Raw genomic sequence first — 60,864 nt, forward strand, 5'->3', positions numbered from 1 at the left:
ATGAATTTATATGATTATTACCTTTTTTTGGCATTTCAATTAACAATTTTGCACCAGTTTGAAACATATTAAACTAGAAACACTCACCCCTGAGCATATAGAAATAAAAAAGATATATATATCAATGTGAAATATACTCGTCTCTATAAATGTATGTGTATAACATATATTTAATTTCCATAATTGTAAATCAATTTTCATTTGTTTTGCAAAAACGAAAAAAACATTTTTCAATGCGAAATGCCTCCGCATTAAATATGCGAGGTGCAAAAGCCACACAGTAGCCAGTTAACATTAATTATAAATGAATGACAAAACAAACCAAAAACTAACTAACTAAACTAAACTAATTGTTAAGCCAAACTAAAACTAAGCTTAATTAGGAGTCACTATGCTTAGGACAAGGCTTGTGTATAGAAAAGAAAATCGATATTTAACATGTAAGTGTAGACAACAAAACAAAAAAAAAAAAGAAGGAAACTCCTGCAGAGAAGCCAAAAATATTTTATGTACAAAATGTTGAATAGATCCTAATAACTGAAATATGTATTTAAACCAATTAACCAACCAAAAAAAATAAGTTAAAACCAAGTGGAACTTATAACTGAATATACATACACACTTATACATACATATATGGGATAAACTTATATTATTATATTGATAAGTAGGCAATGCTTTGTTCCTATTCAGTTTACCTTATTTGTCCTTAAATGTTCAACTTCCACAGATTCAGATGCAAACATATAGATTTATTATATTATTTTAACCGCACTTTGGATATATCCTAGAATATATACATACATATATTATACCCACATATAAACATAAATATATTCCTATATATGGGTCTATGTAATCGAAATAAACGCAAGTCTATCTATATGATGTAGATCTTATAACTTAAGCAGTTCGCTATTTCCATAGCCATTCGATAATTGCAATTGAACATGTGGTCCATATAGACTGATAAAGGTAAGAACAAGATTTTCACTTTTTCGACCAAATTGATCTAAAACCTCTGCCGTTCGACATGGATGCAAGGCCATAAACGGACGAAACAAGACTGGATGCTCTTGTTGGGTTAACATCTGCAAGAGTTCCTCCCGACGGCCCTCAAACTCTAGCATTAAAAGGCTCCAAGTTGCCTCTAGATCCAGCAAACTGCCATCTAAAATGATTGAAAGCAATTAAACATATAAAATATTAGACAATAAAAAGTATATTTACCCGATCTGTGAGCCTGAAAGTAAAGCATAGGCACTTGATATGACACACTATATACTATATGATATTCCATATTTATCAAGTCTTCTTTACTACGTATTTTCTGACTAAACTTAAGAAAGATATTGGGTTCCTCTTGATTCTGTAAGGACATGTTAAAGTTATACATCTACAGAAAAATTTGCAAGTCTGCCGACCGGCATTACCTTTTCATAGAGCTCCCATTTATCGTTCAAGTGCTGGGACATCTGCAGAAATTGTCGAGACTGAGTGAGGAATTCCTGCCAACTTAAGGATGCCATCGCACTGAAAAAAAAGAAGCAGTTATTAACTCATTAAAATGAATTTAACTTATTTTCAGAACATAAAAACACATTGATAATTGCATTTTAGACAACAAGCCTCAAATATATACATATGTATATTTAATATCGCATATATAACCATCTCATTAACATTGAACAAATTAAGAGCTAAGAGCCCACAAATTTAAAGTCATCTTAAGTAGCGCCGTCCAAGCCTGAGACTTGGATATTCTCATTGCGTCGCACTTGGACCACAGTCACAGTGGAGGCCTTATCATCAAATTTGCATGTCACTGTGACCTCGCTTAGTTGAAACGTAAAGATTTGGGAGCCATATTTTGTGCGTAAATAAACGGAACGAGGATCTGCCTCTAGGATGTCCACAATGCATTGCTTCTCCACCTTCAAGTCATTTAGCTGGGCCTCGGCATGCTCATTGAAGCAGACAATGAGACGATGACTGGCCACCACCCAGTTGGGTACACGAACAGCGCTGGGCAGCGGCACTATGTTGGCAGCATCTGTATCTAGATTATTAACCGTATAGCCAGCAGCACCGTACAGCTCCAGGTCGGACTCTTCGCCATCGGGCTCTTGACGGGAATCATAGAAATCCACACTAGTTTCATGCGGGCCAGCAGAACTAGGACCTGACAAGAAACAGGTAATTAATGGTAATTTTGATTGCACATCGATCCAAAACCCACCCGAATCTTGGCTTAAGACCGGAGCATCATAATATGGAATGTAGGGCTTAATGTCCAAAACAGGGGTGCCATCGACCATATCAGTGCCGAAGAAACTTATGCTCGATCCTGTAATCTTCTCAATTTCGACCAAAGACAACCCAATGGGGCATGGACGATGCGGTGAGCGGGTGGAGAAAACACCGACTCGCTCACCACCCAATCGCGGCGGAGCTACCTTGGCCTTAGGATGTGCCTGATTGCGATGGAAATGATAGATGAGCCACAGATGGGAGAAATCCTCCAAGCCATCTAGTGAGTGCTCCGGATTGGTGAAAACGTCAGAATTAAGGTGTAAAACACTGCGTAGGCGATTGCCCACGCTAGATTGCCGTGGTACCGCCCGTTTTTCTGGAAAGTCTGTGCGTATGAGGCCAATTGGACGAAATTGGGTGGACTCGTCCCGACTGTTACTGCCAGTGCTTCCCGCCACTCCATTAATATTTGTATGCTGGAAAGATAAGTTTATTTTTAAGTAAATTCCCATTCTCTCTCAAACTCTCTCTCACCTGTCCTTCGGGCTGTTTGTCCTTGCCCTTGGCTGTACGGGTTTTGGAGGAGCAACCTTCACATCGAAAGTCCTGGAGTAATGTTCTTATGGTCTCAATGTCCTTGCGCTGCACATGCTGCAGATTGCGCACTTGCTGCCTGCATATATTGTGAACTTGAACTTTAAACAGAAACCGTAGACATAACAATGGATTCAAGGATAAAAACGCACCTCAAATTGTTTATTTCGTTCCGCGCAATCGTCAATTGATTTTTCAAATCATCCTCATGCATGTCCGCCATGCGGCAATGCAGCCAAATAACAAACTTAAAACAATCCCACTTAATTACATGTGCCTAATTAGATATTATTACCAAATTTATTACCTGGCAACTTACTTAATTCCTTGTTTAAAGTTTTTGTTAGCAACGCAGGACGCGTTCCTAGCAATCAAAATATTAGCGCTTAACCGGAAAGAACTCTATCAATCCCGTCAAATATTATTATCTTAGGTAAATACAAATTATTTATCCAGCAGGTGTATATCCAGCGCCAGCAATGCACGCACTTGCTGCTTCAATGATTTCAAAACAAAAACAAATCAAAAATCACAAAATTAAACAAACACAAATTCGCCACGATGTTTGCCCAGTTTGCCGCAATTGAATGCTAATCAACACTGGCAACTAATAGCCAAGGTGACCGTTTTGCGCATTTAACAGTGCTTGAAGAAAATTGTTAGCCAACACTGGCAATGACTGTAGGAAATTTGCTGGTCATATCACAAATTGTTTAAAGCGTACGCTATTCCGGAATATATAGTTAAAATTATAAATTTTTACTGTCGTAAAGGTAAAGCAAGTGGTTTTGGAAGTAATTGACGTTCTTACATCTTTGTCATTTTCTTACATCGACAGAAATCCTTGGAAATCAAGCAAGATGTCTCGTGGAAGTTCTGCCGGTTTCGATAGACACATTACCATATTCTCACCCGAGGGACGCCTCTATCAAGTTGGTAAGCAAATTAGTTCCTTCAAGTGTTTGCTGCTGCTAAACCCAATTTGCAATTTTAGAATATGCATTTAAAGCAATTGGACAGGAAAATATTACTACGGTGGCTATCAAGAGCGGTGACTGTGCCGTGGTGGCCAGCCAGAAGAAGGTTACCGAGAAAAATATTGTGCCCGAAACAGTGAGCCATTTGTTTCGCGTAACTAGGAATATAGGCTGCGCCATGACTGGACGCATTGGTAAGTCCAGAGATTAGAACACATTCGCTGTAGAGGATGACCTATTTGTGATATATCTTTCTAGCTGATTCTCGCTCTCAGGTGCAGAAGGCACGATATGAGGCTGCCAATTTCCAGTATAAATATGGCTATGAAATGCCAGTGGATGTACTTTGTCGTCGCATCGCAGACATCAATCAAGTCTACACGCAAAATGCTGAAATGCGTCCCCTCGGCTGCAGCATGGTATTGATTGCCTACGACGATGAACTAGGACCTAGTGTTTACAAAACCGATCCTGCTGGCTATTTCAGTGGCTATCGTGCCTGCTCTGTTGGCGCCAAAGTGATTGAGGCCAACAGTTATCTGGAAAAGAAATACAAGAATAATCTGTCCGAGGAAAAGACCATACAATTGGCCATTACTTGTCTGTCTCATGTGCTAGCCATTGATTTTAAGCCCAATGGCATTGAGATTGGTATTGTAAGCAAATCTCAGCCAGCATTCCGTATGCTTGACGAAAAGGAGATCGAGGACCACCTCACCAAAATAGCCGAAAAGGACTAAGTCGCTCGGTCTAAATGTATGTATATTTTGCATAATTTTTTGAATGAAAATAAAACACGGATGCTTAGGGATTTGATTTGCTTCATCTGCGTTTTATTTTTTGTCCTTTTTTGGATAAACTTTGCCTCCATAGCGCGCAACAAATGCGTTGACATCGAATTTCCTCTTGCAACCCTGATAGTTCATATAGCGAACTTTGCCAAATATGGGACGTTCTTTCCAAGCGGTATCATGGATGCCTCCGATTGACCACATGCAACCAACATAACCATTGGGGTCACGGCCATCTAAACTATATTTGTCGTTGAGCAAAATTGTCCACTCCAAGGCCTGTTCTGGTGACTCTGTCCACTCCAATATCTTCTTGCCCCAATACATTCGGAGAAATCCATGCATTTTACCCTCTCTGACCAATTGAAGTTGTGCGGAATTCCACAAATCATCGTAAGTTCGCGCTGTTTCCAAATCCTCAAGCTTATAACAAGGGTCTCGCAGATCTTTGCGGTGAGCCTCAAGGGATTGATAAGCCCAACTGGTCACTCCCTTTAAGCTGTCATAGTTCTCGTTGTAGTAGCAGAAATTATCCGCCAATTCACGGCGCACAATGGTCTCCTCGCAAAAGGCTTCGGTAGATGCCTTGTGTTGTTTAGCATAACGTTTTACCTCCAAGACGCAACGCTGGGCAGAGATTTGGCCAAAGTGCAGCCAAGGTGAAAGACCGGACAAGGCATCAGCAGTTGGATTGTTGCGCTGGTTATGGAATTTACCCAATCTACGGGTACAAAATTCATAAAGCTGACGACAGGCAGCATTATAACCAGGCTGAGCCCACTCTACTTCATCGACAGTTTTGTCACACTCGAGCATCTCATATGCAGATGTCCAATCAATCTTCGCACTGCCCTTGCCATGGGGATGTTTTGCTACTGCCGGAAACTCGCTAAGATATTCACCCAACTTTGAGTTGATCTTATTTCGTATCGTTCTAGCTGCATATTCCTGTTTATCTGACGCCACCCAAAGTGGAACAATATTGTGAGCATCAACTTGAGTAAAGGGAACATCTTTGGGCAATCCCTTGGTTACATCCTCTACCCACTGTCGTGGTAGTCGCAGTGGAGCAAAGTCACAAATCACCGCCCCAATGTCATTAGCACGCACAAATTTTGGTAACTCCTCCCGAGCTGGACCTAGTAGTAAATGAAAACCGATATTCAGATCTCGGCACTCCTTCTCCACTTCCTTGAGGCCACCCAACATGAATTTATAGTGTCTTAAGGTGGCATTTAGAAATTTTGGCACCAGGCAAAAGACCACAGCCAAAGGCATATCCAATTTTAAGGCCAGACGCTGGGCAAATAGCAATGCCCAATTGTCTTGTATACGACCATCTCTGGACATCCAATAGACAACTCCTCCCCGACATCCTTCCCTTACATCAATGGCTTTGGACAAGATGCGAACGCGTTTCTTCTTGAAAGGGAATTCTTGAATATTCGAGGCTGTAGCCAAACGTTGCTGCTGTAGGTGTGTGAGGAATTCCTGGAAGCTAGTATAGAACACGGCTTTTTTTGAACTAGTAGAAGAAACCGCATCCTCATTGTTACTACTGGCTTCGGATTCTGATTCGGTTTCCTTGTTCTTTTTAAGCTTCTTTTGCGCCTGGGGTTGAGTTTCCTTTGTCCTGGTGCGCTTCATACTTTGTGGTACCAGGAGCTAGAAGTATACTTGGTTTATAATGCGCAAAATTCATCAAAATCTCGCTTACTCTTGAAAACTTGGCGCGAATGACGAAATACATACATGTAAATAGTGCTAACAGAGCTCGTAAATGATGCTGTTAAATGCATTTACAGTTAACAGTGATAGGTGAACACATGCACAGTGGGTAAGAACTCTATTTAAATTCAAATTGTAATATTTTTTTTTGTGTTATAAATATAGCATAATATTTTATTCACTTGTTTAATACGTTAAGGGAATGGCTTGACCTAGGATAGGATAGAGAGATTACCATAATTTGTCGCTGAATACAATCTCCTTAAATATGCAATCCTGTTTGGCAATGCTAACCATAGACTTTTTGGACTTCATGGCGTCTTGTACCTTCTCTCGTACTTCTGCTGCCTTTACATCGTTTCGGATATAGAAAAGACGTACCAGATGATCCTCAGTCAGAGATGGATAGCTTCCCAAAAGTGTGTGCAGATCCAAGACCAACAATTCAATATCAGAGATAAGCAATGCAGACAGAGTAGCTATCAAATCTAACGGAGAGTCGGTTAGCGAAATCTTTGGCGCTATCTTTTCAAAGAAGAGTTTAAAACGTTTTGCCTCCTGATTAATCTTACGGGTAATGGCATCACACTCTACGCGGGGCTTGGACAGCCGCTTGGAGAGGAGAGCACGAATATAACGCTTGGCCAGCAATTTTTGTGCCTCATTGATTACCATCTCGAAATTTGTGGGTCTTAAATGATTATAGTCCTGGAAATAATCGTCCAAGGTCACACCAATAGTATCCACAGCAATGCTGCTGGCCAACCATTTGGCCGTAAAAAGATCATTAAAATGACACTCCATATCGAGAAAGGCTTCCTCTAGCAGATAATTGGCAGCATGAGCTCTAATCCTTTGAAAGGTTGCCAACAAACGCTCGAAGTCCTCATAATGTTCGGTGCGGGACTTTGGCCAGTAGAGCTGCTTCATCTGCTGGGCAAGCTCCACCATCTGTTGACTATTGTTCACAATGGTGATTATGTAGTGAGTAAAATATTTGATCTGATCTCGATTACGGAAATGATGCTCTTTCAGTTCAATGACATTCTTTAAATATGTCTGTCCAAATATCTCAACCTGTTGTATGGACATGACAAGAGCCTTGAATGTTAGCTCTTGATGAATGGTGTTGGTCACCTGCAAATGCTGATCAATCATCTGGAAGATTATCACCGGAGCCGACGTATGATAATAATGCTCATCCTGATCGGGCACCATTTCAGAGAACCATTCCTGCTTCTCTGTTTCAGCAGCTTTGGTCATCCATTCCTGGTAGTTGCGTTGCATATTTTGCAGATACTCATCCTCTAAGGATTTCAAATGCTCTGGATGCAGAAGAGTTCCTATTACCTTATGAACATCCACATTAAGATCGGGATGTGACATAAGCTCTACTCCGGGATAGGTGTGCGTGACCCAGGCCAACATTGAAACATATTCGTTGCCCTCCAGTCCAGATTTAACAATGTTGTCAAGCTAAGAAATGTAAAAGATAAGTCATAAATTGATGAACTCTTTAGAAGAAATGAAGAGTAACTTACATAGCTGGACAAACCCTCGTGGTAGAACCTAACGTACTCTTTGAATATATCATAGTGAGCGGGAAAACAGGGTACACACAATGACTTGACCACTCGCAGATCCTCTAAAATGATTTGTCGCAGAATCTCCAAATCCCGGACAAGCCACATTTTGTTATCAGCTCTCTCCTCCAACTTGGACCCCTCAATGCGAGTAATTACTGCCTCCTGCAAAACACCAAGGATCATTTTGCGCCATGCCTTGGGTCTGCCAGGTGGCAAGAATCCGGTGACCTTTTGCTGTTGCAGAGCAAACTGATCGTTTTTCTCCTCCCGCTCTATAATTCTTAAGGCCGTCACTATAACTGTGGGCTGCTTTCGCACAGTGTTTAACGTACGACTGAGTATAAGACGTATTTTCTTTTCAAGGGCCTGTGACACGGTATCCACCTTCTCAAAGTGCCGCTTTAGAGTTATCTTATCTGAAGCGTGTTGCTTCGGCTGCTTATGCAGTTCATAAAGCAAATCATCTCGTGAATTTTCCAAATCCGCCAGACATTGATGAGCATTCAGAAGTTTGTCCTCATCTATGAGAGCCATTGTCTTGGCCACACTGGCATCAACATTGAAGATGTGCTTGAGGTTTTCCATAGCCGTGGCGTATTGCGAATGTTTTGTATTCTCTTCCCGCACCACCTCCAACGCATCATAGATCTCGGGGACACCTTGTAGCAGTTTTTCCACTTCCTGCATGCGGTGTCTCACTTCGCGAACATCCTGCATACAAGTAACCAGTTGCTTGAGACCCACCCTAACTCCATCCAGCTGATTTTGCATTCCCGTCTTGAGTAACGCCTCCACAGATGCTTTTTTTCTGGCTACGCGATGACGATATTGTTCTACCTTCTCCAGTTGACCAGGACGCTGAAGCATATTCTGTATGTCCTTAAGCGCGGCTTGGCGAGCCTCCTCTTCTAACTGCTGCAAGTCCATGGCAAGGATCAACAAGAAATTCAAATTTAGCAAATTTTTGTCTTTTTATTTTGTTTTTGCTCAGGGATGGACTATTGCTAGAGACGAAACTATCGATAACCTCGTTAACCGAACATCGCAAAAGCTTTTCCTTGAAAAAAGATGGACACACTTTTCGTTTATTGTTTATTTGTGTTTTACACCCCCGCACGATTGGATATAAACAAAAAGAAAAGATGAGCGAAAATGTATTACAATTTGCTTCCTTTGAATCATTTGTGTCGCCCACATTCTGGCACAAGCTGTCCGAACTGAAATTGGACCATGATCGCCTTTCGGATACCAAACGCTCCATATCGGGCTACTACATAAATCGTAGAGCTGCTGGATGTTTACTTGAAGTGGATTACACTGCGTACAATAGGTAGACATATGGCTAAATAAGTTATTCTCAGCTTACAACCCGCATTTATTTCAGCACTTTACAATGCCCGAAATTCAGTTACCCAGCAGTGGGAACCATTTACAATAAAAATACCATCGAAGAGTTCAAGGAACTTGATAAACTGAAGCTTCTGGCCGACGAGGGCAAAGAACTCTTAAGTGATATAGCTAGCGACGCCATTGCCAAAAATCCTAGTCTCTTGGCTCGTTTCTTTATTCTTTCGTTTGCGGATCTAAAGAACCATAGCTATTACTATTGGTTTGCCTTTCCTTGTCCCTTAATGCCTACACTAAGACTACAAAATGAAGTCATCAAGCTAAAAGAATTGCCACAGATGACGAAATTCAAAGAAGCCCTACTGAGTTGGCCCTCAGAGGAGCAAAATTTCTTTCTTTTGTACACCAACAGAAACGATGAGGTGCAGGCACGCAGCTTGAGTTCGTTAAAGCTAGAGGATGTGGACCACTATTATTTCTGTTTTGCAGATCCCAGCGAATATGAGCATCCAGCCTGGGTGATGCGTAACTATGTGGCATATCTAATACATAAAAAGTGAGTGGTTCTTTTATATATCTATACCAACTAGTTAAAAGAATTGCTTCTTCTTTTACAGTCCTTTGTTTGTAGGCAAAACTCTAAAGTTTCTGGGCCTTCGGTTTAATCAGCAATTGGAAGTGGATAACAGTCTAATTTGGCATGTTCAACAAACAGAGCCCTGTGACTGGAGTGATATGAAGTTTGTGGGCTGGGAATTAAATCAGAAAAAAAAGATGGGTCCACGTATGGTCAATATGCGAGACAGCATGGATTCTGCAAAGTGGGTTTTAATTTCCTTTTTTATTTGGAGTCCTTACCGAAATTTTTTCTTGCAGGTTGGCTGAAAACTCTATGAATTTAAATTTAAAGCTAATGAAATGGCGTTTAGTGCCTGATTTGGACTTGGAGAAAATTGCTCAAACTAAATGTCTTCTTTTCGGAGCTGGAACCCTGGGCTGCGGTGTGGCCCGCAATTTACTGGTGAATACAGTGGCCTTGATTTAAAATCTTAGTTGAGTTTAAAGCCTTATTATTGTAATTTTATTTTAGTCCTGGGGCTTTAAAACCATCACGATAATGGACAGCGGCAAGGTGAGCTATTGCAATCCTGTGCGCCAGAGTCTTTATACCCATGCTGATGCTGCAGCTGGAAACCTAATGAAAGCGACAACTGCTGCGAAGCGTTTGAAAGAGATTAATCCCAATGCTGAGACCAAAGGATACGTCATACAAATACCCATGCCAGGACATACCATTGGAGAATCTCTAATAGAGCAAACCAAGCAGGACTTATCCTTAATAGAGGAACAAGTGCAGGCTCATGATGTCATCTTTTTGCTTACCGATTCACGAGAGAGTCGTTGGTTACCCACTCTTCTGGGAGCAGTACACCAGAAGGTAATTAGCCAATGTGGCTCTAATTTAGAACCTCCCAATTGATATTTTTTTTTGTTCTTAAAGATTGTCATTAATTCTGCACTTGGCTTTGATAGCTATATGGTGATGAGACATGGCAGCACTAGATATTCAATTCGTAATCACAAATTTGAGGATATCGAAGGATTAAAGTGCATAGTGGGAAATCAACTGGGCTGCTACTTCTGTAATGATGTCACGGCGCCGGGTAATGTAAGTTCAGACTTTATTTTAATAGTAAAAATCATAGGAAACAGTTGTATAAATTTTAAAAGTAGCTTTAGGCACATTCATAATCATGTCGCGAATACTTTTCAAAGGCCGTACATGAAGGATCGCCGGTTTGCAAATGATCTACGCCGGTTATCTGTGTGACTAGGCCATTAATGTTTGTTAGCTTAAAGCCCACCAGGTTCATCATGGCATTAGGTGTTCGCCAGGCAAAACTAAAGAAATTGTAACCATCTACAGCAGTAAGAACTTCACGTTCCGTAAATGCCAATGCCAATTTGAATTGTTGATTAAAAACAAATGGAAAGCCTCCATGTCGCTCTTCGTGACCAAATCTAAAAAGAGAGAAAAGCAACGTATTAATCTCGGAATTCATCATATTGATCTCTTTTATTTATGTACTTACTCAAAATTCTTGTTCATTGAGTTTCTCACCACGCATTTCTCATCGAAACGCACACTGAAATGCACTTCTTCTCGTTTCGTATCCGAGTCCATGAATTTAATTATGAATTGTCCCTTTTTATTTTCAAAGCAGCGAGCCGTAATGACAATGACATGTCCTGGACTAAACAATATAGGCTGATCATTACTAAAAGCCTTGAAATAATCCGAGGCATGTATGGCCGGCCACGGATTGGGGAATATTGTTCGATGATCGACTTGCTTTATAACTTGTATCTGATCCCTTATTTCGACAGCTCGTATGGCACTTAAGGGCAGGCGATAACGAAATGTACAGAACTCTCTACTATTAATGGAAATGTGAAATTTATCCTCACAAGCCAATATATAGACCATGAAGAACTCTCCACTGACTATGGGATTTGGCAAATTAATTGCTCCCATTGGCTCAGATTCCTCTTCGCCCCAAACGCCATGCATACGTGAATTTCTCACAATCAGATCATTGCGAAAATAGCAGGAGAAACGTAAACCAATATCTGCCTCGGGATCCACCGAAGATTTTGCCGTACAGAGATTTATATGAAATCTAAGCAGAAGAAGAAGTTTTACAAATTATTTCTTTATTCCACACAATTAGTCACATTCATTGATAAGGAAAGGGAAATTTTTTTCTACTTATAATTTTTGTCTATTAGTCATGTATTTGTATTCTTAACTCACCTTGAAGCTCCATCGATGGTCTTGGCCACAATTTCCAGCACATGGCCGAACTCCAAAGGATGTGAAAGATTTCCCGAGTACTCTGTTAACATTTTTGGATGATTTATTTTGATTTTTTTTTAAAGCAGTTTTAGTTTTCTATGTCCGCTCGTATCGAACTTGTCAGTTACACGCTAGTCGAGTCAATTTAACATTATCGCTAATGAAAACAAATATTTTGGGTTGATTTCTTGCACACCTAACTACTGGTGCACTGTGGAAAATGTCTGTTAATCTTTGGAAGCCACGATAAGCCTTTTTCAAGGTGGAGAAGTCAGCTCTGTAGCTTATAAGTAAAACCACATAAAAGCCTCTAATTTCCAAATAAACGAAAACTCTAAAGGATTAGGATCTAGGGAATAATAAAAACCATTTGCGACTAGCCTACCAAACACATCTTATTTTGCTCAGTGTATTTGTAACATTTATTTAGACTTTTATCTTATCAACAATTCCAGGTCTCTCTCCTTCTCTCTCTCTCTCTCTCTCTCTCTCTCTCTCTCTATGAGTTGGTTTCGGGGGACGAGAATTAGAACAAAACAGTTGCACCGTTACCTGCACTAACTCAGACTAATACTAGTACTTAACTTATTTTTAACATATTTTTATTTTTTAATTGTTTACTCAACATTCGCACACTTACCCAACGGAGGCGTCATTTTTGGCTTGCTAAACAGAACAACAAAACTTTCCGGCTCTGTTTTGTTGACATATTCAAGCCCTCTACTATAAAAAGCTTGAGCAAGCACAGCTTTAAGCTTTTGAGACCTAATCTCTTTTCCTCTCTTTCTGATTTCTCTTTATGATTGCAGTCTCTGAAAGATCGAACTCTGGACCAACAATGCACTGTGACACGGCCGGGTGTATCCAATATTGCAGCCAGTTATGCTGTTGAGCTACTGGTTAGCCTACTCCAGCATCCTCAGGGTGACTTGGCTGCTGCCTATTATGCCCAAAATCGACAGGAATCTGTTGGCAAGATTCCAGAGGGCATGTTGGGCATTGTCCCCCATTCCATAAGAGGTTTGCTCTGGAACTATGAGAACATATTGCCTGCCACACAAAAGTTTGCCCAATGCATTGCCTGTTCCGAGGTAGGATTAAGCATAGATGGTGTTTCTGATTCATCACTTACATATGTACATATTATTTCTCTATTGCAGCCAATACTTAGTGCCTTCAGAAAGGAACGTCATGCATTTCTTTTTAAAACCTTTGAAACAGCCAAATATCTCGAGGACTTGACTGGCATTTCGGAATTCAAAAGGCTTAACAGTGAAGTAAGTCATAAATAATTGCCAAATTTTCATTTATTGAATAAAATATAATTCACATTTCTACAGATAATAGACTTTGATGACGCCGAGTTTGAAATGTCGGATAGTGATGAATAGATTCAGTCCAAAAACTACTTTAATATATCCATATTTAACACCAAGAAACAAAGGAAACGTTCTTCTTGTATTTACATTTAGCATTTAAGCATAATCTGAATTAAATGAATTCTATGTAAACTTTTGTTTGTTTTCTTACAATTTGCATTTTTTATTTTTTGTGTTTTTCTTGTGATAAGTATATATGTATATGTACTAAGGTATAAATATTGTTAAAAAGACGTCGCAATTCCACTTAGGTGACAAATAAGCACGTCAATTGTGTTCTATGAAAGCGATAAGATCGCTTTGGTCTGAGATTAATACGCATATGATATGCTAATTATTTACATGATATTTTAAACCAAAAGTCCCACTAGAATAGTTCAAAGTTTAACAACCTCACAAAGAAAGATATACGCCAGAAAGTCAATGATTTATGCTAAGTAGAAGCCATCATTGGACTTTCAATCAGAGGCGCCGTTTCGAATACGTGAAGAGTGGGGACTCTTTGTCTTTTAAAAATAATTAGCCAAGTAGTCCGTCTGAAAAAAAATATAATGCAGTTGAAATATGCCAGTCTTAAAATGTTAAAGGAACATAATACATACATAGGTTACTAGCAAGTGAAAAGTAAAGACAAAACATGTAATACAATTGTTAAGACAATTCCTAAAACTTACATCAATGCGAAAACAACATGTTTATATGTATGTATGTACTTGGGCGGAAGTAAGAGAACAGGCGTCAGAATAGAAAACGTCATTTAGATCAGCCAATGAATCAAAAGTCATGTTATTGTAAAGATTTTGAATCTGAGGATGTTCTAAATAAAAAATAATGTGGAGATCCAAATGTGTGGTACCTGCATCTGCATTTGTATTTCCACCTGCAATCCCTCGATTCAATTCATTTTGAAGATAAAGAACAAGATCAAATACATAGAAACTAATCTACTGTTTCTTTTAAGAACTCACGAACGTTTTCTGAAAGGCAAACATCATTGACACATTTGTTGAATGGCCCAAAAAAACACACGAGGCTAAATGAATTTCGAAACCGAACATTTGACCCCTGCGGGCAAAACTCGAGTTAAAAACGCAAAAAAAAAAATTATTCAAGAAGACAGCAACAACAACAACAAAAAGGAATGTGACTCAAATTGGCTAACAAAAGGCTCAGGGCATTTCTTTACTCTCTCTGCAAATATTGAATAAAGATAACAGCAACAACAACAACAACAAAATGACATTCATAATTAATAGTTTTGAGCCCAAAAGAAATGCCTTTATGGCCAAGCAGGCAAGCAGCATAACTTTTTAGTGCCAACTGAATAAACAATAAACTGGCTCCGGCTCCGACTGCTGCTGCCAACTTTTCGCTCAAAATGGCATTTCGAGCGCAAATTGGTGTTTTGACGACCTGTTGCTGATGCTGCGGCCAATTCGGCAGCTGCTGCTGCGCAGCCGTCGATGTTGCCCGTTAAAATTGTCACTCAAATTGCGTTTTGAGCCAAAATGTAGCCGACATTTCCATAAATTGGTGACGACCTGTTGCTGATGGGCACACAAACCAAGTAAACGCGCATCCAAGAGGTAAAAATACAAAAACAATAAAGCAAACAAAATATCCGTTAACAGGATTTGAAATTTTTCAATTCAAATTGAAAGCAAAAAAGTATCCCAAACAAACAACAGTGTTGAAAAAGGATCAATAAAATGGTAAGTTCTCTTCTTTATCATATCTCAAATTCGTTCCGTGTTATCCTTAAACATTTTTCCAAGTTAGTTCAATAACATTAGGGCAATTAAGTTTATTAGTTTTTTTCTTGTTTTGAAAAACATTTCTGTTATTGACGTAAATGTTTTCACTGTGTTTACTTATGGCCTTAACCTGTTGCGAAAGTTGGCTATGCCAAGTTGGCGGATTTTGTAGTTGTCGTTTTTTTTTTTTTGTTTTTTGCTTTTGGCCATTGCAAAATACATATTTTCAAATACATAATTTTTTCATGATGTGGCACTTGCCGGATGCGGAGATGTGATGTCTAAGTATGAGTATAAAAAATTCAAGTTCAACTGAAGGCAGTTTTTCTTATGTAAAGACGTTTTCACTTTTATTTAGAGGCCAAACATACAGATGTTAAATGGAAATTACAATGAAGCTCAGTTTGTAACAATTTACATTTCGAATCTGTAAAAAAAAGAGGAGTTTGGTCAAGAAGAGGGAAAATTAGATTTCTAGGATTTTTATATCCACTAGATATTTATTCCATGTTCAGTAGATCCTTGGGAGCTAAAGCTGTCAATCTGTCCATAGATTTCATGAATAAATATAATCTATGGAAAATGATACATAAAAATTATCTATTGTGTATGCCTTGTCTCTGAAACCTAATCTGAAAGATAGAATCATAGTCGAAAATAAGACATGTATTTAGTTTCTATTTCAAAGAAGTCAATAGAATAGAGTCAATAAATTTTGTGAAAGTGAAAAGAATATTGCAAAAAATAATTTGAAAATTGTGCAAAGAAAAGTGAATCCTTTCTTAAACATTTGAGATAAATTTGCCTAAAACTATGCAATAGTTTTTCTTCTTCTAAAATTCATGCATACATACTTGGAAAAATGGTTTTTCCTTTAAAGATTCTTGGAAATACCAGCCTCTGGAAAGTAAATCACCTCACGCGAATTAAATTCTATGCATGAACGTTGATTTTTAATCAATTCAGCTGACCTCGTTAGCAGAGAAAGTTGATTAGGCTTACACTTTGGCGCTTATTGGCAGTTTGAAAAAAATTAACACAAAACAAAAGAAACACCCGTAGCTTGAATTTTTGTTTGTTCAAGGGGAAATTCCTTGCCACCTTTGCTTGCGTCAACGATTGGAATAATCTGCCAAAAAAAAAAAACATGAGCCTATCAGTTTTTCGAGCCTTACTTATATACAAACATGTATAATAAATTTTTTTCAATTTGTTTTTAATTCTTTTAAAATGAGCGATTAGAGCGACATTAACCTCTGGTCCATATTATTTGGCACATGCCCATACCAGATGTTGCATTACGCTCCTGGCAACATTAAAGATGTGTGTCTCTATATAGAAGCATGATTCTAACAACAATCTCTGCTCTTGATAAGGATGAGGCGATAATTGTTTTTGTTTTTCAATCTGTTCTTATGTATGTATGTATTTGGAATCTTATATACTCGGATCTTCATTTCCTTCGTGAATTGTCGGCGTCAGCAGCATTCAGTCAGTCGTTGGTCAGAGTCTGAGTTAAGAGCGTTAAAGCGGTTACAAGACATTTCAGTTTTATTTTAAAAGTATTCAAATCTCTAGATTATATATTACAGCAATAAAACGTAATTCATTAAAATCAATCAATCGGTAGTTTTCCATTAATCACATGCCATATACATATACATTTATGTTTTTAATCTACAGGTCAATCAAAGCAAATCTAAAATGGCTCTGTCCAAGATCGATACGGAAATCGAGCAAATCGATCAGGAGAAATATTTACGTCAAGCTACCAACTATTACCAGGCATTGGAGAAGCCATTGAAATATGGTCCAGTGGTAGAGACCTTACAGGATTTGATTTATGCCTTGCACAAGGAATTCGAATCGAATTACGTCAATATCGAAATGGTCAATCATTTGATGCTCTCTTATAAATCAAATCCCAAGGAGTGGAAGAAATATGCAAAATTCGATCGTTACAAGTACACAAGAAATTTGGTAGATGCGGGCAATGGCAAATTTAATCTCTTGATTCTTTGCTGGGGTGAAGGACATGGCTCAGCAGTTCATGATCATGCCGATTCGCATTGCTTTATGAAAATGCTCAAGGGGGATTTACGTGAAAGACGTTACGAGTACCCAAATCGTCCTAATAACAACAGTAACAACAATAAGCAGTCCAGCGAAAAGACACATAATGGACACATTGATGATAAGGAACTTGTTCAAATCGGGGAAACTCCAATTGCTGTCAACGATGTGGCCTATATCAATGGTAAGCATCTAAACGGATTACACATTTTCCCATTCAATGCAAACTAATTAATAATTTCTCTATAGATAATTTGGGTCTGCATCGTGTAGAGAATCCTAGTCATTCGGATACATCGGTCTCCTTACATCTATATTGCCCACCATTCGATACATGCTCGGTATTCCAGGATAATTGCAAAAAAACCACATCCACTGTCACTTTCTGGAGTAAATATGGTGTGCGAACAAAATTGGATGATCAATAGAGAGATTAGAGATATGTATATTGTTATATAATTTTAAGAGCATCACTTTTCCCATCCCCCCATGCATTCCCCTAATTTATGGTACAGTCTCAATCTAGAGCTTTAATTTTTAGCTATACCAAATAATACAATCTATAAGTCAAAAAATTAAGAAAAAAAACCTAAAAAGTATAAATTCCTTATCAAGCATTAATTTATTATTATGATTGACCCTTAACACTTTACGTCTCGTTGGTTGGTTGGTTGAGTTGGATTATCAGTAGTGGGCAACAGCTGAAGCTGAAGTCGTTCTCCTCCGTCAACTAGGCATCCATTTGTTGGCGTATATGAGCTCTCTTTGGCGGACCCTTGTCCAGAGTTTGTTTAATTGACTTGAGCAATCCGGGCAAAAGATTGATATGCTTATCCACACAATTGCCCGTACAATTCTCAAAGAGGTGCTGCTGTCTGTTCATATCACGCTCACTTGGACTATTGGGTAAACCCGCTCGTGCATCAGTATTGCAATCCTAAAATCGAAATAACCATAAAAATCGGAGTGCTTTGTGAATGATGACTACTTTCCCCTACCCGCACACAGCTTTGCAAACGACTTTGAAATTGACCCAACTCATGTTGTAGATAATCCTGGGCTTCCATCAGCGGTTGTGCGCATTTCTCAATACAATTTTGTACACTTTCCAAAGTTCCTCGCTCGTCATCACAACAACGTGCCGCACAGCGATGCATGGTGGACTACATGGAGACAGATTGGATTTATTGAAAACGAAACTGATTAACGTCAACTTACCTGCATTCGTTTCAAATGCGAGCGATACATATCCTCGATCATGTCGCTGATAGCTCCTTCTAAACGTTTCTTCTGCTGTTCCACCATTACGTCGGCATGGGTTATTTTGAATTTAGAAAAAAATATTCAGAAATATACAATTAATATTATTATGGGATTTTGTAGGATTGTTTATTTATTTTTTGTTTTTGTCATATTAAAAGATAACTAAGTTTCTTAAAAATAAAATTTTTTTTAAAAATATGGAAGTTGTCTCTTTTGAAACAATCATTTAAATAATCATAGCTCTTCAACTAAAATTTTATATAAATTCTGCAGATTTCCTTTTCAAACAAATTAAATTGAAAAATCTATCAAGAAATCAACCGTAGCTTAATATAAATAACTGTTGTCTACTTTTAGGCTGTCTATAAGAGTTGAATCCATGAATATTTAATTGCCCAAAATACAAAACACCAGAAAAAAATGAACACTTAATTTTGTGTTAAGAATATTAATCTTAAGAGGCATTAATTTCTGTGTATTAAAATATTGTTCTAATGAGATGATGTTATGTTTCTTCGTCAAAAAGTTGGGATCTTATTAACTTCCCTTACACATAATTCTTTTATAGCATTAAAGAAAAAAAAAACTCCATGAGTTAAGAATCTTCAAAATTTAACCATTAATCTCCCCCAAGAGAATATAAAAGCGGAAAACACATTGGTGAAGATTAACATTATAACTGTATGACATAAACAAACTAAATAATGATGAGTGAACACTTCATTGAAATCATTTATTAATTTTGTGGTATCCCGTCGGGTCCCTTGGATAAAACGGCTTTCATAGTTTTCATGAGAGTTGGTATCAGGCCTACATGCTTGTCCACACATTGAATGGCACAACGCTCGAATTGATCTGTATATTTGGCAATTTCATCTTCATTAGGATTCGGAGGTAGTTTGACTTTTACGTCATCATTGCATTGCTTTTTTGAGAAAGATACCAAAAAGAAGTTTGAGTTATTAAAAATTGATCAGAGAAATGTCTATTAGATTCTTACCATCACGCAACGTTGAAGGCGCCCTTGAAATTCTCCTAATTCATGTTGCACGTAGTTTTGAGCTTTGGTCATTGGGGCTGAGCAACGGTCCACACATCGCTGCACACTGTCTACACTGGAGGTTCCATCCTGACAACATTTGGCGGAACACAAGTGCATCTCTGCCTGCAAGGATATATAAAAAGTATCTATGTATAATTAAACCTGTAGCACACCCAATTTCAATTTGAATTATTTGCTCACCTGCATTTTTCGTAAATGTGTCTTGTCCATGTCGTCAATCATCTCCGTCACGGCGGACTCAATACGTTGACGCTGCTGTTGGATCATTTTAAAGTAAGTTATAAAAGTTAGACTAAGAAAACAATTGATTTCGTAATATAAAAAAGAAGTTTAGCCGGCAACAGCGTGTTTTGTAATTTTAGAGATGGCAAAAAACAAATGAAAAAGTTATCGAATCCCTGGAATGGCCGCATGACACTGCATTCCTTCAACGACGACTGTCAACTTTTTTTGAGTTTTTAAATTTTTAAGCTATTTACTAACTTTTTACGTTTTCTTATAACTGCCATTTAATATCACAACTCTATAAAGTTGTAAAACCGTATTCCGAGAACACAGAAGCACTGCGATATTTAAGACTTGATACATACATATGTAGCTTAAAAATTGAAAATAAAAATACAAAAAAATTAACTCAGTTTTAACAACATTACTAATTTTACGGACATTTAATTTTTGTACTCTGGTTTAGCAGTTAATTCTAATTGGTCTTTACATTGGGTTTACAAGCAATCATATAGACTGGGAAGAGGCCTTTAGGAAAGTTTTGTTGTCGTACTTTGCGCACTATACGAAAACCAGCCGTTTTGAGAAAACGCTCCATTTGATCCAGCGGACGTGTAACCGAAGAATCTTCATCATCCAAGATCACCTTGTTTGTGCTGCTGAAATTCTCTTTAAGGCAGAAATAGGCATCCGGTGCTAGGCTTAAACGCATACGCTGAAAAAATTCCACCAAATCCTGATCTGTTAAATGTCCTAGAACCCATTGACTCCATATAAGGTCATATTGTTTAGTGGGCCTGAACTCCTGTAATCCCACATTGTATATATCGCCAACGGCACTGACAGATCGCTCTTCTTGTTCACAGTATTCGCGTGCCTTTTCGGCAAATGCTGCATCTTGTTCCACCATATCTACACAGTTGAATCGGGGCATTAGAAGATTCCGTGATACCCGTCCAATGCCAGCTCCACAATCCAATGCCAATTTGCGACCTGGCACGCGTATTTCCCGTAGAAAGACATTAGAGCCTTGTATATCGACGGCACTGATGTAACCCAATCCTCCCAGCATGCCATTTACAGTGGCAGGCACCGTGGACCAATATTTTTGTGCCTTATTATAAAATTCTGGTGTGCGTGAAGGTGGTCCCACAGCGGATCCTCCTCTATCATCTTTTTTGTTTCTGTTTTTGTCGTTACCGATTCGCTAGATTTTGGAGTCTCCTGCTCCATGGATTTTTTCTCTGGTGAGATATTCACAATATCCAACTTGGTTATCAAATCCGTTTCCGTAGTCGAAGCCATTTTGTCTAAATATCTAGATTGTATGCCAAGGCATACTACTGATTCTCCAGTAATTATTTCATTTAATTCTAAATTTGTGGTCGTTTAACTTAGTGTGGTTATTGATAGAATTTAAAAGCTTCTTTGGACCATCTCTAGTGATGGGCGTTGTGTCACGGTGAATGGGGTAACAGTGACTGTGAGAAGAAAAGTCAATAAAAACGAAAAACAAAAAAAATACTTCATTATTTATTTTCAACCTGTCTTTGGCTTCTGCTGCTCCTTATTTAATTTTACTCGCTCGGTCCTTAAAATCAAATTCCTTATAATTTGACTTGTTTCCATATGTCTCATCTGCGAATGCGCCTTCTTTTATTTTGGCTTGAAATATTTTTTCCCAACACTGATTATTAAACAGTGCTCATCTCTTATACAAATAGATTTCATTGTTTTTGTGACGAATGTTTGGTTTTTGTTTTTATAATTTTCTTAAGAATTTTTCAAAATGACACTCGATTTAGATGCTTCTAAGAAGGATGATAAACTTTTACTTACTACAGTACAACAAGAGTACAAGATCCTGGCGGAATAGTAAGTGCATCACAAATTTGTGGAGAATTTTTTCACGAAATTTTGCGTTTTTTGCAGTAAAATGATTGAATCAGAAAAAATAGGAGGTGTCTATGTTATACCAAGCTATGCCAATTCTTTACGTGAGTAAATTAACAAAACTGTAAGCCACAGATGTTGCAATTATCATAATTTTTTCTAGAGTGGTTTGGAGTATTCTTTGGTCGTAAGGGTTTTTATTCTGAAGGTGTATTTCGATTCACTCTGCTCTTACCCGATCGCTTTCCTGATAATAAAACTCTTCCAGTAAGTACATCTATAAATCCATTTCTTTAACATTCTGATTGATTATTTCTATTTCCAGAGCATTATTTTTCAGCAGGACATTGTTCATCCACTGGTCTGCCCATATACACATAGCCTTGACATAAGCCATGCTTTTCCCGAATGGCGTTGTGGAGATGATCATCTATGGCAACTCTTGAAATACATGCAAGCTGTATTTTCCGATCCCCTGGAGAGCATTCGTCATGTGGAAATGGAAAAATTAAAAAACTCTGAGGCTGCCGAATTATTAATTAATAATCGCGAAGAGTTTGCCAATCGGATCCGTAATAATATTAGAGAAAGTCTCACTCATATTTATGATACTCCCATAACAGAGGACCCGCATTATATAACATTTGAAAAGTTTCAATCAGAGGTGCACGGACCAGTCTTGGAGGGTATTAAAGCGGGCCAAAGCAAGCACTTAGAGAGTCAATCACAACAGAGCAATAATGGTGGTAACGGAGGAGGAGGAGGAGGTGCGGCTACTGGCTTATCATGGGTCAAGGAAGGCGAATTCAAGCCACTTAGTGTTGAATAAAATTGTTACAAAATAAATTCGTATACATAGTTATAGTTATATTAAAATTTATTTTACAAATTCGCCCAGTTCTTCATTCATAGGATATCGTTTACTTTCCTCCACCCATTTGTTTTCGAGCTTTAATTTTTTGCCCTGCCAATGAAAATGTGTTGGGGATTCTTGATCTTTGGAGAATTCAAAATATTGACTTAGTTCTATGGCCAATTTTGAGCGTACAAGGCCAATGCCACCGACTTGTGGCCAAGCTGGATGATAAACTCGACCTGTCCTGGGATGCATATAAAGTTTTTCGGGTTGAAACTCAACAGTTAGAACCTGGCCACTGTGCGCGTAGCTAAGAACTTCTACCCCTTCGTCTACATTTTTAGCGAACTGCTCGGTAAAGACAATGGGCGTGTCATCACAACGAATAAAATTTCGCTCTCGTCCACACAGCGATATGTAGGGAAAGTCCTTTTGAAACCGTTGCGTCTGATTCATACGCAAGCGACTAAAAAAGAATTTGAGAAAATCCTTTTCCTTGAAACAACTAGTAAAATTCTTCATTTTGGCATCATCCAAAAAGAGCTAAAATCAGATAAATAAGGATCAGAGGATTATACAATTTCACATATTGCTTGTTCACCTTACCATTCCCTCATGATCAATATAATAAAAATATTCCCTTATTTTCGGTTCCGGCGATTGTCCTTGTACATATTGTATACGACGTGTGCTTACATTAATTTTAGTAAATTGCTTTAAATTTAATAAATTGAATCGTTTAATCAACATCTTAATATTGTGTACCAATGCGACTAAATCAGCTGTTAACATTGCATTCGATCAGCTGTGTTTTGTTTAACACTAGAACCAAAATTTATTCTATTTATTTTTATTTGCCCTTCTTTTTTTTGCCTGTACCGGCTGCCTTTTGTGTACGTCCCACTTGCATATCCTTGAGCTTGGCATCCAGACGTTTCTTGGCATTCTCCATTTCCTTTTCATGGCGCACAGTTTTCATTGGCTTGGGATGCAAAAAATTCTTCCGTTCATCTCGTTTCACCTCCTCGCCACAACCATGAACTTCAGGCAACCCGTGTTTAAAACAAAATCTTTTTTTGCAATGTTGACAGTCCTGGCCCATTAGGCTAGTCTTGGTCTTACAACGCGAATAATCACAGAGATTGTCAACCTCTTTAACGGCGGTAAGGACATCGTCCAATTTGAGATCTACCAATTCGCTGGGTATGCGCTCGAGAAGCTCTAATGTGTCGTTGGTTCCATAGTTCACACGCTTGCCCGGCTTGGCAGGTGGAAATAAAGGAGTATCGTCTGGCTTGGCTGAGGCGGCGGCAGATGTTGATGGTTTATTTGGATCATCTAAACAACGACAAATAATTCAATTTAATGGAACAATTGAACGAGTTGTTATTTCATACCTGACATTTTGAGGAAAATAAAAACATAAACAAACAAATAGTGTTAGAAAGTGTTTAAATAGGGGTTATTTGGAGAGAGCATTGTTGTGAAATGACAAGAGCCAACGTGCAATTTAAATTTGAATGCAAGGCCGTTAAAACTACAACAACCAAAATCTGTTTATTTTTTTAATTCAGCAACTAGATTAAATGAACACTTCAAATACTTCCAATACTATAATGCTTTTTATTGTCGTTGTAATTGAGTTCTACGCACAAATTAATGTGATTTATTACTAATATTTAAACAAGTTCTCCCGGCTATTTCGTATACATCTAGAAAACACAAACTACATATATAATTGTATACAATATATATATATGGTATATAAAAGCCGTATATAAATGTTTCTTTTGGTTGCTTCTTAACATTTGCAGTTTGATTTAAATGCTAATTGTGCTGACAATAAGTGGATCTGGCTACGAGTATGTATTTATTATTAATTGCAATCGTTGTTCTTACAATTTGTTTTCGCAATGGCATGAAGCAGCCGAACCGGAAGTGACAGCAGCATGAATAGCTTTGGCTACATAATCAATATTTCCCGTATTCAAACCACACATATTAATACGTCCGGTCTTGAGCAAATAAATGTGATATTTATCGATGAGAATGCGAACTTGTTGCTCATTTAGACCAGTATAGGAGAACATTCCGATTTGATTGACAATGTGATCCCAGGTGCCAGGAGTGCCCAATTCCACAAGTTTGCTGCGCAATGCTTGGCGCATCTCGCGAATTCGAGTGGACATCGACTGAATGCAACCCATCCACTCTTGCCGCAATTCGGGAGTGTTTAGCACCTTGGACACAATGCGTGCCCCATAAGCAGGAGGATTCGAATAAGATCCACGGATAATCAGAGTCAATTGGGAGTGAATTGCATCACGTGTGGCTCCATTCTTTTGCACGATCGTCAAATTACCAGCTCTCTCGCAATATAGACCGAAATTCTTAGCAAACGATTGACACACGAACAGCTCGAAGCCGCGATCCACAAAATAACGTACAGCCCAGGCATCACGGTCAGGATCACCGCTGGCGAAACCCTGATATGCTGAATCGAAGAGGGGGAACAGTTTTTTGCGTTCCATTAAATCGGCAATTTCCTTCCATTGTTCTTGGGTGGGATCACTTCCAGTTGGATTGTGGGCACAAGCATGCAAAATGATAACTGATCCGGGAACAGCCTGATCCAAATCAGCCAGCATCCCCTTCAAGTCCAATTGACGTTTGTTCTGGTCCCAATACCGATACGAATGCAATTTAGTGAAACCCGTATCCGCAAAGATCTTATGATGATTCTCCCACGTAGGATTGGAATAATAGACATCATTACGCTTCAATTGCTGATACAAAAACTCAGCGGCCACACGCAAGGCACCAGTTCCAGAGATAGTCTAAAAAAAGAAGCCAAAAATATATAAATATTAATGGTCCTTAAAACACTTAGCGGACTTATTTTTTCTATTTGGTTTGAATTCAAAAAATTTCTGATCTGTGAATAATGCCCTCAAAAACTCTATCGATTTCTACCGCTTTTTCCAATCTCACACTCACCTGGACACCAAAGGCACGTTTCTCCTTAAGAGCTATGGAATCGGCACCCAAAACCAATTGCGTTGCGGCACTTGTGAATGTATCCAGACCTAACATTAATTTTAAAAACCAATTGCAAATTAAAAATCCATGGCAAATGATTAAAGTAAGTTCCATTAGTTCGAAACTGAAACCTTTTCGTTTACTCACCAGTCACTGGCAAATACTCATGGTTAATTTTCTCATCGCTGGCAATGTTTTTTTCGGTATTCCTAACCACGGGCAGAACCCAGGGCTGGCCCTCATTTGTTCTATAGGCTGGAAAAAAAAAATAATCATAATTCAATTTCTAATCATTTCCATTGTTAAGCTTATCTTTAGAGATTTGGCGGAGTCTAATCAAAGGTTAATGTCATAATATTGAATAGCTGAATTTGGCCAATTACTAAATAATATTTTTATGATAAACTGAAAGGTGTTTTATAAGAAATTTATATGAGCCGAAAATTCCTAAGGCCTATTGTTTGTGGGTCTTTTGTTTTTGGACTTAACAAAAGCGGCAAAACTTGTGACACAGGTTCAGAGAAAGGGTCGTTGACATTGGAAAGTCATGAGAATAACAAGAATAAATTATTTGCTGATTCTGTTTTTTCAAATTCCTCTCTGGCTAAAAACAAACAAGCAATAATAATATATTTTTATGATTATGTAATCAAGGTGAAGGTGAAAGGCGATGTCCCATTCATAGACCCACAGCAATGGTCCAAGGGTGCCGATAATGAGAGAGAGATTATGAATTGTGGCGGACTGTTGAAAGAGCACCTGTTTAAAGGCCAATAGAACAAACACATACATATGTACATACATTGCACATATCTAGGGGCTTATCATTAGAACAATATACTATAATGTTATGGTAGAGATTCCAATCTGACGTCAATGGAATAAAGATGCAGGGTACAGAAAAACTTATCGGCGAACGCAAAATAAATGAAAAACTAAAAACCTAATATAATATTTAAATAAAATCGTTCAACTGTGCCACATGTATATAATATGTAAGTACTTATGTATGTGTATACATATGTATAGAGAAACTAGATATACAACTGACAATTTGTCTGCACTTAATTCAACGGAAGTGTGATAGTTTATCACAATCAATAATGTGTAGAATATAGTCCAGGAAAGCAACAAACAAAAATCAAAACAATTCGACTTCCAAACGACCTCCAGTTTCAACAGAGGGGGAGACCCCCCACTACTGTGGCAGGAGAAGAGAGCGGGCGGTTTTTTGCTAATTGATAGCCAACTAAACAACAACAAGCTTCAACACAAACACACACACGTACATGAATGCGAAACGACACCTACACTTGACAGGCCACAGACAAACTACATGTAATAACAATTTGCTATCCATGTCGCTTCTTTTCCTTTTTTTTTGATTTTGCTTACCACCCACTGATAAATTGACTTTGTTTGGATTTGAATCGTCCTTAAAGGCTTGGGTGAGGGCAAACACCTCAATTGCCGGCCCTTTTTTTACATCCGCGTATATGGACATGGTTGAAAGAAAACTAATTTAAAATAAATTTAAACTTTTATGCGATTCACTTGAAATTTGTTTGCACTGAAATTGTTTAAAACAAAAGAGTAGGGATGTTAGAAATATCGATATTCAAAACGATATGTAAAGCAATATTGTCGTTGATATCGATATCGTCACTTTCTTTGCAAAAAGTGTGAGTGTTGCAAAGCCCTTGAAAGTTTGGCGCCAACATAATCGATAAGCTATCCTAAGCCCAAAGTAACTGTATCGATAGCTGAAGTGGAAACTAGCGCCATCTGTTGTCGGTGGTTCGAATTAACCGGCTCAGTCTCCTTAAAAATAACAATTTTAATTGACAAACAAAATAAAGGTTTAATGCGATGTCCAGTCGCAAATCAAATGAATTGGAGGCCAACCCAGCTCCTGATCCTCAGGCGCCTATCACCCGAAAAGGTTTTCTCATGTCCCTAAATACGGGGCAACCTTTGGCCATTCCGGATTGCAATGTGGTACGCCTAAGCCAAGGCGATGGTTATCAAACGGTTTGCTTCATTCTCTTTCCATTTCAGTATGGAAGCTGTCGTCCTGTGTCTGAGTTCGAGAAACTAAACCGTGTGGGCGAAGGCAGCTACGGCATAGTTTGTGAGTAAACTTATTTTTCTTTTGGTGCCAGCTCTGAAATGCAATCCTTTCTTTTTTTTTTTTTTGCAGATCGAGCTCGCGATACACGCAACAATGAAATTGTAGCCTTGAAAAAGGTACGCATGGATCAGGAAAAGGATGGCCTTCCTGTGAGTGGTCTTCGAGAGATTATGATCCTTAAGCAATGCAGACATGAGAATATTGTTCAATTGCGCGAGGTGGTGGTGGGCAAGAGCCTTGATAGCATATTCCTAGTAATGGACTTCTGTGAACAGGATTTGGCATCTGTTTTGGACAATATGCCGCAGCCGTTTACAGAATCGGAGGTTAAGTGCATAACTCTACAAGTGCTGCGCGCCCTAAAATATATGCATGCTCGATATATAATCCACCGTGACCTAAAGGTATCCAATTTACTGATGACCGACAAGGGTTGCATCAAAGTGGGCAAGTGACATTTGTGGCAAATATCCATTACAGATAATTAATTTTCCTATCTTTCTCTAGCTGACTTTGGCCTGGCTCGTTTATATTGTAATCCTCCAAAGCCTATGACTCCGCAAATGGTTACCTTATGGTACAGAGCGCCGGAACTATTGCTGGGATCTCGTACCTATACGGCAGCTGTAGATATGTGGGCTTTCGGATGTATTCTTGGTGAGCTGTTGATCGGTAAACCCTTGTTGCCGGGAAACTCAGAGATTGCTCAACTAGACTTGATAATTGAATTGCTGGGAGCGCCCTCAAAATCCATTTGGCCAGGATTTACAGAACTGCCAGCTTTACAGAATTTTACTCTTAGCCAGCAGCCATATAATAATTTAAAGAGCAAATTCCAAGCCCTACGTCCAGCAGGTAGAGCTCTTTTGAATCTCCTCTTTATTTACAATCCCAGTACGAGGGCTACAGCCGTGGAATGCTTAAATAGCAAATACTTTGTAGAGCCACCGCAGGGTAAGAAATTCTGTTATTTATGATATTTAGACATTCCCATTTTTATTGACATTGATCCCGGTGATGCAGCCTGTGATCCGCGCATGATGCCCACATTTCCACAACATCGTAACTCGTTGACGACAAACGCACAAACGCAGCCGCCACCACCGGCGGAAATACCAATTTCGGATCTACTTAATGTGTTTATAAAAAGGCAACGCTTAGATTAAAACAATATAAACGTATTTATTATGCAATCTACAAGTAGGGCCGGTCCATGGGAGTCTTTTTGGCCTTCTTGTCGCGGGCTCTTGGGAACCAACGATGTTTTGTGGTGTGGGTCAGTTGCATTAGCTCCTGGCGGGCAACTTCTGGATGTTTGTTTTTAAAGGACTGCATGGCCGACTGTAGTGCTGACTCCTTGATCACCTCGGAACTTTCGGACAACACGATTTCGGGTAAAGGCTTGGTGCTTTCATAGGGAATCTCTTGTTCAGGATGCCAGGCGACTATGGTTTTTCCATCCTTGGTTATCCCAACGGCTTCGACTAGGCTCTGACCGCCCACCGGATTCGTTTTCACAGCATTTCGTGTCAAATTTGTAGAAAATAAACGAAAACTTAAGCGTGCTAATGACATTTTTCCGTTTAGTGATGTGAATTGGAAATTTTCGATAACACTATCGCACAACAACAGCTGATTTAAGAGCGTTTTTAAACACTTTTTCCCGTCAGCTGTTATACCGGCAACTTTTAATATTTACGAAAAATAGAAAAACAATGTGGATCGTTTACGCCCTGGTGGTGCATATTTTGCTCCTGGGATCCATTTTCGTTATCTACTTTCGTTCACCCGTCATTAAGGGTCTGGAACCGCAGCAGCCCTTGTCCTCGTTTGGCTTGGAACCACCTGCAGATCGCTTGGTCTTGATTGTAACGGACGGACTGCGTGCCGAATCCTTTTTCGATGGAAACTGCCGGCATGTGCCTCATCTCCGTGAAATATTTTTACACGAAGGCTTGGTGGGCATATCTCGCACTCGGGTGCCCACTGAATCTCGGCCAGGTCATATTGCCTTGATAGCCGGTCTCTATGAAGACCCTTCTGCAGTCACCCGTGGTTGGAAAGAGAATCCTATTGAGTTCGATACGGTGTTTAATCGAAGCGGGCATACATATGCTTGGGGAGCCCACGATGTGCTTCACATATTCGAAAAACTGTCTTCTGGTGGTCGTCCTATGCACTTCGATAGCTATAATCATGATTTGGATTTTTCCGGCCAGCACAAGACATACAAGCTGGATGAATGGGTGTTTGACAAGGTGCGATTCTTGCTGCATCGCAAGCGAGAGGAACTACAAAAGGCCAAGCCAGTGGTTTTCTTCTTGCATTTGCTAGGAATGGATACAGCCGGGCATGTCCACAAACCGGGAACTCCTCTGTTCCTAGAGAATCTGAACTTCACAGAGCATGGTATTTGGCAAATCTATCAGAAATTCGAAGAAATCTTTCCCGACAAGAGAACAGTTTATCTGATGACCTCGGATCACGGAATGACAGACTCGGGTAAGTAATTAATAAAGAAAGAGTTAATGGGACCAACACGATAAGAAATTGCTACAGGCTCGCATGGTGCTGGTGCACCACATGAAACGGATACGCCCTTCATTCTTTGGGGTTCGGGTGTTGTGCAAACGGTGAACACTCCATCAAAGAAAACATTTGTAGCCAATGATGAAGGAAAACGACTACCACTGCATGAACTGGAACAAGCGCAGTTAGCACCATTGATGTCTGCCCTAATTGGCCTGCCACCGCCCATGAATAATTTTGGAATGCTTCCCATGGGTTATATTAATGCCAGTGCCGAGTATGAGGCAATGGCTGCCTATAGTAATGCTCTACAGTTGCTCGGCCAATATCAGATGCTCTTCGAAGAACAGAAACGTGGCATTTTGGCCAACTATCTAAACTCATTTGGTAAACTAAACACAAAGAAAATTCAAGATTACAAATTGTTAACATCCAATCTGCGAGCTAATAAGTCCTATGCCGAATCTATAGTTAGGAGCAGACTGATCATGGAACTGACGCTAGAGGGCATTGATTATTATCACGGCTACTATGGTAATGTGCTGCTCTTGTCAACTACGGCCACATTTCTGGGATGGATCTACTACCTATATCAATTGCTAACCGCACATAAAACAGAAGCAAAGAGGACAGGCCACAATATTATCCTAGAAGCAGGCGTTATTATTGCGTTAATTATCTTTCTGGTGGCGCAACGTGTACCACTTGTGATTACATTTTATTTACTTCTTCCGCTTTTTATCTGGCGACTGGCATTGAAGCCCAACTTAAGCTACTCTGCTGCTTTTGCATATAGTCAACCTCCAACTCACTTGGCTTCTAAAAAGCAATTGCTTCTACTTATAGGCTGCGCAGAGCTTTTGGTTTTCACATTTTTCGAACGCCGACTCATCTCACTGTGTTTCTTGGTGTTTAGTGGATATAGCTGGTGGGAAAATTTTAAATCAAATTCCCAGCATGCTTACGGCAGACTTATCCTTATAACCGTACTCACCCTCTTCCCACTTTTTGCCACCTTCGGTGGGCTATCAGAATTCTTATCTTGTGTTTTTCGGCATTCTTGTTATCTTTTTGAATGCTCTGTGGTCAAAGAAGCAACGTCTCGGCCTTAGCTTGCATACCAGATTCTGCAATGGCTTCATTTTGCTCAACGCTGCTATGTGTGTGCATTTGAATAGCAATCATCAGGGGATTCCCCTGCCTCTATATGTAGCCAGTTGGTTATTTTTAATTTATGCATTCGCCTCAATATTAATTAACAAAGAAACCGATCTAGAGTGGCGTTTAGCTCAAATTTGTTATAATTTAAATGCACTTTATGCCATGCTCTGCACTTCCTACGAAGCTCTCTTCATTCAGTTGCTGATTATGGAGCTAAGCATGTCGTTGGACGCCTTGAACCGCTCTTCGACTATGGCTACGCAACAATCACCACTGCGTTTGGCATTTACTATTGTTCTCTACACTTTCTTCTCGATGTTTGGCAGTGGAAACATTGCCTCGATAAGCTCCTTCGATCCAAATATCACACGTTGTTTCATTGGCCATTTCGCACCATTCATTATGATGGCTTTGGTCTTGCTTAAACTTCTATTACCCTTGATTCTCAACATGACCGTTGTGTATACGCGCTGTGATTATGCCCGACAACAGGAGACACGTATTTTCATCTGCCTGCTGCTTATCTGTGATATTATGGGATTGAATTTTCTGTATTTGGTGCGCAATCAAGGCTCATGGTTGGAAATTGGCTCATCTATATCGCATTTTGTTATCATGGAGATGACGACATTGATTCTTCTACTAGTTGCCTCTGCAGCGAAGCTATTGTTGAAACTTACTGTCTATAATAATGTAACTCACAAACAACATTAAACAATTGCCTTAATAATATGTAACATCAATTTCCAAAAACAATCACTTTATAACATTAAAAAGTATTATTAATGTCTATTAAATGTACATATATTTAAGAGATGAACTGAGATTTTTATCTTGACCATGACCAAACAGTCAAATTAAAACTAATGGCAAATTAATGTTTATTCTTTTGTATATAAACCAAAGATATATTTAAGCTATAAACTATTAACGAGAAAAACATGTGTCCAAAATGAAAATTATGTGTATTCTAAAGTTTACAATGTAAGCAACCAAAACATTCCAGCTAGTTCATAGGGAACTTATAAAGTTGGCCAGTTGAGGTAATAGGTTGATATTCATTCTGACATTGCATAACTGCTGACCAGTGGGGCATAGTTCCAAATGATTTGACGTGTTTACGGCTGAATCCAAAAAGTAAAATTTTTGTTACCTTTTAAATAATTTTTAAGTACTTTTAGTGGAACTTCCTTTCCAGTCCTTCCAGTCATTGTTTCTAGTTTTGACTGCAACCAATTTAAAAAAAAATTTATTTTAAATAAAATGTAAATACCAATAAAACACCATATTTTGGAACGATTTTGACTTCGGTGTCGATCTAGGGTTAACAGGTAACATACTAATGTCTATAAGACAATTGAGTAAAAATCCGTTCCAATAGATTGAGTTATTTCTGCAATATCAATTTCAATATATATTTTGACCATCATTTTTTATGGATTTCAAATCACAAATTATTTATAAAAAATTTTCTGTTTTATTTATTATAAACTTAGACAATTTATATCGAATTAATATATACAACACTAATTAGTAATTACATACACACAATGTAAGTTTTAGAATCTAAATGACAGGAATGTGTGTGTGTGAGTGTGTGTGTAGGTGTGGGTGCATGCGTAAGTGGGTGAAAAGTTTTTTGACATGGCACGAGGACATCTAACTATAATGAGTAGGAGCAGCTGCACAGTAAAAAATTATTAATAAAAAAAAAAAATACTTTAAAAACAAACATTTTAAAAACTAATCTTTAAGATATTGCTCCAATGGATTTGATCCATGGAGTCGCACAGTGGCTGTCTCATCTGGAAAAAAACAAGGAAAAGGAATTTCATATCAGATAGTATATGGATATAGGATATACATATATCTGATGTGTAGAGAAACTCACTTGACTGCGCCGGCTTTGCTGTGGTGGCACTCTCTGTTTTCTGGGATTGCAGACAGTCTAGCCACTCGGACAACGAGATCTTCTTGTCACCATTCACATCACAGTAGCGTGGCATCTTCTTGCCACATTTACCCAAATTTCTGAAAATTTGGAATTTCATTTTCTATCCTTATACTGTTTAATAAGAGGGGTTAACCCACCTGGCACTGGCGACCAATTCACGAAACACTTTCCATTCTTTGCGCTCCCATGATTTGTTTTTATTTTTGTCCAGAAATACAAAACTTAGAGTGGCGATTCGTTCATCCTCTGACTTCCAAATGGTTGTATCGGAACTTCGATTGAAAGATCAAAAGATGATATTTATTTTTAATTTAAATAAACAAAAGAGCAGCTTACCCCGTGTTGCCTCTGGGCAAAAGTTGAGTATTGAGAAACTCTTTCAACTCCTTGAGAAACTGCGTTTTACGTGGCTCCGGACAACCTTTCATGGGTCGCACAGCATTAACCACGTCGCATTGGGGTCGCTGGTTCTTTACCGAAGTGCCAGGAATATGTTTGCCCGTATCCTCGTTGACACACCAACAATATGGTGTAGAGTGATAGCATTGCTCACGCTGATAACGTCCATCGGGCATACATTCGGGAACATAGAGTACACTTTTGCCACCATGCTAAACGATCAGCCATTAGAACAAGTCATTAGAGGCGGGGTGGGGGAAACACTTACACTCTGCTCCTCTAGGGCCACAGTTTGATCTGTCCAACAATTGGTCTCACCCTCGTTTTCGTTGTTTGTCGTTTCTGCAGACGTTTTGGAATTCAATACTGTGAAGAAATGGGCATTAGCATAGACTCTATTTCTATTCTGCCCTTTTGGAAGCATGCCAAATGGTAATGAAATGGATTACTTATTGGTTAGTTTGTAACTAAACCCAACATTTACGTACTATCGTTAAGAGATGTGCGTGAATGTGGAAAACTGGGTAAGGTCATATCATCATCATCCTCGCCATTGCTGCCAGTGCCAGTGCCATCATCATAGTTATCCTCGGTCTCCATATCGGTATCAGCATGCTCCAATGAACTGCCAGCTGCATCATCATGGGATGCATGTAGAATGCTGCCGGAACTGCCGCCAATGATATTCGTATTGGTATGATCATGTTTCGGATGCATTATGGTTGTTGAGTGCAATTGATAATGGTTTTGTCGATTTGGACTTGGATTTGGAGTTGTCATTATCGTTATGGTGGTGCCATTTAGAATGGAGACAGCCACATTACCTGCATACATACATACAACACATATACAAACAAATGAATATAATGAATGAATCTATTTGCAATCGAATCGATTAATTATTCAAATTTTATATGGTAATGCTCCCATGATCTATGTATAAATAATGCCAACTAATGAATGGAAGTAAATTCAATCAAACTAAAGAAGGTCTAAACTAGGATTGTGAAATACAGAACAATCGGCCCCTAAAGTATGAAACTTAGCTTTAGAACCTTTTTTCAAACATTAATATTGCATACTTTAGGGTCTAAATTTCGCCAATTTCTTTTTCTTTATCTACACTAAATCTACAGTTAATGTTAGTTTAATGTGCAGTAAGAGGGTTTCTTTTAAATAAATCGCATTTGAACTCACGATTATTGCCATCTTTGGATAGGCAAGTGCTCCACTCCAGCGAATTTAGACTCTCGTCTTTGTCGACATCACAATATTTGCCAAAAGCACGTCCACATCGTCTAGGCTTCACTGCCTGTGCATACAAAACAGTTTGAGAATTGAGACATGCAGGAGAAATGGGTTTGGATTAAAAACTCACCCGCTTGACAAGCTTCTTCAGCTCACGAACTTCATGCCTGTCCAGCATATGATTGTTATTGGCATCCAATTGGATAAATTTCCAATCCAAAACATCTGCATCCGTAGACCGCTGATCGCGTACAGTCGCAGAGCGTAAGTATTCACTGCGAAAGATTTCGATCAATTGAACATTGAAGGCCACACGATCAGTCTTGCTGCACGCCCGATGAGCTGCAGCAGCTCCAGCATCAGCCTCACTGGAATCCGAGGAGACAGGATTCACTAGACGTGTGGGAGAACGACGACGTGTGTTGCGTCTATAGGCGCGACACTTAGGCTTCGAGCGCAGCGATGAGGTTGAGGTATTCTCTATGGGTCTGCCCAAATGATCGCTGCACCAGCAGCCAGTTTCCCCCAGACATTGCATGGCAGCAAAGGTGCCATCGCGGCGACAACGTGGCACAAAATATTGAGGATTGCGTGCCAATTGTCGGCGTGAATACTGGCGAGCCTCCAGACAGGCTAAGTAAGAAGGGGAACATAATCAGTAATAATCATGGAAACCGTGAAGGATTCGATAACTTACCCTTGCAGAAACCGCGATATTTAAGGCTCACTTGATGTCCACTACACTGTACTCTCAAAAGATGACAACGTGTAGGATAGGTCTGATCGTCAGTACCGCAAACAGGACCCTCTCGTTCGTCGCATTCCCCCAATTTGGCGGCACATTTGGATAGCGTAAGCGATAGTGTCTGTAAGGCCAAAGTATGGAGAAGGTGTCAACTGTGAATTTGAAGCATTTTGTATGTTGCCCCACCCCTTTCCGCCGTGTGTTCCCCTCACTCAAATCAAACACGCGTAAAATGATTTATTACATTTATGGCCAAGCTTCGCGGCAACGTCTGGGCCGACAGACTCTCTTGATGTTGACTTGAATACGAATGAAATAACCTGGACATGGCTAATAAGTATGAAAATCAAAGTTGTCAGGCCATAACTTGACTGGCATCGCGAATACGAGAACCCATAAGTGAAAATACGCCACCCTTCTCCTTCCACCTGCCACCTCCCTCCCACTTGACGAAAAAAAAAACCAAATACCGACCAAAAATTATGGCACTAGCACCCGAATGTAGTCTGTCGACCAACTGGCTCAGTCTCGAGCTCCACCGGCTTCCAAGTCAGTGGCAATGCGACTTGGTCTGTTGCTGAGTGCGCAAATTCTCGTTTAGCCTACAAAAATCGGTGAGTTTTATATGTATATGTTTGATACATACATACGTATGTATATACCTCTTTTTGTATATGTTTGGCCAAATCAAGAGAAACAAAATAACAGAAATTTAAAAAAAAAAAAAAAAAAAACCACAATTGCTTAGCAATCTTGTCGCCAATTTGTTGTAACGATTTGAACATTAATTACTTTTCATTTTCGTTGCGATTGAAAAGTGAAAACGCCTTTGCATCTGATTAGCAACATTTTATTTCAGGTGTGTGTATACTGCCTTGTCAGGTGGACCACTAATACTTTGTAAAGTCAACTTGATAAGCAACTAAGTATTTGAATTCTCTGATATTAATAAATGAAAATTTCTCATACGACATGTTGGCGTGGAATTAAATTCTAGGGACAATCGAGTAGAAACATTCCTTTTTGATTTTTACATGAAGTTAAGGAGTCAGTTCCTTCGGATATTGCCCTAGATTCCTTAAAATGATGTCGATTGTCTATTGCATACTTTGGTGGGTGATTTTTGCCCCTTTTTTTATAGATCGGTCTATGTATAGTTTATTCATTGGAACCTGCTAGAGTAGTATTTTATACCCAAATATTTCAATATATGTATTTACATATACATATACATATATAAATTGTGAATGAAAAAAATTGTACATAATTTTAAAGCTCTTTTTTTTTTCTTCGATTCAGCCAATTTTTTTAAACATGTCGTTCTTAGTTGTATATTATTCTACTTTCATTCAACATGAATATGCGAAAACTTGCTGATAGTGCAAAAGAAAGTTAAGTAACATCTTTAGGCCAAGTTGAATAAGCAATGATAAAAACAATGACTGAAAGCCAAAAACCAGAAAGAGTACAACATTTCCCCACACTAATATTTTTTAAATTAAACTAGAATGTAAAATCTATTCCATATCACTTTGATCTGTAGAATCTGCTCAATAATTTTGATTGAGGTTCGAGACACTTCAAAGGTTGTTTTTAATAAAATAAAAACCAGTAGCCCAGAGGAAATGTTAAACATTATTAATGATTGCCCTCCCAATTCGCTTATCTCATTTTGTACAATCGTATCTGTTGTATGTATGTATATATTTTATGTACCTGTGTAAACACTTCGATTTCGAGGCAAGCCACCTTGCCCTACCTTTCCTCTTGAGTTTTTGTTACTCCTAGAGCACGCGCTAGCTGGTAATTGGAGCGGACAGGTGACGGCAGGTGACGGTGACTCTGTCTTTGGACAGATACCAAAAGAATATATATACATATATATGTAACTATAAACAATAATGGAACAGATATGTGCATATACATATAAAATGGCAAATGAAACAGAACAGACATTAATATGAATACTATACAATATAGATGTATGTACATATGTATATGAAATGCTGTATCAGCAGAGCTTTGGATTCTTTGGAATAAGTATTGGGGCATGGCATCTCATAGCCACTTATATGTATATGTAGTTGTTGTGGGGGGGTATATATGCCCATCAATCACCAATCGCATCGAAATGCGGCGCCAATAACATGTGAATTGTCTAATTGAAAATGCAAATGGCAAAATTGAAATAGGGCGTTATCCCAGAACGTGTCTGAATGTTCATACTTACGTATGTATATATATTTATCTGTATTATGTGTGTCTATATACATATATCATTAAGACAAACGGAGTCACCCTGTACCTTGTGGCCACAAATTATAAATGAAAAGAGGGACACAGAGACAGCTCAAGGATTGTTACCAGATAACGACAAAATTATTGACTGACAGTTCTCACGCTCTCAACAACAACAACAAAAAATCGAAACGAGCCCCAATCCAAGCCGCAACTCACAGAACAAGAACAAGACTTTAAATACTTCTTCACACTTTGTCATCATCATCGTCATCAGCATCTTCATCATCATCATCATGATCACGATCATGGTCATAAGGCTGGCATTCTGGCAAACAGGCAGGCGGTCAGGCAATGGCAAAATCCGAGTCCAACTTAAGGTAAGGAAGGGCTTGAGCTGGGGTTGCCATCATGGGTTTTTTTTTTTTTTTTTTTGGTAGGGGGAACCCAGCCAAAACGCTTTTGACTTGTGACCATTTTCTGTTTCTTTTTTTTTATGCTTTGGATAAAACACGTTCGTTCGTCGGACAGATGAAACGGAAAACGAAAAAGAAAAAATAATACAAAAAATTACACAAAAGAAATCCGTACATTATGTTGGGGTTGTCGGCGGTAACGTTGCCCTATATCAACGAGGACTTTAGATGGATATTGCATCTGTAGGATAATTCCACATCTTAATGAAATAATCTTGAAGATTCTGCTAGTTGTAATTCCAACTGGCTTTAAGTCAGCGGCGAATCTTTCCTTCATTCTGAAAAGGGAAGCATTGGGTTTTTCATTCTTTTTGAGCGAGAACTTTCTTCATTTCCCTCTAAGGATTCACACCTGATTATGTCAATACATTGCTAGTTCTGGTTTTTACAGACTTCATGCACTTCTAACCATGTGCTTGCTTTTTCGAGAGTCTAAAATCTATTTAATATATTCAAAATAGACTTTTAAGACCAAGTTAAGATGGTCAAACTAAAATGATAAGCCCTTGATGGATCTTACAATTAAAGAGAGCTGAGAAACGAGCAATAAGAAAGTCTGGGTTTGTCTTTAAGACTCTACTAGGGACTAGATTCTAGCCCACAACGTTTTTTTACCATTATACTATCTATACGCCTCTCGGGCGTAGATTCCATCATACATCTAGACCAACATATTAAAGTATGTACTACTTCAAATATCGTATGCCAACAGAATGCGATTTTCTTCATTCAAAACTATCTGTCACTGCAACTTTCAATCAGTTTGGCTGCGTTTTTAGATCCAAAGATATCTCTTAATGTTACTAGTATAGTCCTTAGCTTAAGAAAAGGAAGTCCACTGATTGTTTGTTTGTCGTTCAAAATTTGGATGCTCTTAATATACCCATCATTATACTACAGGGTATTTAAGAAACCCCAAAGAGCCCGAAGACGTCGGCGGTTTTGGGTTGTGGCAGACAGCGCGGCGGCAACAGAACAACACGACGACTACGCGCATGCGCACATGGACCCAAGACCAAAAAGGAAAGAAGCAGAGGAAGAAACAAAAAACCTCATGTATCTGCTGCTTAAATGCTGAATTAACTCTTGGTCTTTCTTTTTTTAATACCTGGAATATTCAAGTGTTTTCCTGGGATTTGCACTGCAAGTGAAAGAAACTTGACTCACGAAATTTAACACTTACCGTCGTTGACTCCTGTTGATGTTGATCCTTATCGGCCATCTTGATGCCAGCTTCAGTCATTACCACCATACCAAGGAATAGTATCGAAAATAGACATCTTAGCCACATTTTACATACGCCAAAATATGAAACCAAAAATCTATCCAAGGATTGGTTCACTGTTCAATTCAATTCAAGAGTTCAGATTGATGCCAATTTTTTGTTTTTTGGATTTTTTATTGAGAATGTTTTTAAGTGGTTAACATTATAGATTGAAATATGTATATTATAATTTCGCACAATTTCGATTCGGCACTTTTTTCCTTATTTTTTGTTTGTTTGATTTCCATAGGCTATTTATAGGAACTTGTTGTTGATGTGATATGGTTATAGTATGGGTGTTTATATAATGGATTTCTGCTTTATATGTGTATGGGAAAAATGTTGAACATTTTTTCTTTTCTGTTTTTTTTTTTTTTTTTTGTGTTTTCGTGAAAATCGTTGAATTGTGTATAAAGCCAACTGAAATAATTGAACAAAAATTCGAACCGTGCGTTTCAAAGTTTCAGATACAACTAACTGAAAACCTAAGCAGAACCAGCAGAACCGCCCAGCAGTGCACAGGAGAGCACAAAAAAACACTAACAGAGACATTCACACAGAGAGAGAGTGAGAGAGAGAGAAGAGCAGAGTCTCTGAGAGACAGAGAGAAGAGCAGAGTCTCTGAGAGACAGAGTGAGATAGAGAGAGAAGTAGATGGGATTGGAAATCGACATTGTCGCCACAATGTCTGGCCTGTCTCTGGCATATCTTATCTTTTTCTTTCTGAAAGAACTGGACAGCAAAAAGAGCCGAAGTGTTGGTCTTTTTGGTCTTATGGTCACTTGGACGAAGCGTCGATCGTCAACATGAAATGCTATTCAAGTGTGTGTGTGTGTGCATGAGTGTGAAATTTATCTTCCTTTGTGTATCTCAAGAGGTTGCCCCTCACCTAAAACAAAAACACAAAAAAACACAAAACAAAACCTGAAGATCAAGCCAACTTTTGTAGGTATCGAAAATGATATACCCTTTGACAAAAAAAAATTCTTCTTCTCAATCATATAATTCTTATCATTCCAATGTAAAAAGGCCAGATTACCGAACTTACTTTCCCCTTTTCTACTTGGATTTATAAAAAAATTGATCTAAAATACTAATATGCCCTTTTTGTTAATAGAGTGTCTTTAAAGAGGCACAGGCACAGGCACATTTACTTTTTGGTGGGATCGGCATCATCATCATCATCATCATCGTCGTCGACAGCGATCTTCTACTGACTATGGCCCAGCTGTGGCAAGCGGCAAGTAGCAAAAGGCTGAGAAGAAGAAAAACGTTAAGTAAAGGAGAGAGAGAGAAAAAAAAAGGAAAAACGTGAGCTATATACTGTGGTTGCTCCTGTCTCGGGACCCCTGTGATTTATAGAGCCCGCTGTTCAAGTGGAATCACCGGCCGGTCTCGGTCTTTCAGTCTGTCGTCGTCGTCGTTGGTCGGTGTGAAACCTGCCAGACATTCTGACGGCAAAAGCCTTGCCTCTGTCTCGGCCTCTTATGCCAGGGGCGTCCAAATAGAAGGGGCCTACCAGCCCATCAGCTATGCATAAGGATATTTTCATTAACTTGGAAATCCGTCCATTAAAGAAGTTTTTATTCTGTCTGAATAAGAGGAACCTATAGGGGCTCTTGCGATTACATGAAAGAACTCAAGAGAAAAACCGTAAAAAATCAAATGTTCAATATAAAACATAAAACATTATAGGACAATTTAAGAGGACATATGTATGTAGTTCTTAGGAGTTTAAAAATGTAACTTAGCTTCTACAAGCCTCTAACTACCGAGTTAGTATTCTTTTATGATTCCACCCCCTCTTGATCATCATGCCTCTTGTCTGGGATATGCCACTGCATTAAGCATTGCATTGTTGGGACGTTTATTTTTGTGGTCTTCTTTTATGACCGAAACCATTGGCTATACAGATAATGTTTTGGGTCGCAATAGGGGGCGTATAAGGGGGGAGGAGGAAGCGGCCACTGCCAGACAGTATGACGCCAAATTCAACATACAACATGGTCGATAACAAAAGGTAAATAGCAAAGAGACCAGGCAATACCAGGGAACGGGCAAGCCACTCGAGTCCAAGAGATCCCTTATGTCCATGGCTAAGCCAGATGCAGATGTAGATATAGATACACACACACACACACACACTCTCTTCTCGTAATCATTGTGTGATTCTTGTTTGTTTACATATATGTTGAAACTTTTTTTTTCATTAGAAAATGTATATTTTTCTCATTACAAATTTCTGCCTCTGTCTTCCTTTTTGTTTTTGTACAATTAAAAAATTATTGGGAAAATCAAGGCATGAATTATATACAAACATTTGTTTCAAATCAGCGAAAAAATTGTATCCAGCACTCAAACATGGTCTTATATATAGAATCTTAGCGACAGAGCATATGTTGATCGTGTTCTGACTTTGGATTTAATTTAGAATATTGAAAGCGAAAGCAAAAGAGCACAAATTTTGTTAAGTAGAATTTGTCAAAGGTTTCTAATAATTTAAAGATACTTTAAAGATAATTATAATTATTTCCATCCCATAATACTGATGTGAAAGCTCGGCAGCTTTGAAAAATTAGGAGTATTTTGATTAAATATGTTGTTTTTATCAAAATTCTCCTTATTTTTTCTTGAAATTTCAAAACCAAATTAAAACAAAAGATAAAGAATATTTCACCTTATCGCAAATATAATATTTAATTTCTTATGAATTATGATCGAAATTAAATATTAAATTTCTAACGAACTCATTGTTTTGATTAGGCACACATTTAAAAATTTCAAAGATAAGCGAAAATAATTCTAAAAATAAACTCATTGGTTTTGTTTATAAATTGAATTTAATATTCGTTTTTTTATAGTGTTTAATTGCAGATAATTATAATTATTTTGTTAATAAGTTTTATATGAGTTTCAGACCCAGAATAAAGAAGAACAAGAAGTTTTTTATTTAAAATCTAAAAAAAAACAGTCAACTTTCTTCTAAAAAGAAAAATCTTCAATGGATAGCAAAACTTTAGTTCAAGATCTAAAATTTTAATTAAAACTGCAACAAATGATGTTAAAGACTTTGGACATTCACAAATATGTAAACCATTTAACAATTAATTTACATGATATAATAGCATTTTGATTTTATTTTTTAATATTTCTGAATACTTAAAGATTTGTTTTATACAAAGTATAAATAAATAAAAATTTTTTTTTGAGATTTTTAGTAACTTAATCGTTTTGATTCATCTTTTAAAATTAGTTCACTTCAATTAATGCTTAATACTTCAATGGAAAGCATGCTGTATAGCATAGTTTATACGATTTTCACTTTTTGGTTCGCTTTTAGAGGTGACAAAAAAGGACGTGGTGGATCCCAAAGGTAAAACTCGTTCCCAAATCACAAGAGTCATGGAGGAGAACTAACTACAGATTTGTTATCAGTCCGTTTAATTTATTCTAAGATTCCTAATGAATATTTTTGTAAAGAATAAGTAAGAAGAATAAAATTTGACACTTGAATCAAGTTTATATCCCAATACATACATTAAATTTTCTGTTATTTATATTGGATAAATCTCGATCCAGTTCTGATAATTAAAAACTTACATAACTCACATATAACTGATAATATTACAAAAAATAATTTATGTTGTAAATAACTTTTTTTTTGTTGTCGCACAATCTATAAATTTTTTAATATACAAACATGTCTGTTAATTTTTGATTGCAAATAGCCTGAGGGGGAGGGGAAACCCCCACTTCTGGGTACATATGACAATACCTACAAACAAATGAATTGAGTCCCGGACACGTTCACATAAAATCCCCCCATTGGGAGATGTGCCCATGAATACTGAGAATGAAAGAAAAAACTCAAAAACTAATGGGAGTCCCTTAAATGAGTGACGAGTCGAACTCAATCAATAAAAACCAAAGTGAATCTCACTCCTATAAAAACCGAATCAGGTGGAAGCTGACTATTCAGTTGTCTAGCTGCTAGCAATCCAGATTACCATAATCCAACAAAATAGTCAGAATGAAGTGCGTTCTTATCCTTTTTGTTACATTGGCTGTGATGATGTGCCTGGTCCAAGCTCAGCCAGTCGGTGAGGAAAAGTCGCGATTGCGACCCCTTATCCAAGTGAGGGAAGATTACCCTGGATCCCAAGTAAAGAAAGATAAGGACGAATCGGTGGAGACGCACTCTCGCCAAAAACGTGCCACCTGCGACCTGCTCTCCAAGTTCAATGTCAATCACTCGGCATGTGCAGCCCATTGCCTGGTCAGAGGTAACAGAGGTGGCTATTGCAACAACAAGGCCGTTTGCATTTGCCGCAAGTAAAGTGAGAGTGGCTAGAACCTAAACTTGTTCAAATTTACTTGAACCAATTATAATTAAATTTCAATATTGCACTTTTAAAATTCAAAATTTGTCAATAAATAAAAGATTATCCAAAAATACTACTGATAAATCTTGGAATTATATAACATTCTTATTTGGAAAGGACTACAAAATGAGACAAATCTATGAAACAGGGTAAATGAGTTGTAAATTGGTTTAAATATTATATTTTAGACTAGAAACGTTGAGGTTCGTTGAAACTTTTAAGTGATTAATACTAGGTATCCTATTTGGTATAAGCTGTTAAGATATTTGATGTATGTACCTCTAATTCCTCTAACAACGATTTGTTTCTTCTATTTTACTTCCCAAGAGCCAAAAAGTCATTAATAATCCATTAAACTTACTTTTCAAAATGTGGCATTCGGACCAAAAACGTGGCAAAATTTGCATACGTTTCCTATATAAATGACTTGGATGGTAGCAGCAGCAACAAGTAAAGAAGACAGAAATGAAGTACATTCTTATCCTGTTTGTTGCATTTGCTATGATGATATCCCTGGCACAATCTCAGCCAGTTTCGAGCCGCCAAAAACGTGCCACCTGTGACCTCTTCTCGGTACTTGGTGTTAACCACACCTTGTGTGCAGCCCATTGCCTAGGCCATGGATTCAAAGGTGGCTATTGCAACGACAAAGCCATTTGCATTTGCCGCAAATAAAAGGGAAAAATCTAAACATGTTAAAATTTGTAAATCCAAAACATGTGAATAAATGAAAGATTATCAAAACTTCTCTCAAAGTGTTCTTATAAATGGAATTAACTAAAACTTGTGATTTCAAAAGGATCTGGGACAGTAAAAGGGGGATAAGATGAGTGTTTAAGTTCATCCTCACCGTAATTGACTATCCTTGGCTGCAATGTCATTCTCGGCTTTTGAAGTTATTTTGCTTTTACATAGATCTTAGGATAGCATTTATCTGAGCAGGAATGCAAAGGCAAATGCCACTTTTTTCCTAATAATCAGGCGAAATTTTAATTAAATTTAAGAACAGATAAAGAATGCCCCTGGTTCACCACAAGAACACATTTGAGTTGCCATCTTAATATAACATATTTAAGTTTTCTGAAACCCTAAAGTCATTAAAATCCCATTAAATTTGTGTCTCTAAAAGAATTAATGTGATATAGATAAAGTGTTTTCTTCTTTTATATAAGAGAGCCATAGTGGAGAACTTTAAGACTAAAAAAATTCTAAAAATACATTAAAAAGCTTGGCTTTAAGAGGACAAAATAAAGTTAAGTTGGATATTGCTTGGTCTATTTTTGATTGTGTTTCTCAGCTGTACTCAAAAGGAAACTTTGGAATAGTGGCTGGAATGCAGGAAACTGCATTTTGGACTGTACAAGACGAGGATTTAACACTGGCATTTATAATAGATTGGGCATTTGTTTCTGTTTGTAAGTGCGGATAAGCAAATCAAAAATATTTATGAAATAAAACGCACTGAGAATAAAGTGGAAAAATTCTACATGAACACCATTAAATAATGACTGGATTTGGTTACTGGCTTTTGGACTGCAAAAGCATGGATATTTTACTGGCTTTTGTAATCTTTTGGGATCTTGTAGGTGTTTATTTTAGAAATAAAAGACATTGATTAATATTTTATATACTGCAATTGCTATATTAAAATATTAGTTCAACCCCAATGTTGAGATTAATTAAAGTTGGAAAGAAAATTTCATAATCGTGTAGTTGACAATTATTAAGTGTCTTAATTATGAAAATAATTTATACAAAGTTGAAATTTGATAGTTTTAGTCATAATTTAGTCATGCGAATTTTTGTTTTCTAAACTTAATGGGGCCCGACCCAAGAGGCTGTTATCAGCTTACGTAGCACGAGTTCAGAACTTCCAGTTATGGGTCACATACTTAGAATCAAATTTAAAAGGTGATTGCACTATTTGGTGAAATGTGTAAAATTTTATCTGCATTTCCGTTTTTTCCATTCGTAATGTGGAATTCTTTCTTATCAATTAAATGAACGACATAACCACAGCCCCCGCACACGATCACGTCCACATACACACACTCAATTAACGCCAATTATATGATGAACTCGTAATGAAAATTGTTAATAAAAGAAAGAACATTTTAGAAATTAATGTGCAGAATTTACTATACGAAAATTGTCGTTGTTTTTCTTAAAGATAAACAATTTTCTTTTCTGCATTTGTAGTTATTTTTTTTTATTTATTTGTTCAATTATTTCAGTTTTCGTTTTAGCAAATCAACCAACCCGATCCGTACGCGAATGATTCTTTATTTAAACTGACACTCTTTAGTTATCAGGCAGCGTAGAACAAACAATCTTAGGCCTCCAGAGTCTGAGCTAGAGAGATACTGAGAGAATTCCTAGAGAAAGAGTGAGAAGGAATGAAGAGGCAAGAGAAAGCGAAAGTGAGCCAGTAAATATATGACAATTCAAACACCCGCCAAATTGGTCAGCAGCAATCGATATACATTGTTTTGGTATTTTTCTCTCTTTTAAAAAATATGGCATCACTATTGTGAGAACGACGTTTATTTGTTGTTATTTTTGTTAAATCGCATATTTAAATACTTTGATTTACTGGAACTCACATTTAAGAACAAACGTCCACGTCGCTATTGCCCACTAAATAAATCGCAAAGTCAAAAACGGAAAACTCGTTATCTTATTCGCGCATTTTCAAAACGAACTCCAACCTTGCCGTTTGCTGCTGACGTGGTTCAATTTGAATCCGAATCAGTTCCTGTAAATTTTTAACTTAATCTAATTAACATAAAAAATGTTAACAAAGGCTTTATTGATCTGCTGCCTGGTGGCATTAGCCCAGGGTTATAGTTTTACATCAAAGGAAGTTAAATGTCATGGTAGGTCGAGGAAGAGCAACAGGCAACTGACTATGGAATTGGAAGTTAATTATTTTCTATAAATTTCAAGTGTGCAAGGCCGTTGTAACAGAACTGGAAGAAGCCATAGCCAAGGAGGACGCCAATAAAAAGGTGGATGTCAGCGGTTTTCGTCTCGATGCTCAAGGAAATTCAATTAGTAAGCGTGTGCTCCTAATTAAATCCGAGATGTTCCTTACCGAGCTCATGGAAAAGATCTGTAAGTTAATTCTTCTCAAAAAAAAATGGGCCTAACTTGTATCTCGTAACTTTGTTCATGTAGGTGACAAAATGGATGATTACCTAAAAGCCACCTACAAAAGCAATAACAAATTTACTCTGCTCAAAATGATTGTTAATGGCAAAATGAATCCCGAATCATCGCTGGTCGATTTCGTTCAGGATGGCGATCTCAACAAGAGTTTGGGTCACTTCTGTAATGAGATTTTGGAAGAGCATGAAGAGGCTTTTCTAAATGCCTTCCAAGCCCAAGAAGTGGGCAGCGATTTGGACATCAAAATTTGCTCCGAGCATGCCAAATACTGTGATGAAGCTCCCGTTCAGGAAGAGTACGATTTCGACGGCAAAGAGGAGCTGTAGCCCAAACGCTTTAGTCTGGATAGTTAAACGAGTTTCCATGATCGTCAATTGTTTATGATAAAAGTCCTCCAATGGAAGGACTCTTATTTGGTACTGAAATACTGTATATTTTTTATATGCCAACGGAGCTAAACAAAATTAATAGTGACAATAATAAAGACAAAATTTTTAATGTGCAATGCCCTCCGAAAGAAGTAACAAGAAAAATCTTTTTATTAATGTACGGTAATTATTTACTTCTTATTTTCATTCTCATCAACAACTGCTTCGGCCTCATCCTCGGAGACACTGAAATCATTTAGAGTTAGATTTATATAGTTACCGCTCTATTTGGTTTTTTTACTCACGGTTCGGGTAGGGTAACATCCCGAAGCATTTGATGGCGTACAACCAACCATGGAGAACCAAATCCCAAAATACCAAGAATTGCATAGAATATAGTGAAACGAATAGGGCTATGCATGCCCTTGCTCCAGGGCAGATTCTGAGAAATAATCCACATTAAAACTCAAATGGAAGTCATCCTGTTCATCTTACTCACCGCTCCTGGACATCCACCGCCATAGCCACCGGCAAAACGACATGGTAGCGATCCTTGAATCTTATTAACCATACGGCTTATTACGGACCACATGATGTTAATTTCTTTGACTACAAAAACCACAAATTCAATTCTCGCCAGGCCAATACAATATCTGAAATGTGTATAGGGACACTGATTCCCAATGCCCAGCACAAAAAATATTTCTCAAAGCCTACTTCAACCCAACGAAAACAAAAACAATCTTGGGTCGTGTTGATCTACAGTTTTATGGTAACTTTATTTAGGGTTTCCACTTTACACTTATAATTTAAGCGGGTCCAACAGACAAAATAGCATCTAAATACGAAAGAGACAAGTTTTGTTACTGGGGTTGCAGAAGTTTTTCTAATCCACTTACATTTGTTGACTTTGCATGTTGTAGGCGGAGCCGGAGCACCTTCCTTCAGTTTACTTCTTCAACAGCTGATGTCTGACAATCAAGAATGGCGAGCCAAAGCCAAGAACGCAGCCGATGGTGAACAGAGCGGTCACCCGGTACTTGTTTTGTATACTGAAGGGCAGATTCTGCAATGGCAATAAGACAAATATGTTACTTTTTCGTTGATTTTCGGAAAGGATTACGGATGGATTGCAACATTCAATTACGTAACCCCAGACATAATAATCGCAAATTTTTTACACTAACCTCGCCGGGAACACCACCATGGCCGCTATAGCGCACCATGGACTGGGAGAAGTTGCGTGCAATTACACTGCTGCGGCCCAACATTTTGTTTAATAACTTTGTTTTTTAGCTAAAAAATTTTCAACAAATTGCAAGACCCTCGATGGTAATGGATAGAGTTGCCAGAAGTTTTCCACAATTCCCCCCAAGACGATAACCGACGATGATTTCAATAAGTATCGATTGCAATGAATAATAATCGATATTTGTGCGCCAATAGAGTACCCCCAATTGTGTAGTATACTTTGGGGGATAACGCCACCGCCGGTCTTGCCACCTGTAGTGTCCTACCAGGCGCAGCAAATAATCAGGATGTTAGCTAAGGGAAGTACTTTGAGTTAGTACTATTGAATTATAATTTTAAAATTATATATTCTTTATTATCACTTTTTCGCTTTATGTTCAGTTACATTTACAAATCATGATGATGAAAAAGGACTATATACATTTATTTATAAGTTTCCCAAAATAAGGTCAATATATTATCTGTAAGTTAAGCTTAATTGTATATATTTTTGTTTTTAACAATGCTTAGAAATATTTCAAATATAAAATCAAACCACATAGGGAGTGCCCTCTGTGAATTCGCTTTCGCCGTCGAGTGAATGCTTTCGTCCATCACTAGTTGTCGTTCCATCACTAGTGTTGTTTTTGTTTTCTAAGTGAGCGGACGAATCACAAAAAGAATTGTGAGAGAATCAAAATCAAAATTCTTCCAAAATTACAAAAAATTGTTGCACAAAATTATAAGTAAAAACTGTGCGGCGCGCATTTGCCAACGTAAACGTGCTCCTAGAGCCGCGGACCGCTTCCCCCGCGCGTGTCCCTGTGTTGTAAAGCCAACGCCTCCATCGCCGCAAACGAGAATTTTTCCATTCCAAACCGAATCACACAGGAACGGAAAAGGCAAGAGACAAGAGAATCAAACGCGACGCGCTATATCTGTGTTTTGTGAGTGAATCTTTTTTGTCACAAATGAAGAAAAATCAGTGAAATATATTTATACATATATATATTACATATATTCGAAAGCAAAATGCTCGAATCACCGAAATTTATTGAGAATGATTTCTACGATGGCAGCCGTGTTTTTACCTGGTTGGCCGATATGGTGGGACTATCTGTGGATTTGGTAAGTTCTTGACAAAAGGATAATTATTCATTATTATCATCAACTCAGCTCGGGCGTGTGTTGCACGTGAATATACATACGTAGATAGATACATTTAAACTTATATATGTATACATGTGTGTGGATGTGTGTGTTTAATAATGCGGACAAAAGCCGCAGAGAGCGAGAGAAAAAAACAACAGACGCAGCAGCAGTCGCATAATTTACCCACAACAATAGCAACAGAGGGAAACAGGAATATCTATACCCATCAGACGACCGCATCATGCAGTACCGTTTTCCCCTAAGCCCCTCTCTCCCCCTACTCCACACACAGCCTTCACTTCACCTACGGTTGAAACTACAATTACCTGTTTTCGAGGCTAAATTTGAATGCCGGTTGCATACCAAAGCCAACTGAACCATATATATAAATTAAGTCTTAAGGTTAAACACACGAAAAAGACCCACGCCACTCCCAAAAAATAAAACCGACACCACCCACCCTGCCTCCAAACATGTCCAAAATTTTGTTTCGTTTTGTTTTGTGTGTGCGTTTTTTTTCCGACAATGTTTTGCGCTTATTGGCAAGCGAATCGAAAGTTTTGGCACTAGTTTGCAGTTTGTTTTAATTACATTTCATTTGCTTCTTATTTCTGGCCCTACATTGTTCTTGCTGTATAGTATAACCTTGATAAGTATGCAGGTGATAGAAGGAAATTGGTATCCATTTCCCTCAATAATCGTAAAAAATCAGTAGAATTTCTCCCAGACTTGAATATGGCACATACGGATCGTTGAATTCGTCATAAATAATCACAACTTTTTAGTTGATGCATCATTAGGCAAACAAATTACAATATAAATCTGTTTTTATATACTCTATGTAGATAACATACTTTTAGTTATTCATGGGACAATCACGTCATCGTATAACCAAAATAATAAGTATTCTTTTAAAAACAAATGAGTAATCAAAGGCAGCAAATCTACGGAAAATGTGAAAATTTGCCCCCTAACGTATGCAATAATCATTAAGTTATAATTAAGTTAATCCCCTAGTTTGTAAACATTGTTTACAGACAATTCCTTTGGGTACAGGACATTCCAAAACATAACAAAGGAAATGCTTTGTTAATGTTTACGTTTATTTTTCACCAGAATTTAAACAATATTTTTACCTTATACCTGATTGGCCGCCACAACAGGCACCACTGTGAATCGCCTTATTTTTTATTCTATTTCACTGTCACTTTTATACAATATATTACTTGTAAATTAATTTCATTTTTCCGCTTGTATCATCTCTCTGTGTAAGCCAGTTTTATCCCATGGGTTGAGCACAGAGGGTACAATAGTGAATATTTTATAACAAAAAGAGAAGGGAAACGGAAAGGTCGGGAAAACCCAGAGGGCTCATCTGCACTTTGGAATTAATCGCTCACACAAGCAGAGGCAGCAAGCAACTAGAATAAACCATATACAAAACACATAGAGCATAGAAAAAAGGGTAAGAGGGGATAAGTGAGATACATTTATGCAATTGCTTTGCCCAAGCTCTCAATCCTTTTTCGAGTGAGACTTGGAAAATGTGAAATGACTGCACTACTAGCCGCATTCTTTTCATGTTTTCCTTTCCTATTATTTTTTTTTTCTTTTCATGATGATGACGATGATCTAATATCAACCGTCTGAATGTAAAAACTTGGCCACATGACGTGGTAACACACATACACACGTATACAGAGGCTGACACAACTGTTGACTTCATCAGAAGCTACTTGTGAATTCGATTTAGCTGGCTTCACTTTTTTTTGCGCTTTTACTTTGCGAAACCCCCAAAAGATAATTGAATTTTTAGAGCTGCTTTTTGTTTGCAAACAAAAATTATGTATGTATGTGTGTGAGTGTGTGTGTGTGTCTGAGCTGTTGTTATTGGCCACTCAGCTGTTGAAATGACTCACAGGGTGTCGGACGCCTTGTAGGCAACAATTCAATTCCGTTGCCATAATAAATATGAAGAAAAAATAAAAGTAGGATAGGGTCATATCATTTCTCACCCACAAGCTGGAATGCGGCTTAAAAATCGAATGTAAATTCAATTTATTGAAGGTCAATTATTAGGTAAATGCGCAAAAAAAATATTAGGCAAATGACCTAATGCAGTGCATAAACAATTCTCTGTCTCTGTTTTGCTTCTTTTTTCTCTCTACGTCTCATCTCTCTCTCTGTGTGTTTCTCATTTGTTCTATTCAAATCAAGGAGAATAGTAGTCGACTTGGTTATACCCAACAATAGACCAGCTCTTAAGGTATATTGATGTTTTCAAAGGAAATCAGTCCTGAATATTAAAATTTTACCAGCTTAGAAGTACTTGCTAAAGGAAATTTCCGTCGTTTTCTTTCCCAAGAAAGTAATAGTAAATATTCAACACTCCACCGAGACTAAATGGGCGAAGATACCGGGTTACCCGGAGAACTTTTCTTTTGTCTGAATTTATATACCCATTTCGCCTGCAGGATATAATAAAGAAAACCAGCCTCCTTGTGTTTATTAAATATTTTTTGTTTTTTGCTTTGAACACAAAACATTTGGGGTGAGGATAGATATATACATACTGCTTCATAAAGTAGCTTTTTATTTGTAATTACAGTAAAAACTTGCTTAACGGAATCCTCTAGTGGACGGGATATCTCCAATGAGGGAATGATTCGAATGGTCGGAAATTTTTCACTGTAAGGCAATACTAGACTCTCTAAGAAAAACGAAGGGTAAAAGAGAGGCTCAAAGTATAGTCGGGCTAATTGTTGCGTCTTTAGTTCTAGCTCTCGTCATATCATGTTTGCATAAATTATATTAAATTATCATTTCTATGACCTTGGGGTGCTCTCAAATGCCGTCGCCCTCACTCTCTCTCTCTTAGACTCTCTGTTGCTGCTTTAGACTTGAACTTGTTGCTGCTTGAACATAGGTGACGGCGGCGCATCAGCTGTTGGCTCAGCTGCCGACCAATGGAGGGAAACGGGGTATTCTCATTGCGCTTTGTGCTAATGGTGAAATTGATATAAAAAAGTATTATTGTGGTGTGTATGTATGTGGGGGGGTCTATCTTATAGTCGGGTAATTTTAACACTTTGTGTTTTTTATTTTATCATCATGCGTGTACACACTGTGTGTGAGAGAGAGAGGGTATTTGTTTTTGTTGTTTATGGTTTTATTTATTTATAGCCATCACGCCACATTTTGGTTTGGCCCTGCTTTGTGCTCCTTTCACCCCCTACCAAAGCCACACCATGTTAAACAAATTTGCAGATTGAATTAAATGATTTATATTCATATGTGTATGTTTGTGTTCTTAGTTTTCCAATTGATTTTGATTGATGAAACTGTGTACTTACATACATATCTATTACATATGTACATATGTATGTATGTATGTATATTGACCAATTCACATATTACAATGCGCTCTTACAGAAAGAATCTAAATTTGTTCCTTTAAATTTATTTGAATAACGGGGAAAGAAGAGTTTTGCTTCATCCAACATTTCCCACAACTGATTTAAGTTAATGCCTGACTTTATTGTAGTATTAAGAAAACATTCGCCATAATTGGCTAGGAGAGTCCATAAAAATAATTAGTAGACAAAATCACTTAGAAGATAATTAACGGGTAGAAATTAACTCTAACCAAAATTATGACGAAAATAGAATTCATGGAAAATAGACTACCATCAATAAACCAAAGGTCTTGAATCCGAATCCAGAGATTTAAATTAAGGCTTCCGACGACGTCTCCTTGTAAAGTTCAATGAGCTTAAATCACATATTTCTATAATCGTGCCATTTTATAATCTGAACCATTAAGTAAATTACAGAAATAAAATGAATGACCTTTGAGTTGAATATTCAGAGAACTACTCAAAAGTTTATATATGTATGTACATAGGTAGCTTTTAAACATAATTTTCTAAACAAAAAACTTTCCCCAAATAATCAATGTTCCTATTATCCTTTAAGCAAAGTGAATTGTACCTTATGTGGAAGGAATAGATATATTCAGAGAGATATTCATATGGAATCAGCTTCTCATACTTTCTACATATGTTTATATGTATGCATTTACATATGTATACACAATCCTCTAAAGGGCACTTGTAAATGCAGCAAAAAAAAAAAAAAAAAAAATGAACATGAACACAAATTGCTTCTGCATTGTGTCAGTGTTTGCATTGTTCAGAAGAATCGTTGACTTGGAATTATGGAATGGCTTATCTTTGGCCATTATAATGCCAACAATGGGTAATAGAAACACGAAAGTATTTTTTATATTAAAGTCGGAATCAGTTTAAGTCAGAAAAAGAAGATTCATTGTCAATACTCGAATACCAACATCGAATCAAATGTATTTATGTTGAAAATATTAATTTATCTCAAAGCACAGACTAGGACCTGTTGTCACAGGCACACATTAGGACAACATTACTTCATGATTTGCAATCTCCTGCAATATGTTATTTTTTACACTCACCTGTTGAACTAAACATTTCCCAGTGTGTCTGACATAATATAGTGTTCTTTTGCAAGATTTTCAATTCGTTTTAGCACACATTTTATGGCTATCGAGGTATTCAACGTGGTGTAGACACTTAGACAAGAGGAAAACAGGTTTTCCTTCTGCTGCTAATATTATTGCGTATACCAGATTTTTACCAACTTGCTTGCTTATTACCCCATAGTCTATATAAACAATCAGCAGCTTAAATTTAAGCAAGCCAATTGAATTAAGGGAACTATGAAACATGAAGTCGAAAGAGGCCGGTATTGCACATCTTAACTATATTATCAATGTTTTTGAATGATGGAATTTGATGTTAAACCATTTTAAATATTAGGAATAACAGTTTAAAACATTTTTAGTTATTAGTTCCTTATTAGCACTTGACAATTTGCCTAATAGGTAATTTGTTCAATGATAGGTAAATCACCCACAACGCATAATACCGCCATTATCTGCGTATATCGTCAGGAACTTATCTTGATGACGCAGTTGAAACTGAACATGGAAGTCTTTGTCTTTGACCTGTGGCGCGATACAAAGCGTCATTAGTACTTGTGAGACCCTGGATAAGCATGTCTTTGTTGTCGATAATATAATATACACGTTCAATCACTAATATGTTTTCAAATCGCGCGATATAGATTACATCAGCAGCACCAACAACCACACTAATGAGGGAAATAGTTTTTTTATTGTTATAAAATAATAATAATAATGTACCTATCTATGAAAAGATACTGCTTTTGCAAATGTTGTCTTCATGTTGCACTTTACAAATTAGTTAAATTATCTTAGGTTGTATAACATGCAGTTTGGCTGTCGTTTTGGCGGTTATAAAAGCCGATGGTAGCTGCATTTCAGGTCAGAACGTTGCTGAAAAAGTGGTAAAGATATTTATTATTTTGATGAAACTATGTAAGTGTGCACTTTTATACCTGGAATAGCACGGCGCACATTGCCTAAGCCCGAAGTCTCTTTTTCAGTTGCCTTTTTGTTTGTGGCCCTGGCGGTGGCCGCTGTTGATCCCGCGAACGCCCATGGTCTGCGCGGTCGTAAACAGCAACGATGTAATTTTAGAACAACCCCAAAGCCGCCATGTGGACTGCCGACTACGACACCACCAACGACTACAACCTTACATTGCCGAAAACCAACAACCACAACAACAATTTTACCCTGCCATAAACCAACAACTACAACGACTACACCTTGTAGGGTTAAACCAACGTATACGACAACTACTAGTTCGACAACTTCAATTCCAGCTGAAGAACCGACAACTCATTCAGCTGAGGAACCAACGTCAACTCCTTCCGGTAAAGAACCAACGACCACTTCTTCCGCTGAGGAACCAACGTCAACTCCTTCCTGTGAAGAACCAACGTCAACTCCTTCCGGTGAAGAACCAACGACAACTCCTTCAGCTGAGGAACCAACGTCAACACCTTCAGCGGAAGAACCCACTACAACTCCTTCAGCTGAGGAACCAACGTCAACTCCTTCCGGTGAAGAACCCACGACCACTCCTTCAGCTGAGGAACCAACGACAACTCCTTCCGGTGAAGAACCCACGACAACTCCTTCAGCTGACGAACCAACGTCAACTCCTTCCGATGAAGAACCAACAACCCCATCCGGTGAAGAAGCAACGACAACTCCTTCCGGTGAAGAACCCACGTCCACTCCTTCAGCTGAGGAACCAACTTCAACTCCTTCCGGTGAAGAACCCACGAAAACTCCTTCAGCTGACGAACCAACGTCAACTCCTTCCGATGAAGAACCAACAACCCCATCCGGTGAAGAACCAATGACAACTCCTTCCGGTGAAGAACCCACGTCCACTCCTTCAGCTGAGGAACCAACTTCAACTCCTTCCGATGAAGAACCAACAACCACATCCGGTGAAGAACCAACGACAACTCCTTCCGGTGAAGAACCCACGACCACTCCTTCAGCTGAGGAACCAACGTCAACTCCTTCTGGTGAAGAACCCACGACCACTCCCTCAGCTGAGGAACCAACGTCAACTCCTTCCGGTGAAGAACCCACGACCACTCTTTCAGCTAAGGAACCAACGACAACTCCTTCCGGTGAAGAAACCACGACAACTCCTTCAGCTGACGAACCAACGTCAACTCCTTCTGGTGAAGCCCCGACGACAACTCCTTCAGCTGAGGAACCAACGTCAACTCCTTCCGGTGAAGAACCAACGACAACTCCTTCAGCTGAGGAACCAACGTCAACACCTTCAGCGGAAGAACCCACTACAACTCCTTCAGCTGAGGAACCAGCTTCAACTCCTTCCGATGAAGAACCAACAACCCCATCCGGTGAAGAACCAACGACAAGTCCTTCCGGTGCAGAACCCACGACCACTCCTTCAGCTGAGGAACCAACGTCAACTCCTTCCGGTGAAGAACCAACGACAACTCCTTCAGCTGAGGAACCAACGTCAACACCTTCAGCGGAAGAACCCACTACAACTCTTTCAGCTGAGGAACCAACGACAACTCCTTCCGGTGAAGAACCCACGACAACTCCTTCCGCTGAGGAACCAACGTCAACTCCTTCAGCTGACGAACCAACGTCAACTCCTTCCGGTGAAGAACCCACGACCACTTCTTCAGCTGACGAACCAACGTCAACTCCTTCCGGTGAAGAACCAACGACAACTCCTTCAGCTGAGGAACCAACGACAACTCCTTCCGGTGAAGAACCCACGACAACTCCTTCCGCTGAGGAACCAACGTCAACTCCTTCAGCTGACGAACCAACGTCAACTCCTTCCGGTGAAGAACCCACGACCACTTCTTCAGCTGACGAACCAACGTCAACTCCTTCCGGTGAAGAACCCACGACAACTCCTTCAGCTGACGAACCAACGTCAACTCCTTCCGGTGAAGCCCCGACGACAACTCCTTCAGCTGAGGAACCAGCTTCAACTCCTTCCGATGAAGAACCAACAACCCCATCCGGTGAAGAACCAACGTCATCTCCTTCCGGTGAAGAACCCACGTCCACTCCTTCAGCTGAGGAACCAACGTCAACTCCTTCCGGTGAAGAACCCATGACCACTCCTTCAGCTGAGGAACCAACGTCAACACCTTCAGCGGAAGAACCCACTACAACTCCTTCAGCTGAGGAACCAGCTTCAACTCCTTCCGATGAAGAACCAACAACCCCATCCGGTGAAGAACCAACGACAAGTCCTTCCGGTGCAGAACCCACGACCACTCCTTCAGCTGAGGAACCAACGTCAACTCCTTCCGGTGAAGAACCCATGACCACTCCTTCAGCTGAGGAACCAACGTCAACTCCTTCCGGTGAAGAACCAACGACAACTCCTTCACCTGAGGAACCAACGTCAACACCTTCATCGGATGAACCCACTACAACTCCTTCAGCTGAGGAACCAGCTTCAACTCCTTCCGATGAAGAACCCACGACAACGCCTTCAGCTCAGGAACCAACGTCAACTCCATCCGGTGAAGAACCAACGACAACTACTTCAGGTAAAGAACCCACGACCACTCTTCCAGCTGAGGAACCAACGTCAACTCCTACCGGTGAAGAACCAACGACAACTCCTTCGGCTGAGGAACCAACGTCTACTCCTACCGGTGAAGAACCAACGACAACTCCTTCAGCTGAGGAACCAACGTCAACTTCTTCCGCGGAAGAACCAACGTCAACTCCTGCAGCTGAGGAACCAACTTCAACTCCTTCCGGTGAAGAACCAACGACAACTCCTTCAGCTGACGAACCAACGTCAACTCCATCCGGTGAAGAACCAACGACAACTACTTCAGGTAAAGAACCCACGACCACTCTTCCAGCTGAGGAACCAACGTCAACTCCTACCGGTGAAGAACCAACGACAACTCCTTCGGCTGAGGAACCAACGTCTACTCCTACCGGTGAAGAACCAACGACAACTCCTTCAGCTGAGGAACCAACGTCAACTTCTTCCGCGGAAGAACCAACGTCAACTCCTGCAGCTGAGGAACCAACTTCAACTCCTTCCGGTGAAGAACCGACAACTCCTTCCGGTGAAGAACCCACAACACCTTCCGGTGAAGAACCCACGACAACTCCGCCCGTTCAAGAACCAACGACTACACCTCAAGAACCTTACATTACTACTACTACGACATGTAAATTAATTTTGAACACAACGACTACGTCTTGTAGGCCTGACTTTACGACGACAAGTTCCTCTTGTAAACGCAAAACGACAACAACTAGTCCCTGTGGTGCTAAGACCACAACACCATGTCATGGTAAACCTTTGATCACAACAACTTGTGGGCAAGAAAGCAGTGTAATGAAATTGTTATCCAGCGGTTCGAAGACCAAATCTGGATCAGGTGCCAATATGATTGCCGTAATCGGAAATGTTGATATGGGAAGCAAGTTTTACGCAAATGCAAAAAATGTTTTTGAGGCGATATTAAAACTAGCTGGGTTTGGAAACGGAGCTTAAGAATGATTTCGTGGAATTAGCAGATGGGAACAGAGAACATATATATTTTTATATAATATATATTCAATATATTAATCAATAAATAAGCAATTGACTAAAGAGAAATACCTGAGGTAATTTAGTTTAAAAAGATAAGCTACCTATTTTCTTATATTCAGCTCAATGTTAAGTGTATTCGACTTTTATTGGCAAGACCTAGATAAAATATTGATTTCTAAATGGACTATTTTAATTCATTGACTCTTGAGACTTGATTGACTTTCACTAATTAACAAGGCTGATTAAACACAATTTTACATGTATCTATTGCATTGTATCAGAGTAGTGTTTGCTGAATGTGTATACTTGATTTGATTTAATTATAAGTGGTCGCTGATTATGAAGTCTCATAACATAAGACTATAGATAACGGTGGGCACTATCTTTTTAAACGCATTTACATAAATAATATACCTACTTTTAAACATATATACATACTTAGGTATATATACCCTCATATTTTTCACATTTGTGCCAGGGCATATTTTGTTTTCGCTGATAAGACATTTTTCTTACATCCGCTCATGTTCTGAACAAATAAATAGTGTACTGAACTTTTCTGTATATAATGTAAATAGCAACATCTATTCGGGTTTTTATACATACATATACTTTTATATATTCAAATGAGAACGGGAGTGTGCGTTAAGACCCCATTACTTGACGGGGTGGCCTGACTGCTTTACTTGAGTTCATTATTCATTTTGTGTTATCAAAGGCACCTTATCAGTATAATTGGCACAGACAGCGCCTTGAAAAAACTCTAAAAATAAGGACCATTGATAACATTGTGATCAATCGTATGAACTCTCCATCAAAGATACTGCATTTTGTTGGGTTTCGGGGTTATCTCTGCCATCGTTGTTGCATTTTTTTGTCAATTTTTAAATTGAATCATAAAAACAAAAAATAAAAAGAAATAAAAGCCCAAAATCCACACTCACTAAAAATGTTTGTAAATTAGCAATTGGTAAATGACATCCGAGTGGTTTTTCCCTCTCCTTCTGCTGCGCCTCTTGTCAGTGTTTGGTTAGCTGGCTGGCCGGCGTTTGGCAAGTTGGCAAATTGCATCTTAGCATTATAAACCTTGCACATGCCCTTTGTATCAAATAAATTTGCATTAAATAAAGAGTCAACCGCCAGTCAAGGTCGATAATATGGTGTATATGGTGGGGGGTTGTTGATCACAACGCGTGATCGTGATCATGATCAAAAGCAATGAAGCGAGAACAATTCTACAATTGATGAGATGATGCTCTGTCTCTTTTTATGCCAATCAATAAAAATTCACGTGTTACCGGCATGTGCCCTGCTACTACATATATTGTGAAAAGTACCAATTTATTTATTTAAGTTTCTTTCTTTCTTCTCTTTTCGCAGGTGAACTTTTTGATATGCCAAATATCGGCTCTATTCTTAGCCTCACTCTTCCGTTCGCTATTGCATCCTTCAAAAGTCTCATCAGAAGTTCGGCACGTGTTTGCTCTATCACTTGGCCTGACCTTCGGTTACTTTTGCTTCGGTCAACAGGCAATACATATTGCTGGATTACCGGCAATATGTTACATTGTCATCCGTACTCAAGATCCGCGCATTGTTCAAAGGTAAGTAAAAATTGAATGTTTTAATCGATCTTTTAATAAATTTTTTCTCCCTTTGATCAAAGGAGCGTTATGCTTGTGGCAATGTCATATTTACTGTGC

General features: G+C 38.5%; 26 protein-coding genes across 33 annotated transcripts in view; 11 read left to right on the forward strand and 15 right to left on the reverse strand.

Annotated features, from left to right (window-relative positions):
• Positions 1-519: 519 nt before the first annotated feature.
• Positions 520-1,552, reverse strand: Atg10 (Autophagy-related 10). The gene is made up of 3 exons (XM_068288996.1): positions 1,434-1,552; positions 1,231-1,369; positions 520-1,171 (listed from the first exon to the last, which is right to left on the reverse strand). The coding sequence occupies exons 1-3, from the start codon at positions 1,527-1,529 to the stop codon at positions 897-899; spliced, it is 510 nt and encodes a 169-aa protein (XP_068145097.1). The 5' UTR covers positions 1,530-1,552; the 3' UTR covers positions 520-896.
• Positions 1,553-1,609: 57 nt separating this feature from the next.
• Positions 1,610-3,435, reverse strand: LOC137576107 (tRNA (adenine(37)-N6)-methyltransferase). 3 transcript variants are annotated; one of them, XM_068288992.1, is made up of 5 exons: positions 3,167-3,435; positions 3,000-3,094; positions 2,788-2,926; positions 2,240-2,729; positions 1,610-2,182 (listed from the first exon to the last, which is right to left on the reverse strand). In XM_068288992.1, the coding sequence occupies exons 2-5, from the start codon at positions 3,068-3,070 to the stop codon at positions 1,728-1,730; spliced, it is 1,155 nt and encodes a 384-aa protein (XP_068145093.1). In that variant the 5' UTR covers positions 3,071-3,094; positions 3,167-3,435; the 3' UTR covers positions 1,610-1,727. The 3 variants fall into 3 exon arrangements, with proteins under 3 accessions (XP_068145093.1, XP_068145094.1, XP_068145092.1); XM_068288993.1 differs by having other exon boundaries at positions 3,000-3,109; XM_068288991.1 differs by having other exon boundaries at positions 3,155-3,435.
• Positions 3,436-3,464: 29 nt separating this feature from the next.
• Positions 3,465-4,635, forward strand: LOC137576108 (proteasome subunit alpha type-6). The gene is made up of 4 exons (XM_068288995.1): positions 3,465-3,620; positions 3,686-3,783; positions 3,842-4,018; positions 4,083-4,635. The coding sequence occupies exons 2-4, from the start codon at positions 3,708-3,710 to the stop codon at positions 4,562-4,564; spliced, it is 735 nt and encodes a 244-aa protein (XP_068145096.1). The 5' UTR covers positions 3,465-3,620; positions 3,686-3,707; the 3' UTR covers positions 4,565-4,635.
• LOC137576106 (deoxyribodipyrimidine photo-lyase-like) lies at positions 4,629-6,364 on the reverse strand. Its single transcript, XM_068288990.1, has 2 exons — positions 6,333-6,364; positions 4,629-6,280 (listed from the first exon to the last, which is right to left on the reverse strand). Exon 2 carries the CDS (start codon positions 6,260-6,262, stop codon positions 4,658-4,660), a length of 1,605 nt encoding a protein of 534 aa, XP_068145091.1. The 5' UTR covers positions 6,263-6,280; positions 6,333-6,364; the 3' UTR covers positions 4,629-4,657.
• Positions 6,365-6,490: 126 nt separating this feature from the next.
• On the reverse strand, positions 6,491-8,942 carry Sec6 (Exocyst complex component Sec6). The gene is made up of 2 exons (XM_068289994.1): positions 7,885-8,942; positions 6,491-7,819 (listed from the first exon to the last, which is right to left on the reverse strand). The coding sequence occupies exons 1-2, from the start codon at positions 8,854-8,856 to the stop codon at positions 6,575-6,577; spliced, it is 2,217 nt and encodes a 738-aa protein (XP_068146095.1). The 5' UTR covers positions 8,857-8,942; the 3' UTR covers positions 6,491-6,574.
• A 64-nt stretch (positions 8,943-9,006) lies between these two features.
• Atg7 (Autophagy-related 7) lies at positions 9,007-13,644 on the forward strand. Its single transcript, XM_068289995.1, has 9 exons — positions 9,007-9,259; positions 9,314-9,832; positions 9,894-10,097; positions 10,153-10,297; positions 10,367-10,714; positions 10,778-10,945; positions 12,943-13,224; positions 13,294-13,410; positions 13,474-13,644. Exons 1-9 carry the CDS (start codon positions 9,072-9,074, stop codon positions 13,522-13,524), a joined length of 2,022 nt encoding a protein of 673 aa, XP_068146096.1. The 5' UTR covers positions 9,007-9,071; the 3' UTR covers positions 13,525-13,644.
• LOC137576737 (32 kDa beta-galactoside-binding lectin) lies at positions 10,942-12,815 on the reverse strand. Of its 2 annotated transcripts, XM_068289996.1 has the most exons (4): positions 12,774-12,815; positions 12,092-12,173; positions 11,370-11,957; positions 10,942-11,298 (listed from the first exon to the last, which is right to left on the reverse strand). In XM_068289996.1, the coding sequence occupies exons 1-4, from the start codon at positions 12,787-12,789 to the stop codon at positions 11,013-11,015; spliced, it is 972 nt and encodes a 323-aa protein (XP_068146097.1). In that variant the 5' UTR covers positions 12,790-12,815; the 3' UTR covers positions 10,942-11,012. The 2 variants fall into 2 exon arrangements, with proteins under 2 accessions (XP_068146097.1, XP_068146098.1); XM_068289997.1 differs by lacking the exon at positions 12,774-12,815 and having other exon boundaries at positions 12,092-12,303.
• Positions 13,645-16,745: 3,101 nt separating the features above from the next.
• LOC137578375 (cysteine dioxygenase type 1) lies at positions 16,746-17,942 on the forward strand. 2 transcript variants are annotated; one of them, XM_068292149.1, is made up of 3 exons: positions 16,746-16,867; positions 16,950-17,523; positions 17,589-17,942. In XM_068292149.1, exons 2-3 carry the CDS (start codon positions 16,971-16,973, stop codon positions 17,765-17,767), a joined length of 732 nt encoding a protein of 243 aa, XP_068148250.1. In that variant the 5' UTR covers positions 16,746-16,867; positions 16,950-16,970; the 3' UTR covers positions 17,768-17,942. The 2 variants fall into 2 exon arrangements, with proteins under 2 accessions (XP_068148250.1, XP_068148251.1); XM_068292150.1 differs by having other exon boundaries at positions 16,772-16,892.
• Positions 17,943-18,769, reverse strand: LOC137578378 (protein FAM136A). Its single transcript, XM_068292154.1, has 3 exons — positions 18,558-18,769; positions 18,338-18,502; positions 17,943-18,276 (listed from the first exon to the last, which is right to left on the reverse strand). The coding sequence occupies exons 1-3, from the start codon at positions 18,642-18,644 to the stop codon at positions 18,070-18,072; spliced, it is 459 nt and encodes a 152-aa protein (XP_068148255.1). The 5' UTR covers positions 18,645-18,769; the 3' UTR covers positions 17,943-18,069.
• Positions 18,770-19,263: 494 nt separating this feature from the next.
• Positions 19,264-20,031, reverse strand: LOC137578379 (protein FAM136A). The gene is made up of 3 exons (XM_068292155.1): positions 19,846-20,031; positions 19,603-19,767; positions 19,264-19,527 (listed from the first exon to the last, which is right to left on the reverse strand). Exons 1-3 carry the CDS (start codon positions 19,930-19,932, stop codon positions 19,339-19,341), a joined length of 441 nt encoding a protein of 146 aa, XP_068148256.1. The 5' UTR covers positions 19,933-20,031; the 3' UTR covers positions 19,264-19,338.
• Positions 20,032-20,318: 287 nt separating this feature from the next.
• On the reverse strand, positions 20,319-21,195 carry Ntmt (N-terminal methyltransferase). The gene is made up of 2 exons (XM_068291515.1): positions 21,151-21,195; positions 20,319-21,097 (listed from the first exon to the last, which is right to left on the reverse strand). Exons 1-2 carry the CDS (start codon positions 21,193-21,195, stop codon positions 20,366-20,368), a joined length of 777 nt encoding a protein of 258 aa, XP_068147616.1. The 3' UTR covers positions 20,319-20,365.
• Positions 21,196-21,605: 410 nt separating this feature from the next.
• On the forward strand, positions 21,606-22,672 carry peo (pendolino). The gene is made up of 4 exons (XM_068292148.1): positions 21,606-21,765; positions 21,823-21,887; positions 21,947-22,050; positions 22,109-22,672. Exons 1-4 carry the CDS (start codon positions 21,680-21,682, stop codon positions 22,610-22,612), a joined length of 759 nt encoding a protein of 252 aa, XP_068148249.1. The 5' UTR covers positions 21,606-21,679; the 3' UTR covers positions 22,613-22,672.
• On the reverse strand, positions 22,643-23,431 carry LOC137578376 (UPF0598 protein CG30010). Its single transcript, XM_068292151.1, has 2 exons — positions 23,246-23,431; positions 22,643-23,182 (listed from the first exon to the last, which is right to left on the reverse strand). Exons 1-2 carry the CDS (start codon positions 23,429-23,431, stop codon positions 22,661-22,663), a joined length of 708 nt encoding a protein of 235 aa, XP_068148252.1. The 3' UTR covers positions 22,643-22,660.
• On the reverse strand, positions 23,355-24,169 carry LOC137578377 (DNA-binding protein SMUBP-2). Its single transcript, XM_068292152.1, has 2 exons — positions 24,037-24,169; positions 23,355-23,977 (listed from the first exon to the last, which is right to left on the reverse strand). The coding sequence occupies exons 1-2, from the start codon at positions 24,041-24,043 to the stop codon at positions 23,490-23,492; spliced, it is 495 nt and encodes a 164-aa protein (XP_068148253.1). The 5' UTR covers positions 24,044-24,169; the 3' UTR covers positions 23,355-23,489.
• Positions 24,170-24,242: 73 nt separating this feature from the next.
• Positions 24,243-27,298, reverse strand: Got1 (Glutamate oxaloacetate transaminase 1). Its single transcript, XM_068292147.1, has 4 exons — positions 27,074-27,298; positions 25,826-25,933; positions 25,637-25,725; positions 24,243-25,476 (listed from the first exon to the last, which is right to left on the reverse strand). Exons 1-4 carry the CDS (start codon positions 27,180-27,182, stop codon positions 24,535-24,537), a joined length of 1,248 nt encoding a protein of 415 aa, XP_068148248.1. The 5' UTR covers positions 27,183-27,298; the 3' UTR covers positions 24,243-24,534.
• Positions 27,299-27,438: 140 nt separating this feature from the next.
• Cdc2rk (cyclin-dependent kinase 10) lies at positions 27,439-29,009 on the forward strand. The gene is made up of 5 exons (XM_068289544.1): positions 27,439-27,676; positions 27,737-27,809; positions 27,879-28,256; positions 28,317-28,763; positions 28,833-29,009. Exons 1-5 carry the CDS (start codon positions 27,548-27,550, stop codon positions 28,973-28,975), a joined length of 1,170 nt encoding a protein of 389 aa, XP_068145645.1. The 5' UTR covers positions 27,439-27,547; the 3' UTR covers positions 28,976-29,009.
• Positions 28,967-29,406, reverse strand: mRpL42 (mitochondrial ribosomal protein L42). The gene has a single exon (XM_068289545.1). It carries the CDS (start codon positions 29,382-29,384, stop codon positions 29,004-29,006), a length of 381 nt encoding a protein of 126 aa, XP_068145646.1. The 5' UTR covers positions 29,385-29,406; the 3' UTR covers positions 28,967-29,003.
• A 37-nt stretch (positions 29,407-29,443) lies between these two features.
• Positions 29,444-32,377, forward strand: PIG-N (Phosphatidylinositol glycan anchor biosynthesis class N). The gene is given in 3 exon segments (XM_068289546.1): positions 29,444-30,311; positions 30,369-31,345; positions 31,347-32,377. Coding segments are annotated over 3 exon segments (2,631 nt in total). The 5' UTR covers positions 29,444-29,524; the 3' UTR covers positions 32,214-32,377.
• Positions 32,378-32,952: 575 nt separating this feature from the next.
• Positions 32,953-40,507, reverse strand: magu (SPARC related modular calcium binding-like protein magu). 4 transcript variants are annotated; one of them, XM_068289547.1, is made up of 10 exons: positions 39,743-40,303; positions 35,798-35,966; positions 35,231-35,733; positions 35,050-35,164; positions 34,341-34,676; positions 34,121-34,263; positions 33,790-34,064; positions 33,591-33,725; positions 33,391-33,530; positions 32,953-33,304 (listed from the first exon to the last, which is right to left on the reverse strand). In XM_068289547.1, exons 1-10 carry the CDS (start codon positions 39,848-39,850, stop codon positions 33,243-33,245), a joined length of 1,986 nt encoding a protein of 661 aa, XP_068145648.1. In that variant the 5' UTR covers positions 39,851-40,303; the 3' UTR covers positions 32,953-33,242. The 4 variants fall into 4 exon arrangements, with proteins under 4 accessions (XP_068145648.1, XP_068145650.1, XP_068145651.1 ...); XM_068289549.1 differs by having other exon boundaries at positions 34,121-34,218; positions 39,743-40,300; XM_068289550.1 differs by lacking the exon at positions 34,341-34,676 and having other exon boundaries at positions 34,121-34,218; positions 39,743-40,304.
• A 3,282-nt stretch (positions 40,508-43,789) lies between these two features.
• On the forward strand, positions 43,790-44,278 carry LOC137575783 (defensin-like). The gene has a single exon (XM_068288473.1). The coding sequence runs from the start codon at positions 43,854-43,856 to the stop codon at positions 44,157-44,159; it is 306 nt and encodes a 101-aa protein (XP_068144574.1). The 5' UTR covers positions 43,790-43,853; the 3' UTR covers positions 44,160-44,278.
• Positions 44,279-44,665: 387 nt separating this feature from the next.
• On the forward strand, positions 44,666-44,949 carry LOC137577128 (defensin-like). Its single transcript, XM_068290520.1, has one exon. The coding sequence runs from the start codon at positions 44,671-44,673 to the stop codon at positions 44,878-44,880; it is 210 nt and encodes a 69-aa protein (XP_068146621.1). The 5' UTR covers positions 44,666-44,670; the 3' UTR covers positions 44,881-44,949.
• A 1,784-nt stretch (positions 44,950-46,733) lies between these two features.
• Positions 46,734-47,906, forward strand: sel (canopy family protein seele). Its single transcript, XM_068289552.1, has 3 exons — positions 46,734-47,081; positions 47,152-47,319; positions 47,383-47,906. The coding sequence occupies exons 1-3, from the start codon at positions 46,997-46,999 to the stop codon at positions 47,697-47,699; spliced, it is 570 nt and encodes a 189-aa protein (XP_068145653.1). The 5' UTR covers positions 46,734-46,996; the 3' UTR covers positions 47,700-47,906.
• COX7CL (Cytochrome c oxidase subunit 7C-like) lies at positions 47,865-48,449 on the reverse strand. Its single transcript, XM_068289553.1, has 3 exons — positions 48,241-48,449; positions 48,047-48,183; positions 47,865-47,987 (listed from the first exon to the last, which is right to left on the reverse strand). The coding sequence occupies exons 1-3, from the start codon at positions 48,331-48,333 to the stop codon at positions 47,933-47,935; spliced, it is 285 nt and encodes a 94-aa protein (XP_068145654.1). The 5' UTR covers positions 48,334-48,449; the 3' UTR covers positions 47,865-47,932.
• A 41-nt stretch (positions 48,450-48,490) lies between these two features.
• COX7C (Cytochrome c oxidase subunit 7C) lies at positions 48,491-49,101 on the reverse strand. Its single transcript, XM_068289554.1, has 3 exons — positions 48,929-49,101; positions 48,641-48,807; positions 48,491-48,579 (listed from the first exon to the last, which is right to left on the reverse strand). Exons 1-2 carry the CDS (start codon positions 49,010-49,012, stop codon positions 48,691-48,693), a joined length of 201 nt encoding a protein of 66 aa, XP_068145655.1. The 5' UTR covers positions 49,013-49,101; the 3' UTR covers positions 48,491-48,579; positions 48,641-48,690.
• A 504-nt stretch (positions 49,102-49,605) lies between these two features.
• The window catches only part of oys (oysgedart), a 15,214-nt gene continuing 3,955 nt past the window's right edge, over positions 49,606-60,864 (forward strand). The window contains exons 1-3 of the mRNA XM_068288997.1: positions 49,606-50,099; positions 60,542-60,765; positions 60,828-60,864. The exon at positions 60,828-60,864 is cut by the window's right edge and continues 132 nt beyond it. Coding sequence (XP_068145098.1) covers positions 50,004-50,099; positions 60,542-60,765; positions 60,828-60,864 — 357 coding nt within the window. The 5' untranslated portion in view covers positions 49,606-50,003. The remainder of the gene's footprint in view (positions 50,100-60,541; positions 60,766-60,827) is intronic.
• Positions 55,491-59,227, forward strand: LOC137578395 (mucin-2-like). The gene is made up of 2 exons (XM_068292169.1): positions 55,491-55,554; positions 55,623-59,227. The coding sequence occupies exons 1-2, from the start codon at positions 55,545-55,547 to the stop codon at positions 59,120-59,122; spliced, it is 3,510 nt and encodes a 1,169-aa protein (XP_068148270.1). The 5' UTR covers positions 55,491-55,544; the 3' UTR covers positions 59,123-59,227.

The sequence above is a fragment of the Drosophila tropicalis genome, unplaced genomic scaffold (assembly GCF_018151085.1).
Source record: "Drosophila tropicalis isolate 14030-0801.00 unplaced genomic scaffold, ASM1815108v1 contig_593, whole genome shotgun sequence".
Lineage (NCBI taxonomy): Eukaryota > Metazoa > Arthropoda > Insecta > Diptera > Drosophilidae > Drosophila > Drosophila tropicalis.

Bases quoted from the DNA above. Each gene is read 5' to 3' on its own strand.
- Atg10 (XM_068288996.1), bottom strand. From the start codon at position 1,529: ATGGCATCCTTAAGTTGGCAGGAATTCCTCACTCAGTCTCGACAATTT. The intron at 1,370-1,433 runs GTAATGCCGGTC...ATGTCCTTACAG, and splicing joins AATGGGAGCTCTATGAAAAG to AATCAAGAGGAACCCAATAT. The intron at 1,172-1,230 runs GTAAATATACTT...CAATCATTTTAG, and splicing joins CTTTCAGGCTCACAGATCGG to ATGGCAGTTTGCTGGATCTA.
- LOC137576107 (XM_068288992.1), bottom strand. From the start codon at position 3,070: ATGGCGGACATGCATGAGGATGATTTGAAAAATCAATTGACGATTGCG. The intron at 2,927-2,999 runs GTGCGTTTTTAT...CAATATATGCAG, and splicing joins AACGAAATAAACAATTTGAG to GCAGCAAGTGCGCAATCTGC. The intron at 2,730-2,787 runs GTGAGAGAGAGT...TTATCTTTCCAG, and splicing joins ACAAACAGCCCGAAGGACAG to CATACAAATATTAATGGAGT.
- LOC137576108 (XM_068288995.1), top strand. From the start codon at position 3,708: ATGTCTCGTGGAAGTTCTGCCGGTTTCGATAGACACATTACCATATTC. The intron at 3,784-3,841 runs GTAAGCAAATTA...TTGCAATTTTAG, and splicing joins GGGACGCCTCTATCAAGTTG to AATATGCATTTAAAGCAATT. The intron at 4,019-4,082 runs GTAAGTCCAGAG...ATATCTTTCTAG, and splicing joins CGCCATGACTGGACGCATTG to CTGATTCTCGCTCTCAGGTG.
- LOC137576106 (XM_068288990.1), bottom strand. From the start codon at position 6,262: ATGAAGCGCACCAGGACAAAGGAAACTCAACCCCAGGCGCAAAAGAAG.
- Sec6 (XM_068289994.1), bottom strand. From the start codon at position 8,856: ATGGACTTGCAGCAGTTAGAAGAGGAGGCTCGCCAAGCCGCGCTTAAG. The intron at 7,820-7,884 runs GTAAGTTACTCT...TACATTTCTTAG, and splicing joins ACGAGGGTTTGTCCAGCTAT to CTTGACAACATTGTTAAATC.
- Atg7 (XM_068289995.1), top strand. From the start codon at position 9,072: ATGAGCGAAAATGTATTACAATTTGCTTCCTTTGAATCATTTGTGTCG. The intron at 9,833-9,893 runs GTGAGTGGTTCT...CTTCTTTTACAG, and splicing joins GCATATCTAATACATAAAAA to TCCTTTGTTTGTAGGCAAAA. The intron at 10,298-10,366 runs GTGAATACAGTG...ATTTTATTTTAG, and splicing joins GTGTGGCCCGCAATTTACTG to TCCTGGGGCTTTAAAACCAT.
- LOC137576737 (XM_068289996.1), bottom strand. The intron at 11,958-12,091 runs GTGAGTTAAGAA...TCTTCTGCTTAG, and splicing joins ACCATCGATGGAGCTTCAAG to ATTTCATATAAATCTCTGTA. The intron at 11,299-11,369 runs GTAAGTACATAA...CTCTCTTTTTAG, and splicing joins TCAATGAACAAGAATTTTGA to ATTTGGTCACGAAGAGCGAC.
- LOC137578375 (XM_068292149.1), top strand. From the start codon at position 16,971: ATGGCTCTGTCCAAGATCGATACGGAAATCGAGCAAATCGATCAGGAG. The intron at 17,524-17,588 runs GTAAGCATCTAA...ATTTCTCTATAG, and splicing joins CGATGTGGCCTATATCAATG to ATAATTTGGGTCTGCATCGT.
- LOC137578378 (XM_068292154.1), bottom strand. From the start codon at position 18,644: ATGGTGGAACAGCAGAAGAAACGTTTAGAAGGAGCTATCAGCGACATG. The intron at 18,503-18,557 runs GTAAGTTGACGT...GTCTCCATGTAG, and splicing joins CGCATTTGAAACGAATGCAG to TCCACCATGCATCGCTGTGC. The intron at 18,277-18,337 runs GTAGGGGAAAGT...TTTCGATTTTAG, and splicing joins GTTTGCAAAGCTGTGTGCGG to GATTGCAATACTGATGCACG.
- LOC137578379 (XM_068292155.1), bottom strand. From the start codon at position 19,932: ATGATCCAACAGCAGCGTCAACGTATTGAGTCCGCCGTGACGGAGATG. The intron at 19,768-19,845 runs GTGAGCAAATAA...ATATCCTTGCAG, and splicing joins CACATTTACGAAAAATGCAG to GCAGAGATGCACTTGTGTTC. The intron at 19,528-19,602 runs GTAAGAATCTAA...TTCTCAAAAAAG, and splicing joins GCCTTCAACGTTGCGTGATG to CAATGCAATGATGACGTAAA.
- Ntmt (XM_068291515.1), bottom strand. From the start codon at position 21,195: ATGGCTTCGACTACGGAAACGGATTTGATAACCAAGTTGGATATT. The intron at 21,098-21,150 runs GTGAATATCTCA...TCCAAAATCTAG, and splicing joins TGATAACCAAGTTGGATATT to CGAATCGGTAACGACAAAAA.
- peo (XM_068292148.1), top strand. From the start codon at position 21,680: ATGACACTCGATTTAGATGCTTCTAAGAAGGATGATAAACTTTTACTT. The intron at 21,888-21,946 runs GTGAGTAAATTA...AATTTTTTCTAG, and splicing joins AAGCTATGCCAATTCTTTAC to AGTGGTTTGGAGTATTCTTT. The intron at 22,051-22,108 runs GTAAGTACATCT...TTCTATTTCCAG, and splicing joins CTGATAATAAAACTCTTCCA to AGCATTATTTTTCAGCAGGA.
- LOC137578376 (XM_068292151.1), bottom strand. From the start codon at position 23,431: ATGTTAACAGCTGATTTAGTCGCATTGGTACACAATATTAAGATGTTG. The intron at 23,183-23,245 runs GTAAGGTGAACA...ATCTGATTTTAG, and splicing joins ATATTGATCATGAGGGAATG to CTCTTTTTGGATGATGCCAA.
- Got1 (XM_068292147.1), bottom strand. From the start codon at position 27,182: ATGTCCATATACGCGGATGTAAAAAAAGGGCCGGCAATTGAGGTGTTT. The intron at 25,726-25,825 runs GTGAGTAAACGA...AATTAATGTTAG, and splicing joins TGAGTATTTGCCAGTGACTG to GTCTGGATACATTCACAAGT. The intron at 25,477-25,636 runs GTGAGTGTGAGA...TTCTTTTTTTAG, and splicing joins AACGTGCCTTTGGTGTCCAG to ACTATCTCTGGAACTGGTGC.
- Cdc2rk (XM_068289544.1), top strand. From the start codon at position 27,548: ATGTCCAGTCGCAAATCAAATGAATTGGAGGCCAACCCAGCTCCTGAT. The intron at 27,810-27,878 runs GTGAGTAAACTT...TTTTTTTTGCAG, and splicing joins AGGCAGCTACGGCATAGTTT to ATCGAGCTCGCGATACACGC. The intron at 28,257-28,316 runs GCAAGTGACATT...ATCTTTCTCTAG, and splicing joins CAAGGGTTGCATCAAAGTGG to CTGACTTTGGCCTGGCTCGT.
- mRpL42 (XM_068289545.1), bottom strand. From the start codon at position 29,384: ATGTCATTAGCACGCTTAAGTTTTCGTTTATTTTCTACAAATTTGACA.
- magu (XM_068289547.1), bottom strand. From the start codon at position 39,850: ATGTGGCTAAGATGTCTATTTTCGATACTATTCCTTGGTATGGTGGTA. The intron at 34,677-35,049 runs GTGAGTTCAAAT...GTATGTATGCAG, and splicing joins ATCCAAAGATGGCAATAATC to GTAATGTGGCTGTCTCCATT. The intron at 33,726-33,789 runs GTAAGCTGCTCT...TTTCAATCGAAG, and splicing joins TTGCCCAGAGGCAACACGGG to TTCCGATACAACCATTTGGA.
- LOC137575783 (XM_068288473.1), top strand. From the start codon at position 43,854: ATGAAGTGCGTTCTTATCCTTTTTGTTACATTGGCTGTGATGATGTGC.
- LOC137577128 (XM_068290520.1), top strand. From the start codon at position 44,671: ATGAAGTACATTCTTATCCTGTTTGTTGCATTTGCTATGATGATATCC.
- sel (XM_068289552.1), top strand. From the start codon at position 46,997: ATGTTAACAAAGGCTTTATTGATCTGCTGCCTGGTGGCATTAGCCCAG. The intron at 47,082-47,151 runs GTAGGTCGAGGA...ATAAATTTCAAG, and splicing joins AAAGGAAGTTAAATGTCATG to TGTGCAAGGCCGTTGTAACA. The intron at 47,320-47,382 runs GTAAGTTAATTC...TTGTTCATGTAG, and splicing joins CGAGCTCATGGAAAAGATCT to GTGACAAAATGGATGATTAC.
- COX7CL (XM_068289553.1), bottom strand. From the start codon at position 48,333: ATGTGGTCCGTAATAAGCCGTATGGTTAATAAGATTCAAGGATCGCTA. The intron at 48,184-48,240 runs GTGAGTAAGATG...ATTATTTCTCAG, and splicing joins GCGGTGGATGTCCAGGAGCG to AATCTGCCCTGGAGCAAGGG. The intron at 47,988-48,046 runs GTGAGTAAAAAA...AAATGATTTCAG, and splicing joins GATGTTACCCTACCCGAACC to TGTCTCCGAGGATGAGGCCG.
- COX7C (XM_068289554.1), bottom strand. From the start codon at position 49,012: ATGTTGGGCCGCAGCAGTGTAATTGCACGCAACTTCTCCCAGTCCATG. The intron at 48,808-48,928 runs GTTAGTGTAAAA...TTGCCATTGCAG, and splicing joins ATGGTGGTGTTCCCGGCGAG to AATCTGCCCTTCAGTATACA.